Here is a 72,089-nt window from a genome sequence, read left to right as displayed (position 1 = left end):
CCCGGGGGGGGGGGCAGAATCCTTGCCCAGTAGAGGGAGGACAGCAAAACAGCTCAATTTTGTAGAAGGTACCCAAGGGGCCATGGCACAAATATGTTGGAAATATTGACAGTGAGGCTAAAAATGTGTTTTTATAGAATGTAAAATAGAGGGTCTGTAGGCACCAGGCACAATTGACATTGAGGATGTTTCAGAAATAGAGGAATTGACTCCCAGGTCTTTCCTCTCACTCAGCTTTTAGAATATGCAGTCTCCAGGCAGGAGATTAGATGTCTCTTCTTTGCAGAATCTGACCAGTTCAAGAGGAAGGACTGAAAGATACTGGTATCAGGAGTTCCCTAAAAGATTGGTCCAGCCAGATCTGCTACACTGCAGCCCACATCCAACATCCCCCACCCGAATCTGAGCTCTTCCAATCAGGTTTTAATTCTTTGCTCTTAAATATGAGCAGATAACCAGTAGTCACTAGACATTTGAGATCAGCCTCTAAAAATAAAAATAAAAATAAGCCCACAAACAAAAAGCAATCTGGAGAAATAGAGACCATATAAGAACGAACACTTAAAAATATTGTTAATATTCTCAGAGAAAGCATCTATGAAAGAAGAGCAGGATGCTATAGAAATCAAGGAGATAAAAGAGACCTTTTGGAAATTAAAAACACTACTGCAGAAACGGTGTTCGCTAGAGGGGTCTGTTGGAAGATAAAGTTGAGGAAATACAAAGCAGAGCAAAGGGTGGAAGTGGGAAAGAGGAGAAAAGAAAGAGAAGATTAGGAAAAATAGGATGAAACCATCACTTAATAAGAACATTTCACAGAACTTCAGCATCAGAACTGTGAGTGAAAATGACTCCATGCTAGGGGTATCATCATGAGTTTCCAGAACCTTATAATCAAGAGAAGATCCTATTGGTGTCTAGAGAGGAAACACAAGCTACATATAACAGATTGGAAATCTGAATGGCTTTGCGTTTCTTAATAACCATTCTGAAATCTATATAGTAATGAGTACTATGAAAATTCTGAGGTGATATTATTTATAGTCTAGTACTTTCTATGTTCATTCAAGTATCAATCAGATGACAGGGTAGTGTAAAAACACTTTCTGGATCTCAAAATGTTTAATACCCAGCCCTCTTCTTTTTTTTTTTTTTTTTTTGTACTGGGGATTGAACTCGGGTCCTTGTGCTTGCACCCCAGCACTCTTTTAAAAAAATCTTCTAGGAGTATTAATCAAGAAAGATGTGATTTTCAGGAAACAGGAGATCTAACATGAAGGTTGAGGATGAGGCAACTGTGTATCGAGTACAAGGGCAACCAGGCAAGATTGGAGCAATCACCATGTCCAGGTAAGAGCTTCAGAACAAGAATGCCTGCAGAGCTGATGCATCTGTCTTGATTCAGGCAATTGAATGTCTATGGACAATTGTTGACTGACTTGGTCCTGAGGTTGAGATGGACTCAATGGCAAGTATTGTACATATAAAACTGAGCAAATGAAGAAAACAGTTATTAACTACAGGAAAAATAAAATTTGCATAAAATAATCAAAGAATATTATCATAACAATATAATCATTGGTTATTGGTTTAACCAAAATCATATAACACACATAAACATACTCAGATTGATAGATCTTGAGAGAAGATGCATGTGTGTGTGGATGGTAGTGGAAATAGAGCTAAATTTTCATTTCCCATGCGGGAAAGTCGAAGTGTAATGATTTCATCTAAAGACATGAAGAAACAATCTCAGTAATCTGATTTATTTTAAAAGCCAGAAAATATTTGGTTAAAAAAAGAGTCTAAACGAGCCATTTAGGGTTATAGAGGTAAATGCCAAGAGAATCAGCTAGGAAGATATGAAGGTAGTTGTCTCTGCAAGGAGAAAATAAGAGATCTGGGTGGGTAGAGCTATTTTTCATAATAAACCTTGCAAAACTATTTCACTTTTTAAATGTATGCATAACAAGGATCAAAATAAAATAAAATAAAATATATGTGACTCAAATCACTCACAGTTTTATCTTTGACATGTTAATGTACAGATACTACAAATTTATATATTACAGTAAATAATACATGGATTTTTTTTTCACAGCATACTTATGTCTTCTCTAACTGCCTTACCTTCCTCCACAGCATTTGCTTTCCAAAGTGTTGGAAATTGTGTTTCAGTAACTTCCCCTGAATTTCTGTTGACATTAGCAGACAGCTCATGTTCTCTTTGATGTTCCAGGAAAGAGCTCATCTCTGGCCTCATCTTAAAACTTTCATTAGGGAGCAACTTCAATTTTTGAAGTTCTGAGGCTATAAGAGGAATTTTTTTCTTTTTGGTTTGCTATTTACATTTGTGTTATTCATTGGTGGTGAAGGTGTTTCCAAATAAGTAGAATCAAGCTGTGAAATGAAAAATTCCCTAAGATTAATAATACATACCATGTGTTAATACCAGGAGGTAAACTTTTAGGATGTTGTCCTAAGAATAATCAGAGATAAAAATTTTCATGCAAAAATGTTTGTCAAATCCTTATTTATGAGAGAAAAACATTATGATACCCTTTATGCCTAACTGGGGGGGGGGGGCTGTGAGAATTACAATCCTTTCAAGTGCCAGAACTGAGCCAGGTTTGGTGGCACAATCCCTTAATCCCAGTGAATTTGGAGGCTGAGGCAGGAGGGTCACAAATTCAAGTCCAGCTTGAGCAATTTAGTGATTTAGCAAGACACTGTCTCAAAATTAAAAAATAAAAATAAAAAGGGCTGGGAATGTAGCTCAGTAGTAAAGTACTTGCTTAGCATGTGCAAGGCCCTCAGTTCAATCCCTGGCACTGGGGAAAAAAAGGCAGAATTATGTAACCATTAAGCAACATATTGAGACTATATATTGGCATGGGAGATATTCATAATATGTTGTTAAATGAAATAGATCCATAAATCCAAGACTATGTGTGTGTATATATAATTTTTGTAAATAAATCATCTATATAAGTATTTTTAAAAATAATGACATGAATCAAAATGTTTAAAATAGTCATTGCCCATGAGATCTTAAGTAACTCTACTTTGTTGTGTTTTTGTTTCCCAAGTCTTCTCTGTGAAGGATAAATACATTCTGTAATTAGAAAAAAAGTGCTAGTTTAAAAACTAAACCAAAAAAGTATACCCTACCTGATTTATTTGTCCTGCCACTGAGAAGACTTGACTTTAAGTGGTGAGGATTATTGGAGGAAAGAGAGTAGAAATCTTTTTGATTGATGCTATCATTGCCATAGTTCTAGATTTGGAAGGTTTCACATATTTTGGGCCAGTTGTATTATTTATTCTGGCTGAGTGAGTAGACTTGTTTCTTATCATCCTTTGGATTCTTCAGATTACTGCCATTTTAGAGTTTATAAAGTAAACCATTCTAAGGTATCAGATTTAATAGATTTGCTGTTTGACTTAAATCAAAGGCTCTATAAGCAGGGAATGAGGTAACTTGACAGTTTCTAGGCAATTAGAAGATTAGACTCCCTATATGTTTTCCTCTACCTGCTTAGACAAGAGGCATTTTGTTACCATATAAATCTTTCATGCTACACTTGCCCCAGCAATGACAAGGAATACTGAGATTTAGTAAAATGCTCACCCCAGGCCACAGAGGAGAGAGTGCAGCAATGGCGTCTGTGAGCACAGCTGGCAGAGCGCCAGTGAAAGAGAGCTTGAGATGACGAGGAACATTTATAGAGCTGCTTACAAGATGCCCCATGCCATGTGCTGGCTGGACCACAGTCTGTGGGACAGTGAGCCAAGAAACTATTATTTTCCCTGGTTTTACATTATAGACAGATACATCTATGAGGGAGAGAATGATAGTTGGATTTTAGGGCTAAGCCATCTGAATTCTTAAAAAAAAGGTCTCTTGAGATGCAAAGCCATGCTTGCCCAGGCTGTGCAAAGATTCCACAGAGACATGTGTAGTGGTTTCAAATCAGCTGAGAACAGACTCTACTGTATGAGGCAGTGGTTTATCTAGAAGTTTAAAACAACTTCCAGAGTGATTTTTGCCCACAAAATCATAGAAAGGATAATGTCTGTGAGGCTCTGAGAGAAGAATTCAGAAACAGCCAAGCTCTCTAGAGCATATAACTGAGGGACAGTGCAGAAAGGTTTTACCAGCAATTGAATCAGCCAAACCGCAGAGCAAACATAAATAAATATCTACTTTGTGCAGCTACTATGAGGATAAGTGCTCTCAAAGGGTGGGGAGTGAGGCAGAAATCTTAAGACTGGTGAAATACACATGGCATAATGAAAAGTGAATGCCAAGTTCTTGGGGAAATGCTAGAAATCTATAAAGCTGTATTTCTAATTCCTTAGCGTCTATGAGTGTCTCTTAAGCACCACACTGACGCTGTCCTTATTTATTCTGTATTAGACAGCTTTCTTGTTGCTGTGACACAATGCCTGACACCCATAACTTAAAGGAGTAGAGTTTTAATTTGGCTTATGATTTCAGGGGATTCATTCCATGGCCAGATGGCTCTAAGGCAAAAATGTCATGGCAGCTCAAACATGCTTAGTTCATGATGTCTGGGAAGCAGAGAAGGGGAACAGTGCCAGTGAGGAAGGCATGAGGGCTAGAGATAGACCCTAAGGTCACACCTCTATCCTCTCCCAGACACACCCAAGATGGGCTTTATTAATTCCTTGGGCAAACCAAGTTTATAACCCACTTTTTTCACATATTCATACCAGGTAAAACATAATCTGCATTTGCGAGGAGTGTTTTCCTCTCTACTATCTGTATACTGTCTTGTGTCTGAAGTCTCTATGTGACACTCAAAGGGGTCCTTGACTCAAAAAATGTTGAAAAGCCATTGGTGTACATGGGTGTTATATTGGAAAATGAAGGAATCTCATTTTTAATTTGTTTTATATTACAATTTATCATCCATTTGTTTGGATCTCACCAGTCACCATGCTTGATGCTTTAGCATTTATTCTTTCATTCAATTGCCACCCAACTTAGAAAGACATCGTACTCATGACGGTGAAGTGATTTGCGCAGGACCTCACCACTAGTAGGAACCAGAGCTGTGCTGTCTCCTGGATGCAAGGCTTAGTTTTCTTCAGAACCAACACAACACAGGGCTGTCTACATAGTTAGTGATCACAATCACTGATTGGCAGACTGGTATCATGTGAAGACAGATATTGAATTTGGGTAATGAAAATCTATAAAAATTACTCGATTTCTGTAGGTTTTGCAAAACCTCAAATCCTAAAGGGTCAACCCTGCCCCCTCCCACATTCAAAGGATTCCCAATAGAATGGCAATTAAGAGAGACAGTTCATTCTATTTTTCAGCCTTTAGGAAGGAAGAAGTCTGGCGCATGCTACAATTTGGGTGAATCTTGAAGACTTTGTGTTAGGTGAATTAAGCCAGTTACAAAAAGACATACTACATGGTTCCACTTACCCTAGGTGTGCAATGCAGAGGAGTTGGATTTATAGATAAAAAGTAGAAAGGTAGCTGCCCGGAGCTGAAGGAAAGGGACAAGTGGAGTGATGCTTTATGGGAACAGAGTCTCAGTCTGAGAAGATTAGAAAGAGTTGTGGCGATTGGTCACAAAACGGTGTGTATGTACTAAACACTATGGAGCCATACATTTGAAAGTGGTTGAGTGTTGTTTGTGAGACAGGGTCTCACTATATAGTTCAGGCTGGACTTGAACTCACTATGTAGCACAGGCTGGCCTCAAACTCGTGGAGATCCTCCTGCCTCAGCCTCTTGAGTGCTTGGGATTACATACAGGTGAGCACCACCATGCCTGGCTTACAAGTGGTTGAATGTTATGTTATATGTATTTTATCACAAATAAAAATAATAAAAACTATTTTAAATGACAGCTTGTGAGTCCACTTGCAGTAAGATCCTGGAGGTGCATGGTTTTATTCCTGTGGCTCGTGAGGTGTGCTTTAGTGGGAAGACCTGATGCCAGAGCAGGCTGCTGTGCTGGGGAGCCACTCCCAGGTGAGCCTGGGCTCCCTGGTCCACATGTAGCATCTGGCTGTGAGCAGAAGCGGAGGCTCTCCCCCAGAGGCCAGCTTCCAAGTTGTCCTTGTCTCTAGTTGGTGGTTCATTGGGGCAGAATGAGGAACGTTTTATAATTAATTCCTCTATTAAATTCTACCCCCCCTTATTAATAATGCACAAAGCAAAGGCAGTAACATTCCCCCACCAAGGTGTATAATACAAGACTCTCAGGACCCTCCAGCAAGAAAGAATCCTGCCAGAGCTCGCCTTTCCAAACCAGTAGCACTTGCATCTGGGACATCTCCCCTGAGCCACCCTACCCCTGGCAGACCAGCACCCCTGGAAGCCTTCACCAAGACAGGAGCAAGGTTATCAAAATGAAATGCTGATTCTCTGAATTTAAACCCCGAGGTTACTGGAGCCCCGCAAGCAGGGCCACTCTGAATGAATTCACAGCTGTGCACTTGCCAGGCAGCCTGGGAGCTTGGACATATCACAGCAGTGACCTGGTGCTACTCCAACCCAAACAGATTTGTCACAGCAACGCAGGCTTCCAGGACGGCTAGAGCAGCATTGTGTGTGACAAACGAGGCCTCTGTCAGGACAAAGGGGGCTCTTAGTAGTCATTCTGCTTTGGCTGCTTTACACCCAGGAAAAGCCAGGGAACTTCTTTTGTCTGGACAGTGAAAACAAAAGTGATTCATTTCACCATGCACCAGCACCACATTCTTTGTGGTGGACCAGTGCAGGGAGGCCTGGCAGCCAGCAGTCCTTATAGCTACCACAGGCCTACTGAGGCACAGGGACTATTCTAGGTACTGGGCACACGTTGCCTGATTTAATCATCTCAGCAAAGCTGTGATGTAGAGATTATCCTCACATCATGTGGAAACTGAGATGCAAAGAGGTGAATGTCACTTGACTAGTGAATGGTAGCAGCAAAGACCAAATAGCTACCAAAGTTCAGCTCACTCTCAGCTGACTACTGTCCTCAACATGTACCTGCTAACTGTCTGAGAGGCCAAAGCAGTCTGCTGCTCTGACCATGTCTTAGTTACTTTCTCATCAGTGAGACACAATACCCAATACCAACAACCTAAAGGAGGAAAGGTTTAATTCAGTTCACAGTTTGTAGAGGTTTCAGTCTATAGTCAGCTGGTTACATGGCCGAGGAGAAATAGCTCATGGCATGGAGATGGGAAGGAGAGAGAAAGAGAGAGAGAGAGAGAGAGAGAGAGAGAGAGAGAGAGAGAGAGAGAGAGAGAGAGAGAGAGAGAGAGAGAGAGAGAGAGAGAGAGAGAGAGAGAGAGAGACAGGGAGAGGGAGAGAGAGAGAACAAAAGAGAGGAAAGACAGAGGAGAAAGGGAGGGAGGCAGAGAGAGAGAGAGAGAGAGAGATATCAAGGGAGGAAGATATTCCTTTCTAGGCCACACACCCCTAGTGCCCCCTGCCTCCTCAGATAAGGCTTACCTCTCAGCATCACATTTACCTATATACTCGTCAGTAGACTAATCCACCGATGAGCATTATGTCCCATGATCCAGTCACCTCCCCAAAGCCTTATCTATGAGTGCATGAGGTTTTGGGAGGACATGCACATATAAACCATAACAGACCCTCCATCTCCAGGCATGTTGATTGGGAAAGTCTAGAATGTTCCTAATGGGCATCAAATATATATATCAATTGGAACAAAAACAAAAGATACAAAGAGATTGAGATTCACAGATATTTTCTTTTTAAAGCCACAGAAAATGCCTCTGCTTTAAACTAGAATGTTTATATAGGCATATCTAAAAAAAATTAGGATAAGAAGATGAAGATCAAGGTTTCTATCAGTAATTAAACCATTGATCTGCTCTCTCTCAAGTATTGAGCCTGTAAGGACCAGAAAGCTTCAGCTGAATGTGTTCCTACTTGCTGATTAGGTAATAAGAAACATCATATGTTTATTATAATAAACATCATTTGTCCATGTGACTTCAGATGAGCATTTGTGGCCTTATCTAGAGGATAGCTGATCTCTCTCTCCTTTGTCATTTAACAAGACAGCCTTTCATCACAGCATGTGAGTGTGCTAAAGTGCTGCGTTAGTCAACTTTCCATCACAGTAACAAATGCCTGACATAATCAACTTACAGGGAGGAGAGTTTTGTTTTGGTTTATGGTTTCAGAGGTTTCACTCCATGGTTTCTTGGCCCTGTTGCTTCGCGCTGGTGAAAGCATAATTCATGGTGGCAGTACATGGCAGAGGAGACCTGTTTACCTCATGGGAACTGGGACAAAGATGGAGGGAAGAAACTGGAGTCCAAATATCCCCCTCAAGGACATCCCCCTCAGTGATCTAACTTCCTTCTACTAGGCCAAACCTCTGAAAGTTCACCTCTTCCCAACAGTACTACAGACTGATGACCAAAATGACATGGGGCTTTTGGGAGATGTTTAAGATCCAACCCTAACCACAACACATGCTAAGTGAGGAACTCGCTGGCATAGCGCCCAGAATTCCCCTTCACAAGCCCTTCTGGACTCTGTTGTAACCTATGCATGCCAGTTGGGGTGTACTACTGATCTACCAGCCCTGACTTCCAGACACAGCCATCTCCCATCTCACCACCACTTAAGTCACATTTTTTGTTGACATTTGAGGCAGAACCTAAACACTGGTTTAGAAAATCTAGTTTTGGAATGCTCAAGTTTCAAATTCTAGTTTTGTTTTCAGGTGATAAGCAATTGTGGCTAAGCCATTGTCCCCTTAGTTTTCAGTTCCTGGGGACAATTTGGGACCATAAATGAAAAAATTGAAGAGTCAAAAATTTAAGAACAGAATGGAGAGAAAGAAGGAGCTAAGAAGAGAGAGAAGGGAGAGCAAAATTACCTCAGGCTGAAGCAAAATCTATTCCTCATACATTAATCCATTTGTTTCCAACAAGTATTTATTGAGTACCTACTATGTGCCAAAGCTCTATGTACTGGAGATACAGTCATGTGTCACTTGGGGTCTCAGCAGAAAGAGACAATTACTCCATAAAAATTAACAAAGGGGCTGTTTACAAAGGTGTAGGAGGGCTATAGTGGGCAACAGGGAAGACCTAAGAGATCACTAGCAGGAAGCTATTACCATTGCCAAGCCAGGAACGCAAGGGAAGACAACAGCTAAAGAAACCAGGCAAAGAATCTACGATTATTTTAAAGTGGCTTTTCCTTCCATCCAGCACTCATCTTTTCCTTGACTAAGGAAACACAGTGGTCAAGGATATATTTTGTGCCTTAAGGCTAACAGTTATACAATAGATCCATCCAAAATATGGCATTCTGCTTGTTGTTGCTATATAGAAGAGTAACATAGTCTTCAAAGAAAATGGAGAAGGTGGAAACCTATTGCTTCAAGAACATGTTCTGTGTTTTGAGCCAAGACCACAGTTAAGTATGCTTTGCCGGTTCTCTGTATCCAGTAGGTCCTGACTTCTTAATTGTTGGCTAGCTTTCAGGAAAGTAAGAATCAGTGCAGCTTGTGAGGTCTCTATGTTTACCCCAAAATGCTCTGTTCTTTCTGTAGCATGTGCCTTTGCTGTTGAAAGCTAAATCCTCAAAACCAAAACCGAACAAGTGGACTAATGAGTCATTAAAGTAAATTGATGGTGTTGCTACTAATGCTTACCCCATCCGTCTGATACAAAAGAACTGGTAATGAATGGATCAGTAACACAGGGCAGATAGATGAATTCAACCTATTAGATAAGTGTGCTGCAGTTGCCTATGAATATGAGTTTCAAATATAAAGCCTTAACTTAGATTGTCATTGTTTTAGAATTGTCACTGCCTTAATGTTCAGACATCTATTTAAGTCATCCTGCTAAAGGAGAAATGCATGTTTGTTTATGGCTTTTTGTAAATATAAATGCAGTGATCTATGGGTTTAAACATTTTTTTGTGTGTCTGTGGAAATGTTTGTTAATCCAGCCAGTAGAGTTATTTACAGAAAATGGAGCATGTAATTGTTCGTGTGCGAGAACTGTTTCACCCCAAAACTTTAGTCAGCTGAACTAAGATTATTTGTAAAAACTGAAATCCAGTGATTAAACAGAAGCTAGTATTCAGAAAAAAAAAAAAAAAGAAACCAGGCAAAGAAGCCACCTATCAGAACAAAGCTTCTAGACAGCAACTCTAGCCTTTGGTAGAGGAGCACAGTTTTTGCTAAATCTTGGCCCAGTATTGAGGGAGCTGGGGTAATACTCAGAATGCTGATGGACCCAAATCAAAGCCAGAAGATAAAGAGATCCAAAGACTCCATCAGAGTTCTTGGAGTTTTAAGAACTCAGGCATAGAGTAGGGTAGAGAAGAGTGGATCTGGGGCCATTGGTGAACAGAGAACACCCAGCACAAGCGACATGAGCAGTATAGGAACCTGGACCTAAGTCTACCAATGTACCGTAGCAACTCAAGGATGTTGGGTCCTAAAAGAGCAAAGGCTCCACTAAGTCAGGAATGGAAGTTTTCTTTTGGAGTATGAAGGACCCATGATTGAGCCTCAAGGAATCCAAAGTCACTCAGCTCCTCTCTAGTCAGTGGCCCTCCCAGGGCTGGACCTGACTGTGTCTGACTTGCTTCTTTGATCCTGGCTCTGATTGGTGGGTTCCGCATCAGTGGTTTTCCTGAACTGAAGTTCTCATTAACCACCATCCCCCCACAGGGTAAGTGAGACAATAGAGGGAAATTCTTTCCGTGAATAAAAAGCAGCTACTTTCAAGCCCACATGGGGATTGACTATAAACAATGAAAAGTTAATTTCCAAAACATATTTATTCATTAAAGCAGGTCCTCCAAGGAGTCTCCCCCAAGCAGCACTTTGCCTATTTTATATTTCATGTACTGTTGAAAGCAATAAAATTGCAACTTTAAAGATACCCTATGAATTCTTTTACATTTTTTTCCTGAGATTCTCTACAATCAATCTAATCAGCCGAGATTTCCCTGAATATCTCTGTAAGACAGGGAAGTGTTCCAGAATAGGCACCAGGGGATAGGACTGAACCCTATTAAGAGAATGTCCTGATTCTCGGTTTCTTTTTGCAGTTTTGAAAGTCTCCTTTGGAATGCAGAGAAGGTAAGAAAGGTCAGAGGACAAAGATGTTGAAAGGTGGAACTATCTGCTACTTAATGGAAGGGGGCAGTGGAAGGAAATAGTGGAAAGAGGATTCACTTTGGACATGGGTTTGAATCCCACATCCATCACTTCTTCTGGACAATTATTATTTTTTTTTTCTGGACAATTATTTAACATTTTCTTTGTCTCTCTGTGCCCATCTCTAGTGTGAGGATAGTGACAGACACTTCCTTGGGCTGTCTGAGGAGTAATAGAATAAAGAATGCAAAGCAACTGAAGCAGTTTGGTGCCCACAACAAAATAGTCAGCTCTGTTTTCTTCCCCAAAGTCAGGGGCACAGGATCCTGGGAGAACACTAGCAATATGGAGAGGCCCTTGGTTTGGGAAGATGTTTTCAATATTGTATTGGTTTCCTGAAGATTCTATGACAAAGTATCACAAATTGGGTATCTTAGAAACAGAAATGTATTGCCGCACCATTTTGGAGGTTGGAAGCATGGACTATGGTGTTGGTTGGGGGTTTCTTCCAGAGCAATGAGAGGGAATCTATCCAAAGCCTCTTGGTTCTGTTGGCCTTGGAAACTCCTTGGTTTGTTGAGGGCATTCTCCCTGTATCTGCACATCATCTTCCTTTCATGTATACTCACGTCTGTTGTCCAAATTTAATTTTTATAAGAACACCAGTCATACTGGATTAGGGTCCACCCTAATGACCTCATAACTTGATCATCTGCAAAGACCCCATTTCTAAATAAGGTTATATTTTCAGGTACAGGGGTTAGTCCCTCAGTATCTTTTTGGGGAACCCATTTCAACCTGTAACAGAAGCTAGCAGCCTTCCATTAGAGAGGGGGAAACCACGTATTTCTTCCCACACATTTGTGTGACTCATTTTAAACAGTTTCTCTCCTCCAGTTTCCTCTTGGCCACATCTTGAATTGAATTCTGGTCAGTAGGATTTAAGTATGAAGATGAGGGGTGGGGGCTGGGTCAAAGGCCATGTTAGGCAAACAGAATGTGCGTTTCCTAATATGTGGTTAGGAGAAAAGCTATGGAATGCAAAGCAACCAAAACAGGCTCTGTTCTTTTTTCCTCCATGTCAGGGGCACAGGAGCCTGGGAGAGCACTAGTAATATGGAGAGGCCCCTGGTTTGGAAAGATTACTAGCAGGAATTATATTGTTTTCCTGGGGCTAGAAATGTATTCATTTATAAATTAAATATTTAATAATACCCACCTGATGGTGTTGTTGGGAAAATCAAGTTAGGTAAATTAAAGAAAGTGCTTACTGTAGTTCCTGATACTGTACATATTCAACAATGTTACATATTCCTTTTTTGCAAAAAATTTTATTAACTTTTATGTTGCAATACTCAGTACATATGTACATTAATAATAGTTATTACAGAAAACATTTATTAACAGTGTCATGTGTAAGGCATTGTCTGTTTGCTCCATATTATCTAATTAAATCTCTACAACCACTCCAGTGAGGTAGACATGATTATTTCTCTTTTTTTATTATTTATTTTTTATAACTTTAGAAATGGAGGCTTAGAAAGACTAAGTAATTTGCCTACAGGTCTCTCTTCATAACTGATATAGGAGAATTTGGAACTCATTTGCTGCAAAGTCTACACTGGGTCTCTGACCTACACTGCCTCCTGTTTTTGTACTGGGAATTGAACTCAGGGATTTTGCACTGAGCTACATCCCCAGCCCTTTTTTATTTTTTATTTTGGGATAGGGTCCCACCAATTTGTTAAGTTGTCCATGTGAGGCTCAGAACTGCAGTCCTTCCACTGTCAGCTTCCCAGGGTGCTGGGATTCCACGTGTGTGACACCATCCTGGCTTAACACTTCCTCTTTTAATTGCAAGATAATTTAAGTTCCAACTTGATTTTACAGACAGGAGATCTACACCAGACTTTCCAACTGGATGCAAATAGATTATAGGTGTTGAGATGTGATCCTTTCGATCCTTGGCATGAACTTGGTAGTGTCAGGAGCGGCCAGAACCCTGGAGCCATTTCTCACATGTGTCCCATAAGAAAAAGTGTGACACACTATTCCAGTCATAAGAAAGAAAGATCACCAGGGGCTAAAATGGTGGAGGTAAGCTGCAGGGAGGGCTTGTTAGGCAGGTGAAATTTGAATGAACACAGGGGTGACTTCAGAAGACAATGCCACAGCAGTGGTGCAGAGGAACAGCTCACATGACATGCCTGTGGTAATTAACTGGCTAAACTGCTTGGGGTGCCAGACAGATGTCTGAGGAGGTAAAGTAGGAAATAGGGTGGTCCTGGTCCAGGCATCAGACAGGGTTTTTGATCAGAGAAGGAGAACCATTAGCAGTGGTTTATTACAGGTGTTAGCCTCCATGCAATCATGGGAACTGGAAGAGAAATCTCTGCAAGCAATATATTGCTTCTTCTGAGTCTGAGGTTGGGCCTGAAATTTCCATAGGTCACATATTGGCAATAATCAAGAAAAGCTAAATAGGAAATGTGAACGGGCAAGACCAAAGGGGAATCTGTGAGGACTGTAACTCTCAAGAGCAAACTGGACTCACATTTGTTTCCCACTACCTCCAGCCCCGATGACATGGGAGATGTGCCGGAGAAGAGTGCCCTTGCCGTGGCCTGCTTCTGCACCTGGCCCTTGACTTGCAGAAGTTGAAAGATGAGTCTGGCAGGAGCTGGAGGAACTGCAGATCTATAGCAATATATGTCAGCCACTGCAGTCAGACACATTCTGATCTGCAGAGCATCATAGGTGACCTCTCCTTCACTCCTGCCTTTCAAGCATTACAGAATTTTCCTGTGGAAACCTCTAACCTGGAACTCTGCTGGGAGATTTGGGGGAGATGTAGCTCCACATGGGATATGGAACAGGGTTCAACTGCAGAGCTGCAACTTTATTCTGTAAGCAGTATAAACAGGAGGCCTCACTGAAGCATTGATTTGATGGAATGGATGTGTTGGGGAGGATTTTCTTTCTAACATGGAAAGTGAGATGGAGAAATATGAACACATGAGAGTATAGTTGAAAGTTTATGGTAATCGTCGAGGTAAGAGAATGTAGGGACCAGGAAGGGAATGAGCAGGAAAAGTGGAAATTAGGAGCCTGGTTCTAGAAACATGCTAGATTTCTGAATTTGAGAACAAAGGGCAAGAGAACCCAGAATGCTCCTGAGGTGCACCCAGGAAATGAGAACTGTGGTCCTTGAAGTAAAGTTACTCATTTAAAAGCTATCCTTTTTTAATAGCTAACTATTCTACCCTATTGAAATGGATTACAATAATCAGAGAATTTAAGTTGGTAACATTTGAACAGTTCAAACCTGTAAGGACAGCAAAGAAGGGAAGGGAATATTGGCAAAAGAAAGGAGGAGGAGGAAATTCCATTGAGCTGTTAGTAAATTTGTTCTGAGGACACTTGTCTGGTAGAAGGTCACTGAATCCAGAGGGTTTTGTTTGTTTGTTTGTTTGTAGACACAGTCATTCTAAATTACTAAGTTGCCCAGCTAGGCTTGAACTTCCCATCCTGCCTCAGCCTCCCAGAGTGCTGGGATTACAGGCATGTGCCATGCTTGGCTTTACAAGTGTTTTATAAAAGTTTTGGTATTTGAGACAGTATGAAATAAAATCTATAGGAGGCTATTGATTTGGTGGAGGTCCTGCATTAGGCCCAAGAGACCAAATCAAAACAGAGTCATTCATGCTAAAGCTCCACTTGATGAAACCAAAACTAAGTTATCTTCTGAGAAATCAGAAAAGAAATAATAGCCAAAGCCCCAAACAGGCCAGTTTTAGCTAGCACGATGAGGAAGTTCTCTCTTCTTTAAGGCTTCCAAGGAAAGTAATGGAATAACTTGATGTTAACCAATCCACTTTTTTTTTTAAAGTATTGGGATTGAACCCAAGGCCTGTGCACTAAGCTATCTCCCCAGCCACCCCACCTCCTACAATTTTTTGAGACCGGGTCTCTTTCAGTCACTAGGTTGCCCAGGTTAGGCTCAAACTTGCAGTCCTCCTGCCTCAGGCTGCCTTAAAAAACTGACTATTCTGTCATGCCTGGCATAGCACCTTTCTATTTTTAGAGCAGATGCTGCCTGATTCATGAACCACAAATAAAAATCAGTTAGGTCATTTAACTTAATTTGTTGTAATCTTATCTTTTGACAGAAGACATAAAATTTTTGAGAGAAGGGACTAGAGGTTTTGTTAGTTTTCAAAGGGATTTGGTTTCTACAAAGGTGAGGAGTCTTTCCCTTAGAGGAACATTACTGAATGGTTCCTGGCTTAGACCAAACTGACCTTCATTCTCTGTTCAAGTTTGGATTCGAAGCCTGGGTCCAGTAGACACAGGGAGAGAGCAAGCCCAGAGTCTAGGAAGTGATGGGAAGCAAACTCTAGACAGAGCAAGGGGCCAGCTTCTGAGACTTTCCTCTTTTTTTCTCTCCTATTAAGTGAAAATAGCATACAAGCAGAAAGGGTAGAGGCTGACCAGGTCCAGTCTGCTGCAAGGGTTACTCTTTTGTTTGCACCATACTAGGTACTTAACCAATGTATGCTACGTACTTTCAGGAGACTAATTAATTAAGGGATTCTTTCCAAAATATTTCATTGGTACTTAAACACTAAGGCCATCTAAAAACAAACTAACTAACCTTTCTCAGATATTGCTTCCAGGGCCAGGGATTTAGCTCAGTGGTTCTGCTGCCTGCCTCACAAGCACAAGGTCTGAGTTTGACCCCCGGTACCAAAAAAAAAGATGTTTGCAGATATTGCTTCTTACTTCTGAGTATAATTTTCTGGACCAAGCTTGCTGATGGGCTTGTTTGCCTGGAGTCCACTTCACTCTAAGCACTGACCAATCACCTGAATAGGAGATCAGTTCTTTTAGAAGTGCAGTGCACACTGCTATTTTTTTAGCCTCTCAGTATGGAAGCCCATTTCCTAGTTGGGAGGCATATCCTCCCCTTATCTCACCTGCATTGTTGTTGTTGTTGTTGTTTCCATTATGTTTATTGGTACATTTTAGGTATAAAATACAGTTACATTCATCATTGGGATCTTGTACCATTACATGAGTATCTTGGTTCTTATTTTTTTCCTTTTCCCCTGCCCTCTCTCCCTTCACCCCCTCTACCCTTCTCTATTTGCAAAGACTTTGTTTCCATTTTTTTCCTTTTCTCATATTTTTTCTTTTCCCTTTTATCCTTTCCCCTACCCCTCCCACTTTCCCTGCTCCTTTAGACCTTTTCTTCCTATTACACAATATCAGTTTTGCATTTTTAAAATTACAATATCAAAATTTAGAGGACATTACCACAGATTTTACAGAATTAAAAAGGATATAGAAAGCATATTACAAAAATCCTCTTTGAAATAAATTTGACAACTTCTAAGAAGTATCTTGGAAGACAAATTAATGAAACTGACTCTGGAGGAAATAAAAAATTTGAATAGCACCTATTAAAGAAAGTATATTCCTAGCTTGAAAACCTACCTATATGACAACAGCAAGCTCCTATACATTTTAACTGATAAATTGTATCAAACATTTAAAGCAGAAAAAAAAAGGAACACTTCTCCCCTCATTTTAGGAAATCAATATTGTGCTAATGTTAAAACTGGATAAAGATAATAGAAGAAAAAAGTATGAACATAGATTGAAATTCATTTAACAAAACAAACTATTAGAAGTCAGATCTGGCAGTATGTAGAAAGTGGTTTTATTATAGGGATGGCAGTGTTGGTTCAGCATTGGAAGATCCACCCTCAAAAGTCATCATTTTCACAGAGGAAAGGAAAAAGCCATATGATCCTGTCACTAGTTGGAGAAAAACTATTGGATTTAATTCTACAGCTGTTCATGGTAAAAGCTATCAGCAGTATAGAAGTAGAACAGAACCTTCTCAATAGATAAAAGACATGTGCTCCATACTTCCAGCAAGCACGCCTTATATGAATGGAGAAGATACAATGCTTTCTCCCTAAGGTGGGGAACAAGGGCAGATAGGCCTAGTCTTCATCTGTCCATTATACTTTGAAACATAGGTCCAAACCAAAATAGTCTGGCAATAAAAAGAAATAATTAGCATAGGATTCACAAGGTATAAGTAAAATCTTTATACGTAGATGAAATAATCATCTACAGAGAAAATACTAAGAAATCTCTAGGAGCCCCTAGAACTAGTATTGAATTTAGCAGGATTAGAAAACACAAGGTATATATAAAAATTTAGGTCTATGTATACTTGCTATAAATGAAGAATTGAATATTGAAATTTAAAAGTTATGTAGGAGTACAAAGGACCTAGAAAAGTAAAAAGAAAAGAAAAAAGAAAAAAAAATAGTGTTGGAAGACATTTATTGCTATTTTTTTTAAATTTTGGTACCAGGGATCAAACTCAGGACCTTGAGCTTGCGAGGCAGGTGGCAGAACCACTGAGCAAAATCCCCAGCCCTTATTACCTAATTTTAAGACTTCCTCTAAAGATACAGTAATCAAGGCAATGTTGGTGTAAGGAAAGACATATAGGTCATTGAAATAAAACAAAATCTGGAAATAGAACCACACATATATGGTCCACTGAGTTTTGAAAGATTATTTAACATCAACATTTTATAGAATATAAATTCAACTCAAAAGCAGAGGAAAAGATAGTGTTTTCAGCACATGGTACTAGAGCACCTGTTATCTGTATGTAAAAAATTAACCTCAACCCTTTATTTCCACACATAAAAATAACTTGAAAGGATCTATGAACCTAAGTATGAAAAACTAAAACTATAAAACTTTAAGAAGAAATTATTAGGGAAAATGTTCATGAATTTAGAGTAGGCAAGAATTTCCTAGGATACAGAAAACATATATAAAAGAAAAAACTGATGAATGAGATTCCATCAAAATTTAGAACTTTAAATGACATTGTTAAGAAAATGAAAAATAGTCCTAGACTATATTTGTAATACATATAACCTATGGCCAGAATATATAAAGAACTTTTACAGCTCATTAATGGACAACCCAATTAAAAAGTAGATACAAGAAGATGATAAATAGCCAGTACAGCATAAGGAAAGATGTGCAACACTAGAATCAGAAAAATACTAATCAGTACAATAACAAGATCATATTATACACTCATTAGGGAGATGAAGTTAGAAGTTTTAAAAGAACAGATGTCAGCTTAGGTGTGAGCCAGTTAGAACTTTCAAATACTGCTAATGTGAATGTAAAATGATAAAACTATTTTGGAAAACAGTATAGAAATTACTTGTATTACTGTTAGGAACCAACAGTTCTGTTCTTAAATTTTTACTTGAGAGGAATGAAAATACATGTTCACAATAGATTTGTACACACAAATTGACTATCCCTCATCTGAAATTCTTGGGACCAGAAGTGTTTCAGATTTTGGTTTGAAATCCACTTGATCTGCAAAGAGGATAGCTACTCCTGCTTTTTTTCAGGTTCCTGTCACATGGAGTATTGTTTTCCACCCTTTAACTTTCAGTCTGTGAGTTTCTTTTTGAATTAAGTGTGTTTCTTGTATTATGCAGCATATTGTTGGATCTAGCTTCTTGACCCATTCTGTCAGTCTATTTCTTTTGATTGGTGAATTGAGACCATTAACATCGGTGGTTATAACTGATATGTACTGACTCATCTTGTTGGATTCTCCCACTTTGCATTTAATTTCTTGTCATGCCCAATGGATTCATTCTGCTGGGCTTCCTGAGGTAGTGATCCTTGTTGTCTTTTCCTAGGATATTGTCTAAATTTTTTTCGAGTGCTGATTTGGTATTCATGAAGTTCCTAAGGTGCTCTTTGTCATGAAAGTATTTTATTTTTTCATCAATTTTGAAAGATAATTTTGCAGGGTACATCAATCTGGGTTGGAGGCTGTTTTCCTTTAATGCTTGCAATACTTTACTCCAAGCTCTTCTTGCCTTGAGGGTTTGCATTGAAAAGTCTACTGTGATTCTGATGGGCTTTCCTTTGTAGGTGATTTGTTTCTTTTCTCTAACCTCTTGTAAAATTTTGTTCTTCTGTTGGGTTTCTGGAATCTTAACTATTATATGCCTATGTGTAGATTTTTTTGATCAAGGCTAGTTGGAGCCCTATATGCCTCACTTATCTGTATGCCAAGTTCTTTTCCCCTTCTTGGGAAGTTTCCAGCCATCACTTCTGTGAAAAGATTTTTATGTCATCTGCACCCTCTCCTGTTTCTTTGTTGGCTCCAATCAGTCTTATGCTATTCTTCCTTGCATCATCTAGCAGCTGCTGGATTGATTTCTCATGGTTCCTTACTATTTTAAAGACATTTTTCTTTTCCTTGTCACTAATTGCAATCTTATCTTCCATATCTAAAATTCTGTCCTCATATTTGCTCTTTCTGCTGCGTAAGCTTTTAATGGAGTTTTTAATCTCCTGGAAATCTGTTTGTATCTCTTTTATGGATTCCATCTGTTTCCTACTTTAGGATTCCACCATGTTCCTCAGCTCCTCTATTGTTTTATCTGTGTCCTCTCTAGATTTATTAATCATGTCTTGCACTATGGGCACAATCTCTGCTGTTATGTGAGAAATTATTTCTGATTTCATTTTTTCCAGGTCCTCTTTCGTTGCCAGTTCAGGGAGTTCAGGAGGTTGAGTATCAGATTGTTCTATCTCATTTCCCTTTGAGGTTGCTGTAGGTGATCTAGAAGTCTGGTTCTGTGGCTTGTTTATGTGTCTTCTCATTTCAAAGTGGGGGTGTGTGTGTTGCTGGAACCTGCGTGGCTCACCTTCTCTGTGCTGGGAGTGGTGCTATGGTGTCCCAAGAGCCTTCTCCTGGGCGCTGGGGGTGGCTGTCTCACCCAAATTGTTGTAGTCAGGGCCCTGCCTCCCACTAAAGAATCCAGAATGGAAAGATGTTTCCTCTCTCATTCTTCTCGCATCAGGATGAAGTCACATGGCCTGCTTGGCCAATCAGACCCTCTTGCCAGGAATGTGGACCCTTGAATGAACGACACAGAGAAAGATAAATGATGAGATTTGATTCATGGCTGTAGTAGGGGTTTAGCAATGACAGTGGTGCGGCTTCAGTGTCTAGAGTAGAGGCTGTGTGTAAGTTGTTATTGGTGGAGCCTGACAACTAGCTTCTATTGCCCCACCTCCCACTGTTTTTAAGTCATGCTTTGCTGACCTCCTATCCATGTGGTCAGTGACCTGAATTTCTTTCAGTAGATGACTTTTTTCATAAGTTTACCAAATTGGTTTCTATTGCTTGCAGCTAGAATTCTGAGCAATATAGAAAATGTTTCCAGGGTCCTTTGAATCATTTTTATCATACACCATGGGTGAAATGAAACCCTAGCCCTTGCAATGTCTCCTGTAATGATTAATTTTGTTTGTCCACTTGACTGGGCCACAGAGTGCCCAGATATTTGATAAAATACTCAGCTGATTGTTTTAATAAGGGTGTTTTTTGATGAGAATAACATTTAAATCTGCAGACTGAGTAAAGTAGATTGCCTTCTAGCTTTGTCATTTCAGGCTGCTATAACAAAGCACCATACAGTGCACAGCTTACAACAGTAAAAATGTACTTCTTAACAGTCCTGGAGGCTGAAAGCCCAATAACAGTGTGCCAGCAGCGTGAGGTGGTGAAGGCCCTCTTCCAGACTTAATGCTGCCAACTTCTTATATCTTTATATTGTGGAAAGAAGAACAAGAGAGCCCTCTGAGATCTCTTTTATAAGGGCACTAATGTCATGTATGAAGAATCTACCTTTATGACCTAATTGCCTTCCAAAGGCCCCATCATGTAACACCATTACCCTGGGGGTTAGGATTTTAATATATAACTTTTGTGAGCACATAAACATTCATTCAGTCCATAACATCTTCCCTATGGTGGGTCACATCCAATAAGCCGAAGGCCTAAAATGAATAAAAAAAGCTGACCCTCCCTCAAGTAAGAGAGAATTCTTCTTGCCTGCCTTCAGACTGGGACAATGATTTTTTTTTTTTCTGTCTTTGGACTATAACTATATCCCAGGATTTCCTGGGTCTCTGGCCATCAGACTCAGAGTGGAACTAAGCCATTGGCTTTCCTGGGTGTCCAGCTTGCTGACTCACCATACAGATCTTGGGACATGCCAGCTTCTCTAATCATGTGAGCCAATTCTTTACAATAAATCTCCACATATCTCTATCTCCACTGATACATTATTTCTTCTTTTTCCTGTTCCTTGGAAAACCCTAACACAACTCTCCATTGGACAGTCTTATTAAAGAGGAAATAGAATCTGTATGATTCTTTAGGCCCAAAGGAGAAAAAACTTCTAATCAAACTCAAAGGAAATTGCCTACACAGAGATCTACTAATATTACCTCAGAAAGGGGGGGGGAGAGAGAGAGAGAGAGAGAGAGAGAGAGAGAGAGAGAGAGAGAGAATACACTTGGCCAGAAGATCAGGATACCAGCTCTACCTTTTCCCCAAGTGTCTCATTCCTTATTGCAGAATGACCCTGGTCTGGAGTGTCATACACTAGATTAGACTGTGAGGTCTTGATAAACAGGCAGTTTTCTTTGAGTTTGATAAAAAATGTTTTCTCTTTTGGGCCTAAAGAATCATATAGATTTCTTTCTTTCTTTCTTTTTCTTTTTCTTTTTTTTTTTTTGGTACCAAGGCTCAAACTTGGGACCTTGCATTTGCAAGGCAGGCAGCAGAACCACTGAGCTAAATACCTGGCCCAAGAATCATATAGATTTCTATTTCCTCTTTTTGAAATGAATGCTTTAATGCTTTAAAAAGATGGCAAATATTGCACAAAGGAAAATTCAGAGACTACAATAAGAAAACAAAAATTTCATGAATATGTTACTTATATATATATTTCTGGACACACTATCATTCAAGTCATTTATTCAACCATGAGACCTTGCTATCTCCCAAGGGACTGAGGCTCAACAAAATATGCATGGTCTTTGGTCTTTCCCCCTGGGCTTATGGTCTACAGGAGAAGACTGACCTTCAACAAGAAGTGATGTGTGGCTATGTCTCCCACACAGGTTGACCTGCACACAGAGTTCATTTCTTAGCAGGTTCTAAAATGGATTTTTCTTTCTAATACTGCAAATCATTTTCTTTTTCTAAGACTCACTTACTGGGCAGCAGACCAAGATTAGTATTTTCTTTTATCTCCTAGATCTTTAAAAAATTGGAGATCTGTGCAAACTGATGAGAAAAATAATACAAATCATCCAAACCAGCTTTGTTTTCTTCATGACTTCAATTATCAGACTCTTAGCAATGTAATCTCCACAACTATATTCTGAATTACCCTGTTTCCTCTGTAAGTTCTACACTTGTGTTAGTTTTGCTTTGCCTTCTTTGTTTGGAGTAATCTAGGCATTTCAATACTGAGTAATGTGACCTGGGCCCCTGGTACCAGCACCTGCTGTTAGAATGTAAGCTGTCCCTAAAGGTCCTCTGGGCATGTGCTGCACTTCTTTAGTTTCAGCAAATACCTACCAACAACAACCATGGAATCAGGTGTCAGGTCTCAACCTACTATCCTATAGCCAGAAGTCTCTATCGGAAGAAACTAAATAATGTAAATAGGACCATAAAAGTGAGGAGGGAAATCACTGGGGGAAATAAAAGTATATTAAGTATATTTAAATGGAAGTGTTCCCAAATGGACATAATTACATTTCCATTTGTAAAATGTTAAATGTTGTTAAAATGTTAACAATACCATTCTAAAGGCAAGCTAACAAATCATTATTTTTTATTCAAGTGATTAAATTTTATGGTAAGTTACATCATCAAACCAAGAAGTCCCTCTACTAGAATATGTGTTTATAAAATGATCTAAAAAGAGGCTACACTATCAAAAAATGTTTTGAGGACCAGGAATTGGGAAATCTGGATTCTAGTGCCATTAGTTTATTTTGTGCATACTTGATAACTCATTGTCTTGTCTTGTTTTGTTTTCACTTCCAGAATGGAAGTAATAACACTATGCTACTTTGATCAGAGGTGAAGATAATATACAGAAATGTGGCTCAGTTCATGGGCACCAGCCTAGGAGGAGAGGTTGTTGGACTCTGTCCAGCACTGGGTCTCACCGTGGCAGACATAGTACTGAGTTTCAAGGGTAAGGCCTGGATTACTTCCTACTCTGTCACCCATGTGGGAGGCATGACGCTTCATTTAGAGTTGATAGAGGGGTGATGTCAGCCGTTCTTTACTTCTTGTATTTGTCAACACTACTTTTCTTACTATTATACTAAAATCAGGAACTATGGTCTCACATCTGGCTTCCTTAGGTCTTATGAAAGCAGATTGGTGCATGAATAGCTGCTCCAGTGGTGTGTCAGTGGGCACATGACAGCTGGAGGATCCTGGCTGCCATTCTGCTCTGTCTTTATGATTTCATCATAAAGAGATGATAAATGTCTGAGGAGACACTTTTACCCTGATTTGAGCATTACCCAATGTATAAATGTATTGAAACATCATATGATAACTGGTAAATATGTACAATTTTTATGCTTTATGTATCAGTTTTAAAAAAGACATTTTGAAATTTATGATAAATTTATGATACTACTTGAGAAAAAAAATTCCTAAACCAAACACTAGTATTTTCTATCAACATTTCTAGACAGCTAAAACATAACCTCTATCTAGCATGTAGCAAGGAATTCAAAATTATTTTTTTGCAAGGGTTTGAACTTTTTTTTTTGATTCTCTGTGGAAAAGGCCAACTTCTCAGGGGGCTAAATATTTACTTGAACTTTAGATCGAAGAGGTTCATTGTGTCTAAATGTTCACTTTTCTAAGAGAATATGAAAAGGAATGTGGAAGCCAATACAATTTTTAAAAAAATCAGCATGAACTTTGGAATCAAAGAATTCTTGGGTCAAAATCCAATTCCTATCATCATATTTGTATTATCTTGGGCAAATTATTTATTTTTCTGAGCCACAATCTCTCAATAAAAATGTCTTCCTTCTAGATCGTAGGGAGGATTTACTGAAGTCATGTTTTTAAATTCTTGGCATACTATTTGGCAATATTAGTGCAGAGTATCTATTGGTTCCCTTCTCCTTTCCTGTAAGAGGAGTTTTTAAATAACACCAGGGAATTAACCAAGTGTAACAGGAAAACTATTATTCTATGAGTAGAATTAAGTGTTAGTTTAGTCTGCTTTTGTTTCTGTAATAGAATATCTGAGACTGGGTAATTTATCAAGAATAGAAATTTATTTCTTTCAGTTATGGAGTCTGGAAAGTTTCTTTTCTTTTCTTTCTTTTTTTTTTTTTGGTACCAGGGATCGAACTCATGACCTTGCACTTGCGAGGCAGGCGTGGCACCACTGAGCTAAATTCCTGGCCCTGGAAAGTTTATGATTAAGGTACTGACAGGTTCCTTGTCTGTTGAGGGCCAAGATGGCACCTTGAATACTTCATTGTGGGGTGGGGGTGTCTGTGCAAATTGGAGGTTAAAAGGGATAAACTTCCTCTGTTAAGCCCTTTTATGAGGACACCTAATCCCACTCATAACTTCCCAAAGGCCACAACTACCAATGCTGTTGCACTAGAGATAAAGTTCCAACATGAATTTTGGAAGGAGCAAAAATTTCAAACCATAGCAGGTATAATATATAAATCTGTGTCTTGTGAAGTATGATTTCAATTAAAGGACTAATCATAGCAACATTAGCTAGTATTGTCTAAAAAGACTAAAATATGTTTCACAATCTATATTTCCAGAAATTCTGTAAGTTTATTAAAAATAATAAACCTAACTTTTCATACTGATGGCTAACAGTTGGGAGCTACATATTTTAAAAATTTCTCTACTCTAGGTCTCACTGAACTGGCTGAGTTACCAGACAAATTTCTTCACTTTTCTTAACTTAGATTTATTAGGGATTTATTTTATTTTGCTGGGCAGTCAATGCCTTATACTTGGGGATTCTTGGACAGAAAACTGGTACACCTAAAATATTGCTGTTGACAGACGTAAATCAAAATCTCCAAAACACTGTTCATCATTTCATTAAAAATAGCTATGTAGGGCATTTCTGGTGAAATATAACACATACCTTAATGTAAATTTCTTGTGAATTAGTCTCATAGGATAAAATATTATTTCATTGTGATTATCATTCTTTTAACATTTTACTTGAAAGACAATCTTCAAACCTACCATCTAAAATATAAATGAGTCACTCTTTGGGTAGATAAAAAAGAAAGAAGAAATAAACGGAAAAAATTGCTCATGGAATAAAACCATCTACTGCTCTCTTAAATCTTACTTAAAATTTCCCAACCTCTGAACAGCAAAGATCAGCAGGAATGCTTGGATTTGATGGCATTTGAGGAGCTTGAGATAAAACAACATAGTTCTCTTTTCTGGAAATGGTTATTTCAAACACATAATTTTAGACTCTTCTTAACAAAAAGAAAGGAAAATAAAAAAGGAAGCTGCAGCTCTCTTTGCACTGGCCTCCACTTTCCACCCCACACCAGCAGAGTGAAGGCCTTGAAAACTCAGGAAGTCATACTGAAAGTATGTACATCCATAGGAAGACAATCTGGAGCTGCCCCACAGTCCACGATCCCAGTGCTCCAGGGCCAATGTGCACTTGGCAGAGCCTTCTCTGACAAGCATACTTGATCTCCAGAACAGCGTCATGGGCCTATCCCTAATCAAGGAGACCACCATGAAGAAGGTAGGAGACAAAAAAAAAAAAAAAAAAAAAGAAGGTAGGAGACAAAATCATGCTGATATAGATCAAATACGAGTGGACCAAGTATCAAGAGAGCAAGCAGAGTAGGAAGAAGTGGATGGCAATAAGATGGTCTGGAAATAGTAACAGAGAGAAGATGGTAGGCTAGTGTATCACATTGGACACCATCAACAAAGGTCATATCAACATAACTGGCTTGTCCCAAATACAATGATACAATGCACTTTTCCCAATGTGGAACTGGGGGACATAACCCCAAGTAGACTGACTTGGTAAGATAAAGTGGAATATGCTTACCAGAGCTGAAATTTTCCATTGCTGGTCAAAGCTTGTGGCCAGAAATTTCGAGAGAAAACTGGAAGAAACTTGCTCTAGGCTCTCTTTCATAAATTCACTGGCATTTAGTTAACTACATCCAGGCTCCAACTTTCAAAGTCAATGCCATTTGTTCAGAGCTGATGGAGTGATAAGATAGCTAAAAAGTCACTGGAAAAGGCAGTAAAGGTGATCTGGGGCCAGTGTGGTAAAATCTGAGTGCCTGGAACTTTCTGCAAGTACTGGGAGTGACAAAGTCACCAAGAATCTTTTGACCTGCTTTTCTTGGTGGATTTTGTATCCTGTACGGACAGTGAATACTGGGGCAATCTGACATTCTTCTCTTCTCTCCACCACCCTTTTTTTCCTTTCAGAGCTAACCTTTCAAAGCTGTCTTATTAAACTCCAGGCCCTGTGTGGTGTGTTTTATATGCATTATTTCAGTTAGCCAGCATAGCCACCCTGTGAGGTAGGTACTATAATTAACTCCATTGTAAAGATGAGGAAAGCAAAGCCTAGAGGAAATGAGGTCCTCACCCAAACTTGTCAATGGAAAGGACAAAATAGAGATGCCAATACAGGCCAGTTTTATTCTGATGCCTGCACTTTTAACCTCAACCTTGTGTTGTCTTTCATTCACTGCTTCTTAATTCTGGATTAGAAAAGAAATATGATCCAAAGTAAATGAAAATAGAAGGAAACAGCTGTGAATGTGAAATGAAGTGTAGGGTTATTAGTGGATATAATGGGAGGAGGGAAGAGCAGAAGGCTAGTGAAAGTAATGTCACAGAGATTTTCCTGATGACTGGAGAAGAACCTTTTTGTGGTCATTTTAACAGTCACCACCAAACAGCTGTTAGCAACTACAAAGTGAACTATGAGAAATGGAGCTGGGATCTCAGGACACAGTACCCACAGAAACACTCCTTTTTTCCTCACTGGAAGAACTTTATCTCTTATCTACTTTCTTCTCCAGATTGGCCTGGTAATTTGGGGTGGTCACCAAACTCTCTGTGATCATTATATGCATGGTACAGAGTGGCCCAGGCTTGCAGGCTGACAGCCCAAGTTAAATGTCTTTTTTTTAATTGCAGATTTAACCTAGGGCCTTCACACTGAGCTACATCTCATCCCTCCTCCCTACTCTTTAAAATCTTGAGACAAGGTCTTGCTAAATTGCTATGTTGTCCAGGCTGGTCCTGAACTTGTGATCCTCCTGCCTCAACCTCCCAGAGTACTGGGATTACCGGTGTGTACCACCATGCCTGGTTAGCTTCCTTTGTGTCCCAACTCTGCTCCTCACTATGTGTGGGTCCTGGGGTCGTGGTCTAAAACTCTCAGATTAGTCTCATTATTTATTTATTTATTATTTATTTTTTGGTACCAGGGATCGAACTTGGGTCCTTGTGCTTGCGCAGCAGGTGGTGAAACCTCTGAGCTAAATCCCCGGCCCAGTCTCATTATTTATAAATGGTAACAATAATACCCACCTTGCAGGGCTAGTGTAAAGATGAAGTATATAATGAGTGTAATGTGTTTAGAATGGTGCTGGCATATGATGTGATTCCAAATAGCAGACATTAACACTACATAGATTTTTTAAAAGTTGTTGTTTCTAATGTGTTTTTTCCTCATTAAAGAATTCTATACTCGATAATAGAGTATGTGCTCCCTAGTGAGAGCATAATACCATCTATGAACTAATTATCTATTGTTGCCATAACAAAGTACCATAAACTGGGTTGCTCAAACAAAAAAATTTACTTTCTCTTAATTTGGAGACTAGAAGACCAAGAGCAAGGTGTTGGGAGAGTTGGTTTCTTCTGAGGCTTCTTTTCTTGGTTTGCAGATGGCCATCTTTTCCTTGTGTCTTCACATGGTCTCCCTCTGGATCTGTCTATGTTTTAATCTCCTTTTCTTATAAGGGCACCAGTCATGTTGGATTAGGGCTCACTCTAATGACTTCATTTTCATTGAAAGACCTCTTTAAAAGCCCTGTTTCTAAATACAATGACATTCTGAGGTTCTAGGGGATAGGACTTTAACATACGGGTTACTAGGGGATACAACTCAGCCCATAAAAACCTATAAAATGGTTTTTTTCTTTCTCCAAAAGTAAACATCAAGACAAGGAAATAGAGGAACTTGTTTAAAGTGTTATGGAGAAAGTTATTAGCAAAATATAGGAAAGTAGGAAAATCTAAAGGACAGATAATCTGGTCTCTTCAATGAGCTGCAATAGTAAGGAAAAAGAAGGAGGTGGGATCTAAAGATATAAGGAAATTTAAGAGATCTGGTAGCAAAATGTAAATTATGGGCTGCATTGGCTCTTGCTATGACTTGAATGCACCCTCCAAATTTGTGTGTAGGAAACTTAGTCTCAAAGTTATATCTTACTAGTATTTGGGGTAGGAGAACTTGGGAGGTAATTGGGTCATGAATGGATGAATCCTTTAATAGACTAGTGGACTAATGGATAATTATGGGAATAGCTTTGTTATAAAAGTGAGCTTTCTCTGGCTTCCTTAATGTCTTGCCACATGATGACCTCTTCCATGCTATGATGCAGGAAGAAGACCCTCACCAAATGTCAGCAACATGCTCTTCTATTTCTCTGCCTCCAGAAACATGTGCTAAATGAAACTTAGTTCTTTATAAATTACCTAGTCTGTGATAGTCAGTTATAGCAACAGGAAATGGGCTAAGAGAGATCTTAACTGGAACAAATCAACTAAAAAATAAATAAATTATGAGACAATGAAAAATTTAAATACTGTCTGGATAGCGGTCTTGAAACATTACTGTCAATTTTTTAGATATGTTAATGGTGTTGTGGCTTTATGTTTTAAAAGACCTTTATTATTTGGAGATTCATGCTGAAATATTTATGAATGTAGTGATAAGAGGTCTGGGATTTGCTTCATTGTGATGTGTGAGGAGCAGTAGGGAAATAGGTTCATTACAGATAAAATAGGTTGGCCATGAATAAATAATTGTTGAAGCCAGAAGATGCATTTGTTATAATAACCTCATTACTTTATATATGCTTGAAACATTCTATCATGAAAAGATTAAAAGAGATGGAGAACATTTTTCCATGTCATTAAATATTTTTCTACATAAAGTATTAAATGTAGCACCCATTTGTATGAATGTACCATAATTTTTTGATACTATTTTCCATTGTGCAACTGTTTACTGGTTTACATTTTGTTGCTATTAAAGATATACAAATGTCTATACATAATTTTAATGCTGTCTTTAAAATAGATTCCTAGCAATGAAACTGTGGAGCCCAAAGGCAAGCTTCTATTTAAGACTTTGGTTTCAAGTTGGCAAAATGTCCTCCATTAGCAATAGCCCTTTTTCTCTCCCCTTTGATGAAGTGTATTCCTTCCTGTATTTGTCCAATTAGTTATGGAGGATATATGCCATACTCTAGAGTTTATCCCCTGGAGGGCAGTCCCAAAGCACTTCCTGAAAAGAGTCCAGTAAAATATTCCACATCTGATTGATTTATTTCTCTTCCTAGAATATGGTATAAATGTGATTGATCATGGTTTGACTTTTATGTAGAACCTCCATCATGAGAATGACAAATTAAACAACCAAGTAACTGACAAGACTGTCTTATTTGATGTGATAAGAGATTAGGAAAAATCACAGATACTCAAAGGACCATGCTTTCAAGAAACTCACATTAACATCAAGGAGAGCAGGTCAATATAAGGAAACCATTAAACAAAATCCGCAAGCATAAAAACTGATGTTAGCCCAAAGAACATTAGGAATTACAAATCTTACCTAAGGAAAAAAATTGAGAAGCAAAATATCTAAATAATCTATTTTCTAAGTTAATGACTCAGCCATGTAACCTGCTAGTTCACACAGTTGGCTGAGGAAGAAACTCAAAGAGACATATCTGAACTTGTTTCATTAATGTTTTCTAAGAGTGCAAAGGACTAGGAGAAAATTTAGCTTATAAACAGCAGGGTAAACTGGAACAACCATGGAGTAGGGGCTGCTGCAGATCTGAAATTGAATCTCAGTTCTACCACTTAGTAGCTGTGTGAACCTAGTCAAGCCACTTACCAACTTCACAGCTTACTTTATTATTTGTAAATATAGATAATGAAAACTTCTTCATAGGGGTAGTTGGGAGAGTTGAGCAAGTAAATATTTGTGCAATGCTTAACACAATGCTGGAACTTGCACTTCCAGGAATTACAGAAATCTGTGTGTGGAAAACTATTTTACAGTCGCTCTGTCTTCCATGTTTCCATAGCACTTTTTCAAGTGGTCATTAAAACCCTATTATATTGTTCTATAATTGCATGTTCCATAAGATTGTGTCACTCATGTATATCCTTGGGCCACACGCTTAGCAAAACTTTTCTAATTGAATAAAACTCAAATTCCAAAATTGACAATAGTAAGTGTGAAATTATCGTCCAGTGTCCTGAAAACTACAAGTGAACCTGAAGATTTCATTCATGTTCATATCCAGTTAATCAAGAAATTTTTGTTGATTTATTTATTTCAGAGAAAGTGTACAAAAATGGTGAGAAGCATGGTCTATGGGATCAGATTGACCAGTGTTTCAGTCCTGGCTTTGTCCTTTACCAGCTATTTGATCAGGAGCAAATTTAATAACCTTTGTGAATTTCAGTTCCTCATCTAACAAATAGGTCTAATATTATTATTATTATTATTTTTACTAAATTCTTTTATTGGTACATAGTAGGTATACAACACAATTACATTTCTCATTGGGAATTGTACCTTTACATGATGCATCTTGGTTCTTATTTTTTCCCCATTCCTAGCCCTCCCTTCATCCCCTCCACCCTTCCCTATTTACAAAGACTTTATTTCCATTTCTTCCATTTCTCATATTTTTTCCTTTCCCTTCTTTCCTTTCCCCTGGCCCTCCCACTAACCCTACCCCTTTGGACCTTTTCTTCCTATTTTACATTATCGATTATTCATTCTAATCATTGGTACATTTTAGGTATACAATATAATGACATTCATCATTGGAAATTCTCTCTTGGTTCTTATTTTTCACCCCTGCCCAGCCCTCCCTTCAACCCTCCATTTCTCCCTGTTTACAAAGATTTTATTCCTATTTTTCCATTTTCTCATATTAATCCCATTCCCTTCTATCTTTTCCCCTAGCCCTCCCACTTCCTTCCCCTTTGCCCCTTTACTTCCTATTTCACATGACCTATTATACATTTTAGTCCTTATTTACACTTTCAGTTTCTCACACCAGAGAAACTATTCGGTATTTATACATGTATGTCCTATTTATTTCACTTAAGAGTATCACCTCAATGTGCATCCACTTAGCTATAAATGTCTCTAATTTCTCATTTTTTTGGCTGAGTAGTACTCCATTTTATAAAAAAACCACATTTTCTTTATCCAGTCTCCAGTTGATGGGCATTTGGGCTGTTTCCAAGTTTTAGCTATCACAAACTGTGCACACATATATCACTGTGATATGATTCTTTTAATTCTTTGGGGAAGATCCCCAGCAGTGGAATAGCAGGGTCAAATGGGACTTCCAGTCCTAGTTCTTTGAGGTATCTCCATACTGATTTCCACAGTGGTTGCATCAGTCGACACTCCCACCAGCAGTGGAGCAGGGTTCCTCTTTCCCTACAGCCCTGCCAGCATTTGTTATTGGTTGATTTCATGATAGCAACCATTCTTTCTGGAGTGAGGTGGAATCTCAGTGTTGTTTACATTTGCATCTCTCGAATGACCAGTGATGTTGAACATTTTTTCATGTATTTATTTGCTATTTCTACTTCTTTGTCTGAGAAATGTCTGTTCATTTCAGATGCCCATTTTTTGATTGGGTCTTTAAATTTGGGAGGTCTGATCTTTTGAAGTTCTTTATAGATTTGAGATAGTAGACCTTTGTCTGAGGAAGAGGAGGTGAAGATTTTTTCCCACATTGTGGGTTGTCTCTTCACACTGCTGGTGGTTTCTCTTGCTGTGCAGAAGCTTTTTAATAAGAAGAGATCCCACTTGTTGATTGTTTATGCTAGTACACGGGCAACTGAGGCTTTGTTCATAAAATCTTTTCCTACACCGATGTCTTCAAGAGTTCTACCTAACCTCTGTTCCAACTGGTTCAGAGTTTCTATTTTAATATTTAGATATTTAATCCATTTTGATTTTAGTTTAGTGCATGGTGAGAGATATAGGTCTAGTTTTAATCTTTGGCAAGTTGAAGCCCAATTTATCCAGCACCATTTATTAAAGAGGCTATCTTTCCTCCAGTGAGGGTGTTTGGCTCCTTTGTCGAAGATGAGATGGCTGAGTGTATCTGGTGTTGTTTCTGCATCTTCTAATCTGTTCCACTGGTCCTGAGGTCTGTTTCTTTGCCAGTACCATGCTGTTTTTATCACAGTAGCTTTGTAGTAGAGTTGCAGGTTGGGGATTGTGATACCCCCTGCCATGTCTCTGTTACCTAGAATTGCTTTTGCTATTCTGGGTCTCTTCTTGTTCCAAAGGAATTTTTGGATTGTTTTCTCAAGGTCTATGAAGTATGCTGCTGGAATCTCAATTGGAATTGCATTAAATCTATATAGCAGTTTTGGAAGTATGGCCATTTTCACTCTATTAATCCTTCCTACCCAGGACCAGGGGATGTCTGTCCATTTTCTGATATCATCTTCAGTCCCTCTTTTCAGAGTCCCATAGTTTTCAGAGAAGAGGTCTTTGATTCCTTTCGTTAGGATGATTCCTAGGTATTTCAGTTTTTTGGATGCTATTGTGAAAGGAATTATTTGCCCTATTTCTCTCTCAGTGAGTCTGTCATTGGTGTAGAGGAAAGCTATTGATTTTTGTGTGTTGGCCTTGTAAGCAGCTACTTGACTGAATTTGGTTATTAAGTCTAGAAGACTTTTGGTGGAGTTCTTGGGGTCTTCTATATAGAGTATCATGTCATGTGCAAATAATGACAATTGGACTTCTTCATTTCCTATCTTTATTCCTTTTATTTCTTTCTCTTGTCTAATTGCCATGGCTAATGTTTCCAGAACTATATTGAACAAGAGTGGTGATAGTGGACATCCTTGTCTTGTTCCTGATTTGAGTGTGAAGGATTTCAGGTTTTGACCATTTAGTATGATATTGGCTGTTGGTTTTTCATAGATGGCTTCTATCAGTTTGAGGTAGAGACCATCTATTCTAATTTTTTGTAGGGTTTTTATCATAAATGCATGTTGGATTTTGTCAAATGCTTTTTCTGTGTCTATGGAGATAATCATATGGTTTTTGTCCTTGGCTCTATTGATATAGTGTATTACCATGATTGATATGCATATGTTGAACCATCTCTGCATCCCTGGGTTGAATCCCACTTGGTCAGGGTGTATGATCTTCTTGATGATCTTCTGCATTCTGTTTCCCAGTATCTTATTAAGGATTTTTGTATCTATGTTCATTAGTGAGATTGGCCTATAGTTCTCTTTTTCAGTTGGGTCTTTCTCTGCTTTGGGGATCAAGGTGATGCTTGCTTCCAGGAATGAATTTGGGAATATTGCTTCCCTTTCAATTTCATTGAAGAGTTTAAACAGTAGTGGCAGCAGTTCCTCTCTAAATGTCTTGTAGAATTCAGCAGTGAAGCCATCAGGGCCCGGGCTTTTCTTAGTTGATAAGTTTTTAATTACATTTTCAATTTCATTGGTTGATATTGGGTTGTTCAGAACTTTTAGGTCTTCTTCGTTCAATTTTGGTAATTCATATGTATCTAGGAATCTGTCCATTTCTTCTGTGTTGTCCATCTTATTGGCATATAGGTTCTCGAAGTAGGTATTGGTGATCCTCTGGATTTCTGCTGGGTCTGTTGTCATTTCACCCTTTTCATTCCTAATTGCATGGCTTTGGGCCTTTTCTTTCCTTTTTCTGACAAGGTTGGCTAAGGGTTTGTCAATTTTGTTGATTCTTTCGAAGAACCAACTCTTGGCTTCATTGATTTTTTGTATCATTCTCTTAGTCTCCATTGCATTGATTTCTCCTCTGATCTTTATAATTTCCTCCCTTGTATGAGCTTTGGGGTTGTCCTGCTCTTCTTTTTCTAGAAGCTTGAGTTTCAGCATCAGATTGTTTAATTGGGCTCGTTCTGTTTTCCTAATGTGCGTATTCACTGCTATGAATTTCCCTCGTAAGACTGCTTTCATTGTGTCCCATAGATTCTGATATGTAGTATTGTCATCGTCATTTAATTGAAGGAACTGTCTTATTTCTTCTTTAATTTCCTCTGTGACCCATTGGTTATTCAGAAGTGTATTGTTCAATTTCCACATGTTTATGAACTTTTTTGAGTTTCTTTTGCTATGGATCTCCAATTTCATCACACTATGGTCTGATAATATACAGGGGATAACTTCAATTCCTTTGCACTTACTTAAACATGTCCTATGTGTGAGTATGTGGTCTATTTTGGAGAAAGACCCATGTGCAGCTGAGAAGAATGTGTATTCTGATTTTGTGGGGTGGAAGACTCTGCAAACATCTGTTAAGTTCATTTGTTGAAGAGTTCGATTGAGTTCAAGTATTTCATTACTTAGTTTTAGTCTAGTTGATCTATCTATTTGTGACAGTGCGGTGTTGAGGTCCACCACTACAACTGTATTAGTGCATATATGACTTTTCATGTCCATTAGTATTTGTTTTATATAGTTGGGTGCACTAGTGTTTGGTGCATAGATATTTATGATTGTCATCTCTTCCTCTTGGATTCTTCCCTTTACAAGGATGTAGTTTCTTTCTTCGTCTCTCTTAATCAGTGTTGGTTTGAAATCTACTTGATCTGCCAAGAGGATAGCTACTTCTGCTTTTTTTCGGGTTCCTGTTGCATGGAGTATTGTTTTCCACCCTTTAACTTTCAGTCTATGAGTTTCCTTTTGAATTAAGTGTGTTTCTTGTATGCAGCATATTGTTGGAGTTTTCTTCTTGACCCATTCTGCCAGTCTATTTCTTTTGATTGGTGAATTGAGACCATTAACGTTGATGGTTATAACTGAAATGTACTGACTTGTCATTGCTATGACTTTTTCTTTTTGTTGGGTTCTCCCCCTTTCCATTTAATTTCTTGTCATGCCAGATGGGTTCATTCTGCTTTGCTTCCTGGGGTTGTGATCCTCATTGCCTGTTCCTAGGATATTGTGTCAAATTCTTTAGAGTGCTGGTTTGGTATTCACAAAGTTCCTAAGGTGCTCTTTGTCATGAAAGTATCTTATTTCTCCATCAATTTTGAAAGATAGTTTTGGAGGGTACATCAATCTGGGTTGGAGTTTGTTTCCTTTTAGGGCTTGGAATATGTCACTCCAAGCTCTTCTTGCCTTGGTTTATGTTGTGAAGTCTGCTGTGATTCTGATGGGCTTTCTTTTGTATGTGATTTGTTTCTTTTCTCTAACTGCTTGGAGAACTTTGTTCTTCTGTTGAGTTTCTGGAATCTTAACAATTATATGCCTATGTGTAGATTTTTTTTGATCAAGGCTATTTGGAGTCCTATATGCCTCACTTATCTGTATGTCAAGCTCTTTTCCCCTGCTTGGGAAGTTTTCTGCCATTATTTCTGTGAAGAGTTTTTTTATGTCATCTCTACTCTCTCCTGTTTCTTCATTGACTCCAATCAGTCTTATGTTATTCTTCTTTGCATCATCTAGCAGCTGCTGGATTGATTTCTCATGTTCCCTTATCATTTTGAAGCAATTTTTCTTTTCCTGGTCACTAATTGTGGGGGGCCTTGCCCCCCCCCCCCCCCCGGCTAGAACTCTTGAGTGTCTTTTACGGGCATTTCTGGGCCTGCAGCAAATCTACCCGGCAACAAGGAAGCAGCCCCAGTACCCTCCCCTTGCTCCTCCCCTCTAGCCTTACGGTATATATGCTGTAGCAGCTTCCCCAATAAACGAGACTTGAACAGAAATCTGTCTTGTCTCCATCTCTCTTGTCTCTTGTCCCTTGTCATTCTCACTCCCCCTCTAGGGTGTCCGTTGACCTACCCGGGGGCCGAGACAACTAATTGCAATCTTATCTTCTATATCTGAAATTCTGTCCTCACATTGGTTCATTCTGCTGTGTAGACTTTCAATGGAGTTTTTCATGTCCTGGAAATCTATTTGCATCTGTTTTATGGATTCCATTTGTTTCTTATGTTAGGATTCCATCATGTTCCACAGCTCCTCTCTAGATTTGTTAATCATGTCTTGCACTAGGGGCACAATTTCTCCTGTTATCTGAGAAATTATTTCTGATTTCATTTTATCCAGATCCCCTTTTGTTGCCAGTTCATTGGGTCCAGGTGATTGAGTATCAGAGTGTTCCCTCTCATTTCCCTTTGGGGTTGCTGTGTGTGATCTGGAAGTCTGGTTTTTAGACTTATTTACATGTTTTCTCATTTTGACTGGGGTGGGGCCTGTTAGTGCCTGCACAGATTACCTCCTCTGAGCCGGATTACCTCTTCTGAGCTGGGTGAGGTGGGACAGGGGCTGGGAGCAGCAGTAGAGATGGTGACCCAAAAACCCTTTCCTGTGGGCTGGGAGCAGCCAGAGGGATGGTGGCTGGGAAGCCCCTTCTTCTGGACCAGGAGCAGTGGGATGGTGGCTCAGAAGCCCCTACCTCTGGGCCGGGAGCAGCGGGACTCATTGCCGTGGTCTGGTGGTCCGGTGTCCTCCGCGTTCCCTCAGTGTGGAAGCAGGTGGCCGCACAGAGAAGCGGGGTGGGTGGGAGGGTCCAGTGGACTGATTTGGCTTGTTCCGCATGACTCGGGACCTCTGTAGGGCGTGCGCAGACCTGCCTGTCTGCAGCGGGCTGGCTTGGCGTGTTCCGTGCGACTCTGGTCTAATATTATTTTGGTAAAGACTAAATGGAATAAACTCAGCCAAGAACTTAGTTTAGAGTGTGCAGAAAAGTACTGAGTACAGAAAGTGCTCAATAAATGCTATTCAGTTAAAAAACATTTAAGACCTTTTTTTCAAGTAGTTTAGGTTCACAGCAAAATTGAGAGGCAGATACAAAGTTATCCCATGGGCCCTTTCCGGCACACATGCATAGCCTCCCTCATTATTAACATCTCACACTAGGGTAGTACATTTTTCATAGCAGATGAACCTACATTGATAAGTAGTGTTATTACTGAAATGTTACTATGGAAAGGATATAAGCTAGTTGTTCCACAATTAAAAAAAAATGTAACATGATTTTTGTCCTCAAGATGATTACGAGTTTCTTAGAAAGATAGAATAAGTAAACATGAGTAAATAGAGAATAATACAAGTCAGTTCGTGGTTAGGTGCCTAAGGAATAGAACAGACAGAAATCCTCAAGTCACAGGTCAATGAAACAGGACCCCCCCCCCCCCCTGCAACTTCTCAATGATGACAGCCATTTGAGGTTGGCCAGTGTTTCTTTGTTGTCATCCTTTCTCTTCTTTTGAATTTTTAAGATGCAAAATCAGAAGTTCAGATTTGTAGTCACAAACTCAAGTGCCTTCATGGACCAGGCAAGTAGAGTAAATGTGTGAAGCAATCACAAGTAACAACAGGGAGTGGTTGCTGAAGCAGAAGGATTGCAAGTTTGAGCCCAGCCTGCACCACTTAGCAATTTAATAAGACTGTCTCACATAAAAATTTAAAAAGGGCTGGAGATATAGCTCAGTGTAAGGCCCTGGGTTCAAGCCTCAGTACTGTTATAAATAAACAAAATATATATATATATATATACACACACATATATATCAGGCATAAATATATGAATCCAATACATGCATTTGAAAACTCTGTGTGGGTTAAACAAAATTTGACCTGTAGGTCATTGTTTGCCTTTATTTTGTTTCTGTTTGCAATTCTTGGTATATGAACTTTCCAGTTTATATGAACAGGTTGAAAATAGTGGCATCAAATATCACGAATAATAAATGACCAGTATTTAGTGAATGGTCAGCATGTGTAAAGTATTATGTTAAATACGTTTAACTCCCAACGTGAGGAAGTTATCATTATTATTCATTATTACAGATAAGGAAACTGAGGCTCAGACAAGTTGAGTAACTTGTCCAAAGTCACAGAACCATAGGTGGTAGAATCAGAACTTGACCCAGATGAGTGTTTTCAATAGCAAATTCTCCATTCTCTGTTGCAAAAGAATTGGTTTTTAGTTAGAGAATCTCCCAGGGAAGTAGTAGGATTTGAGCTTCCTGTTGAAGAATGGATAGGATCAATAAAGAGAAACAACTTTTCTGTACTATATTGTTCTTGCCTGTTTATAAGACTTTTTTTCTTTGTAAGAAATAAATATTGCAATGATCCTTAAAATTACAATCAATTGAAGGTCTAATATGATGGTTTCTTGTTCTGCCTGACCTAACTTCAGTGAAATTAGAATATGTAATACAATAATAATGTCCTGAAAAATAATACAAAGTAAAACAAGTGTAGCCTTAGTTAAACCTTGCCCTTGCATCCTAGGAGAATCCAGAATGAGCACCAGGCAGCCTGTATTTCTGATCCTCTGCTTCATTAATACAAATGATGCGATTGTCAGAATTCATGTAAGAAACGGTCACTGTCTTGGATGGAGTTTGGAAGTAGGAGTGTAAATATTCACTAAGTTGCTTCTATGAACCTTATCACTGTAGTATCTATGTGCTTTTATAATGTATCCAATAATATTTTGCTAAGGCTTATATCACTGAGAGGAGTGTAAACAAAATTTTTTGTTTTAACTTTTCCAGGAGCAGGGTGTTATGGGAAGGTGTGCAATTTGGTCCATTTACAGCACTATGGTGCTTCTGAAGGCATCATCACTCAGAGGCCCTCTCAGAGGGTGGAATAACTGGTACCAGACAATCAATCTGCCCAGGCACCTGAAAGGCATTTACTGGGCATACACTAAGCATGTAGTAGATGCAGTGAACAGGCATATAGGCACAGTGAATTTTCCCAAGACTTTTAAGACAGCGGTTTTTACTTTCAAGGGGCTTTAGTCTAGGGAAGAAGACTAGTTTTATCTATGTAGCCATCTAACAATCCACCTCTCTCTATAGCTAATTATCCATATATAATAAACAACAAGAGAACAGAAGAGTATCTAAAAGGACAACCACATATAATTAAAATTCTAGGGCCGGGGATTTAGCTCATTGGTGCCACCACATGCCTCGTAAGCACAAGGTCCTGAGTTTGATCCCCGGTACCAAAAAACAAAAACAAAAACAACAACAAAAAAATAAAATTCTATATCTTTAACCTTGATAATCACTTTGACTAATACTTTTCAATAAGAAAAAGCCACTTTTCAAAAGCACTTTGAAAATACATTCTTCAGGGATTTACCAAAAAAATACATTGACAAGAGTATGTTCAGGTAAAAATACAAAGCCTTAGAAATAAAGTCAGTTTACACAAATCTGTACATGTAATGAAGTTGCACAGAATTACCTACAAACACACACCACACATGCACACAAATAAGTATATGTGAAACTGGTGAGATATGAATAGTTTTGTGATTGTACCAATATTAACTTCCTGGTTGTGATGTTGTACTATAGTTATGGAAGATGTGACCATGAGAGAAGTGAAGGGTGGACTGGATGTGTTTGTACATTTTTCACTGTTGGTAATTTCTTGTGAGTTTACAAGTTTTTCAAAGTAAAAAGTTTATAAAATAAAAAAATTAATATAGAAAAAGAAGTATCTCTAAACACAGAGAGAAAATCTTTAAGACATTTAGTAAATTTAAAAAAATCAAATTATAGAAAATACATAAAGTATATTTATATAAAAGCATAAAACAAATATATATTCATATATACAAATACATATTACACAAATATATTAGAAAAAGATCTTAAATGATACATATCAACCTTGTAATAATGGAGAGAGTTCTGAGTGGGGTGTTGTTATATCAGGTAACTTTTGATGTACTGTTATTGAATTTTTACAAAGGAGAATGTATTATTTGTATAATTAACAACAAAAAAAGTAGTTCTTGGAGTTACAGTCCAAATATCCCTTATAATCTGAGATTGCAAAAGAACCAAATAATTTGGTTAGGAGAGAATTTTGATGACTGATTTCTCAAGATTATGCATAGATAAAACGTAAGGTCTCACTCCCTGAAAGGCAAGATCACACCGTATAATTCAGGAAAAAAGTCCCAAATAGCTAGGTGATATTTGTGGCTAATTTTTTTAGTTTCAGTTTTAAAAATAATCCTTCAGCGGTTATTTACTTCCCCAAAATTATGCCTGCAGTTCAGGTAGCTGCCACCATGGAGCCACTAATTGCTAAGTTGTATAAAAAGAAGAATGCAACTGAGAGCATGATATAAACAAAACAAAACAAAACAAAAATACCTAAGTACAATGTGCTACCTTTAGCACTTAACATTACTAGCTAATTACCATTGGTTAATCTAATTTTGGTCCTCTATGGGACCTGTGATGGTTAGCTTACTTAAATTTGAGTCAAAAGTCTTTGGGGAGAAACATTGATGTCTGTCTCTAGCATATTCAAACTCTGGAGGAATTAACTAAAGCTTTTGATCCTGCCAGATCAGGTTAAAAAAATTTGGCTCATAATTTGTAACTTGTGGGAGGCAACAATTTACTGACCTGAACATTCCTAACTACTTTTGGGGTACTGATATTTGCCCTCTTTTCACTTCTTATAGGAAAAATCCTCCCTATTGCTCCATCCAATTCAGCTTAGGTTCAAAAAGGACAGCTGATCTTCTATTTCTCTGTGCCAATCATGCCACTGTGTCATTTCTAATTGGACTTTTCTGATGATAATTTTTACCAGTTTTCTTCTCAATGTCCTTCTCCAGTGTATACACATTTAGATGAGACTATTAACTTTGGATTATTTAGTAATCCATGAAATTTTCCAGATATTTTAGAAGCTATTGCAAATACCATAGGATTTTTTGTCATCTGAAATTCAAAATAGGACTCTGCACGTGATTTTCTTGTTCCTATCTCAAAAGCAGTGCATATATCTGTATTTGTGTGTAAAACTAACCACAGATATACGTATCAGGTATGTCATACTCTGATGTAGTCAGACACAAAATAAACAAAATGAGAAGCCTGGAGAAAATTCTTGATTTGGAAAATGTTGGCCTTTTCAGATTCATTTCATGGTTTTTCCATGTGCAGTGGTTAGAATTGAGAAGGCATTAATAGTTGCCTTCACTGAAAAGGTTTTTTTTTTCTTTTTCTTTTTCCAAGCTCTTCATTCACAGTATTTATCAAGCCATAGCCTGATTTACACTGGAGGAAAAGTTCAATTTTTATATCCTATGACAAAACCATTTCACTGGCTTTCTTAGAATTGTAAACATAGGATGTGCACTTCACCTCATTACATCAGAATCAGTTTTTTTTTAAAAAAAGTTCTGTATATGAATGAGACACAAACCCAAAAGTAAAACAAGAGTTTTCAAAATCTCTGCATGAACTCCCCAAATCAAAATGGAATAATAACTATTTCTGTAATTCCTGCCAATTAATCCATCCCCACACCAGAAACCAAAGATTCCAAAATAAGTTAAAATGCAGTATTAGTGACTCAGACAGAATGACTTCACCCACATGGCCCCATTGCTGTGGTTTTCAGTTGCCACTGGTATTTCCTTTTGTACTAAGAGTGACATTTACCTGGAAAGACTGATGGGGGAAGAGATGACATTACTTTCTCTGCAGCCCTTGCAGCTGGAGTCTGCGTCTTCAGATATGAAGGAAGCAAACTGTGACTCAGGGCACTGGCTCTCAAGACCTCATGCTTTCCCCTGTCAAAAACTTTCTCTGGCTTCCACTTGTATGGAAAAGGTTCTGCAATAAAGCCCTGTGGTGGAACCTTTCCTTGATGTGCCCTAGTTTGCCTCTCTTGCCTTACCTATCATTAATTTTTACCCTAAGCTAAATGAAATGAAGTATTCTAGGCCCCTACAAATGTCACATATTTTATTTTCCCCTCCATATCTGGCTTGTGTTGTTACTCCTTTCTGCATTGTTTTTATCCTTTCCCAGCCTCCTAAACCAATTGTACTCATCTTTTAAGACCTATGAACCCTTGTGAAATACCCTTTCTTATTTTTCCAAAGGTGTTTACCTCCCTAAAGTACTGATCACCTTTGCTTTATAATCAGATTATTTGTTTATATTTGTTGTAAGCCCCTCCAAGGATAGCTCTGTTGCTTATGTGTTTTCTGTGCCAGACCCTGATTAGCATAGTTTTTTTCAGACTCTGTAAGTACTTATTGACTTGAACTTCTTGACAAGGACACAGTGAGGAGTTATTAACTTGAACCTCCAACCTCAAACTTAACATGTCTGGGCCCAGTATTTTTTTCCTCTACTCCCACCCCAATCTCTTACTTCGGAATTTCCTGTCCTGCTGATAGAAACCCCATCCATTTCACTGCCCATGCCAGAGAATTTAGCATCACTCTTTCTCTTCTGCCCCTCAGTCCCTTGTGATTTTTTCTTTTTCTTTTTTGAGACAGGGTCTCACTATGTAGTTCAAGTTGGCCTTGAACTCACTATGTAGTCCATGCTGGTCTCGAACTCATGGTGAACCTCCTGCCTCAGCCTCCTGCGTGTTGTGGTTACTGGCATGTGCCACCGTGTCTGGGTACCTAAACACTCATCTAATGAAAATTTGAGTCTCGTCAACCCTACATTCTTAGTAACTCTCAAGTTTTCACCTCTGTTGTTCCTTGCCACAGTGCTGCAGCTTTAGTTCTGGGCACCATTATCTCGCATCTGAATTTCATACCACCTCCTAACTGACCAGTCTGTCTTTCTTTTTTGTTCACCCCTTTACCTGCACCCAAATCATTGTCCATACTCCAGCCAGTGGGCTTTCTCTAAAAATGTGGACATGTCACTTTCTTGCTCATGAGTCTTAAAGTCTAGTTCAAACTCTTTTAATATTATAAGCTCCTTTATTACCTCTTTCTTTACTATTCAAATATCTCTCTTCCTTATCTTCTTTCATCCAAAATCCAAATTCCACCCATGCTGTATAAATGGATTCTTGGAAGGCTCTTTAGGATTTCTACAAATGTCTGATTCAAATTATGTTTTAAATATATTTTAATTATTTAAAAACCTGTAAGAAAAACATTCATATGAATGTACTTTTGTAAACAGAAGTTCTATGTATTGAGTACAATAATATATTAATTTGGATTGTGAAGTTAATTCTTCAGTATGGAATGTCTACCTTTTTGTGAATATACTTAAAGTTTATATAAACTTGTCATCGATTTTAAATAATGGCAGTTTTGCACAAGCCTTTTTTTTGAAACTAGTCCAGTATTGATCTGCCCAAGTAAAAACTGTGCATCATTACTAGAGAGCCCAATTAAATATCAAATAAGGATAAGGCCCCTGGCTATGGCAGGTGTGTCATCACACATCAAAGTGTCATATTTTATTAGAAATATTTTAGTACTTATTGGAAGGTTGGGGTGTTTGTTGCTGATTTTTATGTTATAATGAGAAATTTAAGCCATTGTTAAAACTGTGATTAAATTTTGAAACTAAAAATGTCTTTAACTTCTCCAAGTTTTTAAATTAATTCCTTCTAGAGGATGGGATAATATGATCAAAGGGAACTTAAAAAAAACTTTATATTTGCTTGTATTTATTTGAATTAGAACTTTCTAGCTACTTCCAGACACATACACAGACTTCTAAAAATTCCAAACATAGCCAATGGCAACTAAAATAAGGAATTTGGATATAGAGATTGATAGGAAGCAAACTATGATGCCTAACTCCAGATATTTATGTTCATCAAAATAGTCTTCCTGTTTTATTAATGAGTGAATGTTTTAATAAAAATATTCAAGATAAATTTATGCTGACAAAATACTATGTTTATCTGTTTTATAAATTTGAAATCTGATAAAAGCCTCATTCAAAAAACCAGTTTCCAGTTTTTTGTTTGTTTGGTTGGTTTTTTGTGCAAGAACCCTGACACAGCACAAGCTACCTTCCTCTTGATCCTAGTAAATAAGATGTTTGTAATATGTCCTGGTGCAGAAGAGATGATAGCCCCCAGATGTCCACAGCCACATTTTCTTTTCCAGCCAGGATTGTCTCTGATCCAAATGGAGACTTACCCATTTCCTGCTGGCATCTCCAGTGTGTACTCAGAGGGCCTGAGGAAAGGTTCACTCCTCATGGGATGTCCCGAGGTCTCTGCTGCATCCCTCTCCCGCCTCTCACCAGGTGATACCTCTGAAAAACCTCTCAGGGTAGAGACCATGGCCATGCATATTTTTTCCTTTTGCTTCTTTTGCTCTGCCCCTACATCTCAAAATACACGCACATTATTGTACTATTCCCAAATACAGGAAAGAGAATTTGCTCTGCAAAACTAACAGACAGCAAGAATGTCAGATAATACCTTGCTATGCACGTTTTATAAAGAGGGTGCTCCACTTCAACATGGAATTACACAATTTTTAGGATTTAGTCTCTTCTTAAATAGGTTAGTGTATGTTTTGTTGAATCTTGCCTACCTGCAGAAGGCTAACTTAGTGGCATGCTTCACGCTTGTGATCAGCAGAGTTAGGTAGTAGCCAGGCTGGTCATGTGCTGTTACGGTCCAGCTGAATCTGTAAAGGCATGGATGGTGATAATACTAATTCCACTGGGTTAAATTCCAACAGGAGGTGCTTACAGTTGCCCAGATGGCAAGAGACATATGAGTTTGTCCTTGTCCTTTTGACCACAGTCCTGGTTGGATTCCTGAGAGCTTTAATTATTGCCCTGTAAACAGAGCTGGCTTTGGCTGGGTGTTTATCAGTGCCAGAGCTGAGGAAATTGGACTTTATCTCTTGCAGATTAGATCACTACAAGCCTCATTGGGTAGGGGGAGTGGAAGATGGGTGGGAGCTGATGTCCTAACTTCCTTCACTGAAAACCCCGGACCCCTTAAAGAACAAAGTCCCAGGCTTTTTCTTCTAATGACCCAGCCCCAGCACTGGACAACTAAACTGGGGATTTATTTATTTACTTCTTTCAAGAGCCTTTAACTTGGCAAAACTTCTGTTAACTAAAAGCATATTTCTTTCAAGATAAGGCATTTACTGCCTCAGGTTTCTGCTTTTCTCCTTGTACATTGGCTTTAGGTTTTACTAACTTTGTATCCAGGCTGGGGGCAGCTGCTGTGGATACCTTCCTCTTCCTCTTAACAGATTCTATGCTACCACCACTCTGCATCCTCTTTAAAGGAAAAAAAGAGAAAAGAAAGAAAAAGGCACCCTGCAGGGTTTGTTTTTTTTTTTTTTTTTTTAAATCAGATCCTTATTTTCCTTAGTTTTGGAGGGGTTTGAGACAGGGTCTCACTATGCAGTTCAGATTGGACTTGAACTCACTGTGTAGCCCATGCTGGCCTCCAATTTGTGATCTTGTCTCAACCTCAGGGGTGCTGGGATTACATGTGTGAACCCCCATGCCTAGCTCCTGATCCTTATTGAAAGGGACACATCTCCTGGGCTAGTGTGTGTAGTGTAACACTGCCACAGTGTTTCGGGACAATGGCATGCCTTGGAGAGGAGGAATGGGGTAGAGGGCCAGGCATGCAAAGGTGACAAGCTTGGTGTTTCACTCTTGCTGCAACCTCTGGTCTCCCACACCACTTACTGTTTCTCTTCACTGCCACCCCAGTTCCTTGGCCTCCAGCAACCAAATGACTTCCTGATTACCAAAGCTGTGTCCTGCTGCCTCTTTGGCCAGAAGTATCAACTGAGAACTGCCTGGCTTTGTTAAAATTCACCACTCCAACTGCTTCCCCTTGAATTCTGTGAAATTACCTCCTCGGGTACATTTATCTGAGAGTGCGCTGGTGACATTGCAGTGTCCAGTCATTCACTGTTTCTTTTTGTGTCCTTTCTTCTTTCCTCTCTCCCTCTCTCCTTCTTTCCCTCCCTCCTTCCCTCTTCCCTTCCTTTTCTTCCTTCTTCCCTCCCACCTTCCTTTCCTCCTCCCTTTCTTGGAAGGGTTAAAAAGGAAAAATTCTGCCCTTGACATTGTCACAAGCTCCAGGCAGAGAGGGATGTGGGTGATAGTCTATCCACTATACATCAGTAAGAACTGCACACACCCTTCCCTCCCAAAGGGAAGGGGCCAGAGAGAAACAAACCAGAGGACAGGATTTCTGAACCTCATGTCAGCTCACTCATGAGCAAATCTGCTGTCTCCTGGCTCTTGACCTCCTTTGGGCATTGTGCAGGGCTGATGAGCTCATGCTTGTAAAGAGTGCAAGCCTTTAACTGAAGTATAATTAATAATGATCTGATAAGTGAATAACACTAATAATGATGTAATCCCTTCCCCCACAGACCCACCCTGTTTCCTTGGGTAGCAGAACTGTGAGATGATGTCCCAGGGTACTCAATTAGGTGAATGATTGTAGGTGCAGACAAATCATCACAGCTGTGTGCTGCTGGCATGGTATCAGCTTGGTCTGCACCAAGAGACCTAAGGGCACTGAACAACAATGCAGCAATGTTCTGCAAGTGCTGAGGTGTTTGGGTAATGGGAAAGTTTTTGGTGTTTCATGACTCAGGTACGAGGACACCCACTTGTTTCTTGCCAACCTGGTGGCTTCCCAGGCAGGATGGCTGAGCCTGGAAGCCTTATGGAGACTGGCAGTTACCCATTTCTCCTGCTCCTCTGCCTTCCTCTCTTTCCCCTAGCCCAGTACGATGGAGAGACAATATAAATGCATCCAGCTTCCACCTCTACCAGTGATTTTCGGTGGGACACGGGGACACCAGCCAACTTGCAGGTAGTCATCTTGAGTACCCAATGAGCTGAATGGAGAAGCAATAGATGTTAGAAAAAAGAATCCTTTTGGTTCTTAGGCATCTCATAATTTAATCTGTAAAATCAAGTTTCCAAAGTACACATCAAGCTAAAAGAAATGGTTAGAATCGAAACAAAAAACTATGACGGAGGCAGTTCATCATCTACTCTTACCCTAAAGGCTTCTCAGGCCAAGAAGCTGAGATAGGCTGAATGGAATCCTCAGCTAGAAGAGATAATAATACCTTTCATCCACAAACAATTTATAGTTTACAAAGCACTTTCACATAGCGTCACCTCATTTAGCTTCATAATAACTCTCTAAATTTGATTGAATTTACTAGCCCCATTCACAGATACAGAAACTGAGATCCAAAGAGGCTAAGTGACTCACTCAGGCAGTGAAGAAGTGACAGAGCCAGAGCTAAGCCCATGCTTTGAGTAACACAATAGGACTTACTCCACTGTGGGTGGCTTCTATCATCTTTTCTCTTCTAGAAAGATCAATATTCAACTTATTCAACAAATAGATAATAAATGCCCACTCTGTGTTAGGGCTAGAGCTAGGTGCAAGAGAGACAGCAGTAAACACACATACAAAGTTGCTTCATAACATTTTCATTACTCTATTTGTTTTATGTTTACCTGAATCTCTAGGCTATAGGATCCTTCTAGAGAGATCTGTAGTAGTTGGAGTTCTTTTGGCTAAAAGAGGGAAAAGTTAGTTCTAGCTAACTAATGCATAAAAAGGAATTTACTCAAAAGATTATGGGATATCTCATGGAATCTAAGCAAATGTTCTACACTAACCTTTTGGAAAGCCAACAACCTTCCCAGTCTTCCCAAAGCTTGAGAAGGGCAGCTTCTAGAGTCTTAGCAGAAATAGGGAGATTTCTCTTTCAGTCCAGAGTTTTGCCTGAGTTTTGTCTTTCTGATTCCAAGTTCAATCCCCAGCAGAGAATTTCATTGAACACCTTCGCTCAAACTCTCTACCACTGGAGCAATCCCTCAGGCTAGCTAACAGGGCAGAATCATAGAGATCAAACATTACACTGGCCAGTTTCCAGGGAAAATAAATCACCAGATGCTAGGAAAGTCACACAAAGTGTTCAGCACAATATACCTACCTAGGACTTGAGTGACACTGCAGCATAAAGCACGCGGATGGGATGGACACCAAAAGTTCTCAGGCATTGCCTCCCTAAGACCCTTCTTTTTTCCATTTTCTCTCTAAATTCTGGCATAAATATTTTGAATATATTCTGAAATATTTATGAAGGAAATGATGAAATATCTCGGATTTTTCTTTAAAATATGCTATAGTTTGGATTTTTAAAAAATTAATTTTATAGGGCCAGGGATTTAGCTCAGTGGTTCCGCTGCCAGCCTTGTAAGCGCAAGGTCCTGAGTTTGATCCCCGGTACCAAAAAAAAAATTAATTTTATAGTTTGGATCTTAAATGTGCCCCAAAGGCCCAAATGTTAAAGGCTCATTTTCCAGCCGTGGGACCTGTCAGAGATGAATTCTAGTGGGAGCTCTTCAGGTCACTAGGAGTGTGTCCTTGAAGGGGACACCAGTTCCACAGCGCTTTCCTCTTCCTCTTTTTTCCTTCCTAGCTACCATAAAGTGATAGCTTTGCTCCCCCATGTTTTCTTTCCATGATCTGCCACTCATCACAGGCCTAAAGTAACGGCCAGTCTATCATGAACGAGAACTAGAACAGTGAGCCCAAATAAACCATTTCTCTTTGACAGTCAATTTCTCAGTTACTTTTTATAGTAACAGAAAACTGACTAACACAAAATATTCCAGGGAAAAGGAGGAGTGGGGCCAGAAAAAATAAGATGGGTACATCTTAATATTTGTTGGAGGGCTGGGGATTTAGCTCAGTGGCACCGTGCCTGCCTTGCAAACGCAAGGTCCTGAGTTAGATCCCCGGTACCAAACGAAAGAAAAGAAAAGAAAACAAAAATATATTTGTTGGAGTTGAGTAATAAGTACCTGGGGGGTTGTTTTACAGTACTTTCTGCTTCTCTGTATTTTGAAAATGTCTATTTTTTAAAAAGGTAGGGCTGGAGGTGTAGCTCAGTATTATAGTGCTTGCCTAGCATGCACAAGGCCTTGAGTAACATCTCCAATAGAGAGTGAGAAAAAAAGCAGACAATACAAAGGGATGATTCTACATAATTATGTTTCTTTCTTCAGCCCTTTCTAAATAAATATATTTTCTGCATAGATTTTTAAAAAAATGATTCCCTACTTGCCTTCTTACCTCTATTATTTGATGTTTCTTGAAGACCAGAATTATTTCTCCAATTTAAAAACTATGTAGCAAAATCCTCCTATGGGCTATAGTGTCTCTTGCTTCCAGGTAAACTCATAGCTCTGATCATTTTGGATATTTGCCTGTGTATTCTCTTCACCCTCTGCCCTTTGCACAAGTTTCACAAAATGCCGTGGAGACTCATCTCTTGGCTGTTCTATTGACACTCCCATGTTTATCCTTTTATAATGAAACCACATTATTATGAGGGGGAAAAAAATAGAGTGAAGATTCAGAAAGCTCTTAGCCATTTGTACCTGCAAGTGACATTTTTTCCCTGATGCCCAGTATCCCTTCAAACATTTACTGATTGTTCTAGGGGTCAAGTCATGTTTTAAAACACATTTAAGAACAAGTTTTATTTTGACCCAATCAAAAAGGAGAAAAAAGTAAGGCAGCTCACTTGGGCCCCAGCCCAGGCAGGGTCAGACAGGACAGGTGGCCTGAGGCAGGTGCCCAGCTGTCTTTATTTCCAGCAGATCCATTAACACTTGGCAAGTTTCACTCACTTTCAGCATTTGTAAAATGCAATTGTTGATCCAACTGATACTACCTCGTGCTCTTGGGCCTTTATGTGTTCTCTGATCACAGCAGTCAGAGCTCAGGACCTAGAGGGCCCACCTTCTCTATATGCTGTGTTTGTATAGGGCAGAGAGACAGTTTAACCACCCCTACCTCTCTTTACCAAATCCTCCTATCAAAAAACTGGCACCCTCACCTTTTTCTGAATTGATGTTAAGCACTTAATGTAACTGCCTCACAGAAAAAACAGCCAAAGGTTTACAGTCAACCATGCTATGGCCTCATACTTCAATACCAGCCAGGTTTCTTTTTAAACACTCTTTCACAGGGTGTGAAATCAATCATGTCATGGCTGGGTCTTGTATGGCATAGGGGACAGCCATCTCACCTTACTCCAGAAATAAAGCCAGTGGCTCAACTCCTCCTCCTCTTTCCCTAACCCTTCCTTGCTCCCAGCCCACCTCCAGTCCTTTACCCCACAACCGTCAAGGTGGCCCTTTGCCAGGGGGCTTCCCCTCTGGATTGGCAGCTTGCTCTGTGATTCTCATTTATTCTTCACAAGGAAACTGTGACCAGACTGTTCATAGTGTCCATTCATGGCTTGTCTTTGTCCTCCAGTTTAGTATGTGCCAGTGGCACTCCAGTTCAGTGACACTCCAGTAACTGTCCCAGAGAGTTACCTCTTGAACTCTGGCCTTTTTCTCTGCCCTTTGTTTCTACCTTTGAAATACTAGGTTCAGGTCCACTTTGCATTCCCCAAAAACACTCTCCAGGGCTGGGGATTTAGCTCAGTGGTTCCACCGCCTGCCTCGCAAGCACAAGATCCTGAGTTTGATCCCGGGTACCAAAAGAGACAAAACAAAACAAAACAAAACCCCACTCTCCATCTCCCCTAAAGAGCCCTGGAGTAGCAGTGGGAAAAAGAGGAAGCTGGTGACTGTTTACTCTTACTGATCTATTGTATTAGAGAGTGGGACCAGGACTGAAGCAAAAGTAGCTTATAAACAAAAAGTAGCTTATAAAAATACAATCTAAATCAGTAAATAAACCATGTCTATGAATAAGCCATTCCATCTCTAACTTGGATTAACAGTTAGCAAATAAATATTATGGCATACTTTTACTTGCTGCTCCTCCCCTACTGTGATATAAGTATGCCCCCTATTCCAGTACATGTGTTGGAAACGTAACTCTCAGTGCAAAAGTGTTGAGAGGTGGGGTCTTTCAGGGATGATTAGGTCACAAGGGCACTGCCTTCATCTCTGGACTAAGGCTGTTCTCTCTGGAGTGGACTAGTCATAAAAGGGGGAGTTCAGCCCCCCCCCGCCATGTGATACTTTCCACTATATTACTGATGTCACAGTAAGGCCTTCACCAGATACCAGTACTTTGATATTGGACTTCCAAGCCACCAGAACCTTGAGCCAAGTTAATTTCTATTATTTATGAATTACCCAGCCTATTGTCTGCTGTTATAACAAAGCAGACTGAGACATCCACTGGTGAAGGATGATCAAGGCTTCTATTAGGAAGATGTAGGCAGAGAGGAAAATAAAGCCAAAGTGGGTGGGTGGTCTATCAGCCAGACAAATAAACCGTAGCTGAGCTGTGTTTTGTTCACTTCCTGGCTCTGCTGAAGTATCCCACTGCTGCGCAGCATGAGTCCAGAAGTCTGAGATATGAAAAGTTTTACTCCTTACCTCTGTTCTGTTTGGTGTGGGCTCTCCTGCTCATATCTGTGATGTATGTGTTATCATATCCCAGTAGGTAATGATATGGTTATTATTCTTTCCTAGCAATTCTGCTTTGCATAAAAAAATCAACACACACACACACACGCATGCACATTTTGCTCCTCAATCTGACCTATTCCAGTCAGCTTCAGTGTTGCCAGAGCCCTTTCCTTGTGTACAGACACACTCACCCATCTGACATGCTGACTTACCATCTCGGTGCTATCTTCTGGTTAGTAACTTCAAATCTGAATGTTACCATCTCCTTTCTCCATATATCACGAGGTAAGAGTTTGTAATAACTGATCTTGTCGTGATGTTTGTGACTAGTTCAGAAGAATGACTATAAAAAAGATTATGCCAAGAAGGTCTAAGTACTTGACTATGCCATAGAGATGACCATTACCCTTTGCAGCAATTTTTTCCCTGCTTCCCTAAAATGGTAGGCTTTGTTCTTTACTCTGGCCAGTTATCATCTGTCTTTTTAAAGACTGTTGTGTAGATTAGCTTTGATCTTTGTCTACAGTTCAAATTATGGGCAGTTCAAAATATGTTGAATGGAAATATAAGAAGAGGAGCATGACCTAGATGCCATGAAGCAGTGTCCTGCCCACTCCATCTGCCAACTCACAGGTACAGTAGACTGGAGATCTCTAACCATTCATCTATTTTTCATGCCAGATAAGGGTAGGTTCATCCTTATATATAGGAAAAAAGAAGGTAGGGATCATTTTTACCCCATAGAAAGTGAGGAAACAAACTTTAATGAATACTAATCAAATTAGACTATAATTACATGAGAAATAAATGCTAAGAACAAAAGGCATAGGTGCTGTGTGGCAGTATAGTAATCTGTTCTCTATTGTTGTTATAAAATACCTGAGGCTGAGTTTTTTATAAATAAAAAAGGTTTATTTGGAGGCTGAAAGTTTAAGCACTATTGTGCTGGCTCTGGCAAGAGTCCCCATGGGAGCCAGTGTAGAAAGGAGGGTCCACATGGTGTGACAGGAAGCTGGAGACTAGGAAGGGGCCAGCTTGCTCCTTTATAACAACTGTTTTTGGGGAACAAACCAGGCTCCATGAGAACTACCTTAGTCTTCTTCCAAAGGCAGCACCACTAGTAACCTAGTGACTTCCTACTGAGCTTCACCTCTTCAAGGCCTAATCATCTCTTAACATCACCACACTGGGGACCAGCCTTCCAGCACACAAACCTATGGGGCACAAAATGTGTCCAAACCCTAGCAGATGGAGTTTAACACATACCAGGCTAGGGTTCCAGAGGAGGTGATAATTATACAGAGATGCAGAGAGAGTAGAGGATTTGGTGGGGGTTCAGTGGGAGGAGGAGACAGCACACCTATAAGACGCCAAAGGGAATAGTGATAGTTGAGTTTGTATTTTATAATTTCCCTGGCAGAAATCTAACATTCTTCAGATATTCTTGGGCATTTTCATAAGCAAATTTGGTAAATCTGAGTCTAATTAGTAATAATAATAATGACAATACTAACACTTATTAAATCTTTGCTTATGTGTCAGGCATTACTCAAAGTGTCAAATGTCACCTTTGTGATTCTAGTCCCTGTATACTCTAAATAACAGCTCTTCAACTCCTGGCTCCTTTCTGCTATCCTTTCTCCTAGTTCTTAACACCATCTGATACTTATATGTCCTTGTTCACTTGTTTGTTCTCTGCCTGATTGGAAACTTCCATGAATGCAGTTACTTTTGTTCACTGCTCTTCTCATTAGAGCTTAAATATTGCCTGACACACATTTGTTGCTCAAGCAATACATACTTGTGCTGGATGCAGTGGCATGCACCTGTAGTCCCAGCTAAAGCAGGAGGAGCAGGAGCAGGAGGATTGCTTGACCTCAAGACTTTGAGACCAGCCTGGGAAACATAGTAAAATTGCATCTCAAAAAATAAAGGTAAAGAAATACATATTTTTTAGATTGATAAATGGATACTATTCATTTGGTCCTTACAGTTTTCTTATGATATAAGCACTAGTTTCCCTATTTTTCAGAGGGAAGTTAGGTACTACAGCTAGTGGAATGGTAGAATCAGGATCCAAATGCAGGCTATCTAACTCTGGAAACTTGCACAGCATGGATATTTGCAAAATGAAAACAGCTGTTAAGAGTACACCAATTTGACTTATTGCCTTTATTTGGTTAACTGGCATTCTGTACTGATCTAGACTGACAATACAGTGAGAGAACTGCATGCATAAAAACACATAAATAAGGCAAGAAATTTGCATGCACTTCAGAAAATTAATCCAATTCAGTATTGCAGCTGTAAACACTACCAATTTGGAAAGCAGAGATCAATGAGCAAAGTGATATATAAAGACTCTCTTAATTATAGGAAGTCTTGTGCCAACCCAAGGAACTTACAATACAGATAAAATAAGGAAGTTCTGAAGCATAAAACACTTTCAGATTCTATAATATAAACAAAAGCCAGCATTGCTAGAGTATTCCTTACAACTGACATTTTAGTATATGTGCTGCTGAAGCAAGCACACAACTGACAGTTTAGTAACTCACTGTGGTTACTAAGGATATGAAATATGGAATATAAAACCATGGTTTGCTTGTTTGGCTTTTTCAGTTGAATTAAAAAATCATAAGCTATTGTCTACATGTTTAAAAAATAAAGAGCTTGGAATAAAGGAGAAAACAACAATCCTATACCTCATGAGTCCAGAAACAAATTCAACATTCACGTGCTGCTTCTCACCACGTCTTCTATCAGTCAGGGCAGAAATTATTTCAGCCTCTGGAATATAAGATTTACTCCTGAGGCTGTTTTGATGTTTTTTTCATTTTTAATGATTATTATTTATTAGCCATGTATCTGTCAACAGTTTGCTTTTCCTTGTATAAGAATTGCTTTATCCATGTGTTTATGTGTGTGTGTGTGTGTGTGTGTGTGTGTGTGTGTAGAGTTGTCAAAGAAAGAAGTTTGCTTTTGAACTCAGAAACTTTAGCTTTTCTTTTCTGCCCACACATCCCTGACTCACTCAATCCTCAACCTCTTTTTCTAAGGAAACTATTTAGATGATTTGGCATTTGTTTTGTCACCTCTTTAACTACTCACCATGTCAGAATTGTTGAGCAGTGCCTGGTCCTTTTCCCACATCTATCTTGATGCTGTCTTCTTGGGTCTATCTTTATGTCTCCAAGCCTGTGCCTATCGCTTTCCCTGTCTCAAATGCATCATACTCTCCTGCATATAGGCACACCTTTACATTTACAAGAAACGAAGTACTCAGGAGAGGCAAGTATGATGGTCAAAACTTATTAAACCAACTCCAAAGATATGTACATTTTTATTTGCAAATTAAATCTCAACAAAAGTTTTGTGTTTACAAATTTGCAACAAATATATGGAAAATTTAATGTATTGATTACTGCTCTCAATGATCTCTTGGATGATACTATTTTTGTGTAAGGGAAACAAACAAGACAATGCTTATTTCTACTAGAAATGTCCTAAGTAACCATTTTTCATATGTTACAATGTTCAAATATTATCACTTCTCCATATATTGTTAGAGCCATGGGAAGCCTATCACAATCAGGAACTTAAAAACTCCAGAGTTGTTTCATTTCAGTCTTCACAAGGTTGTTATGAGAATAATTAAATTTAATTCAATTAAGCAAATATTTAGTGTCCACTATTCTGTCAAATTCTGGCACAAATGAAGGAAGAGGCATGCTTCCTGGCTTCCTAGAACTTATGGACCTGCACAGGAGAGAAGATCAGTACATGTATTTCATACCTGAAATACCATAACACCTCGGTGACTGGGATGCAGGGTGATTTGAATATAAATAAATCGAACATTAATTCTGGCTGGTGTCATTGAGGGAAGACTTGTGGAAGCTGTTTTTGCCAGCTGCATGTTACTATAACAAAACACCTAAGATAACTACCTTATAAAGAGAAAATGTCAATTTTGACTAACAGTTTTAGAGATTCTGGTCCAAGAATGTGCAGATCCATTGCTTTAGGCCTCTGATGGCAATGTTGGAGAACTCATGGTCAGGAAGCAAAGACAAAGCAGAAAAGCCTGATGTCCCACAATCCTCTTCAAAGACATACCGCCATAGACCTAAGGATCTCCCAGTAGGCCCCACCTCCTAAAGGTTCACACTTCCCAATAATGTCACCCCTGGCACTCTGCTTTTAACACATGGACTTTTGGGGAACATTTGTATAAACCATAGTAGAAGTGGAACCATTTGAAGAAGAACTTGAAGGAGGATGTTTGAAAGAAGGGATTTCCAAGTAGGGGGAAAAAAGCAAAACACAGAGGGGATATCATGAAAATCAAAAGAAAGGCTATAAACTACAAAATATTATTGAGTTATAAAATATTTACTTGCTACCTTGATTGGGGCCAATGCTTTTCAAAGTAGCTTCTAGCCTCTCTAGGCAATCAGGTACCATAGTAACTCAGAGATAAGGGTAGCTTGCTAGCTTGTCATCTTACAGAATTTGGGAGTAGACATGATCAACTTTATGGTATACCACAGTCTCAAACGAGAAGATGGTACATCTCAAGTACAGCTTAGAAGAACAAAAATCAACCAAATGTTAATAGTTTAATTCTTTTTCCATCTTTCAACATTTCCCCCAATTTCCTTTCAGCTTAGCTCTGCCCATTACCACATCAACTCTTTCCCTTTAGCCAATCAGGATCAAGTCCTGATTATGTTGATTTCTACATGTGTAATAGGATGCAGCTTCGTTTAATATATATAAGGCTTAAATATTGCTAAGGTTTGGATGTTGCTTGTTCATCAAAGTTCATGTGCTGGAGGCTTGGTCTCTAATGTGGCAGCTACTGAAGGGTGGTGGGTTTTTGACGGATAAGGTCCAGTGAAGGTTATTAGGTCCTGGGGAGCACAGCCTGAGTGAAGGGATTAATGCAGCACTCAAAGGAGTTGGTTGTTTCTCTTAAGGGTTTTTCAAACAGAGTGAGCCTGGGCCCTCCTTACTCTTCTACTTCCTTGGATGCCCACTGTCTTTTCTGCATTGCTTTCCTTTCTGGTTCTCTACCATGACACACTCAAGGAGGGAGGAGGCTTGCTGGACAGGCACAGTGCTGTTTGGACTTTCCAGCCACCAAAACTATGAACGAAATAAATATCCTTTCTTTATGAAGCATTCAGCCTCAGGTATTTTGTTATAGCAACACAAAATGGACCAAGACATTTACCTAAAATAGTAGTACCCACTTCATAGAACCACCAGCAATATTAAGTAAAATACACTGGTGCCTTGGTTCACGCACTTAATTCTTCCCATGATTCCGGTTGCAAATCAAATTAGGTGAGAACTGAATCAAATTTCCCTATAAGGTCTCCATTGAATCTAATCATTGAATTTGATTTGGTTCTCATCCAATTTGGTTTGCTCTCAAAATCATGGAAAGATTTAAGTTTGTGAACTGTGGTGCCAGTATGTACTTGGCAAATAGCACTTAAAATGTTATTATGATAATCAATTAGAGGAGAGGTTACCAAACTGTGGCTTTTATGTAAAATCTAAGAACATTCATTCAATTTTGTATTGTCTATATAGCTTTCTGCTTCTGAGACAGAGTTGAAGAATTGTCACAGAGCTGTATGGCTTACAAGGGTAAAGTATTTAGTAGCTGACCCTTTACAGAAAAAGGTTGCTCACTTTTATTCTAGAGAGACAAGAAGAGAAAAACCTACTGGTGTTACATTCACCATTAATTAGAGGTTGTTATCTCCTTTTTTCCTATTTCATTGTTGTTCTTGGTATCTTATGAGGCATGGTAGGCATGTCTTAGTACTGGAGAAGTCCTCATACTTAGCCCCACTCAGTACCACAGAGTGCCCCATTTCATTAATGTATTTGTATCTTCCACAGTCCAATTTTTTCTTGTATTAAATTCTTTTATTGGTACATTGTAGGTATACAACACAATTACATTTCTCATTGGGAATTGTACCTTTATATAGTGCATCTTGGTTCTTATTTTTTCCCCATTCCTAGCCCTCCCTTCACCCCCTCCACCCTTCCCTACTTACAAAGACTTTATTTCCATTTTTGCCATTTCTCATCATTTTTTCCTTTCCCTTCTTTCCTTTCCCCTGCCCCTCCCACTACCCCTACCCCTTTGGACTTTTTCTTCTTATTTTGCATTTTTGATTATTCATTCTAATCATTGATACATTTTAGGTATAAAATATAATGACATTCACCATTGGAAATTTGCACCCCTACATAATCTCTCTTGGTTCTTATTTTTCACCCCTGCCCAGCCCTCCCTTCAACCCTCCATTCCTCCCTGTTTACAAAGATTTTGGTCCTATTTTTCCATTTTCTCATATTAATTCCATTCCCTTCTTTCCTTTGCCCTGCCCCTCCCACTTCCTTTCCCTTTGCCCTTTTCTTCCTATGTCACATTGCTTATTATACGCTTTAGTCCTTATTTACACTTTCAGTTTCTCACACCAGAGAAACTATTTGGTATTTATACATGTGTGTCCTATTTATTTCATTTAAGAGTATGGCCTCAATGTGCATCCACTTAGCTATAAATGTCTCTAATTTCTCATTTTTTACGGCTGAGTAGTACTCCATTTTATAAAAAACCACATTTTCTTTATCCAGTCTCCAGTTGATGGGCATTTGGGCTGTTTCCAAGTTTTAGCTATCACAAACTGTGCTGCTATGAACATGGGTGCACATATATCACTGTGGTATGATTCTTTTAATTCTTTGGGGAAGATCCCCAGCAGGGGAATAGCTGGGTCAAATGGGACGTCCAGTCCTAGTTCTTTGAGGTATCTCCATACTGATTTCCACAGTGCTTGCACCAGTCTACACTCCCACCAGCAGTGGAGCAGGGTTCCTCTTTCTCCACAGCCCCGCCAGCATTTGTTATTGGTTGATTTCATGATAGCAGCCATTCTTTCTGGAGTGAGGTGGAATCTCAGCGTTGTTCTCATTTGCATCTCTCGAATGACCAGTGACGTTGAACATTTTTTCATGTATTTATTTGCTATTTCTACTTCTTTGTCTGAGAAATGTCTATACATTTCAGATGCCCATTTTCAGATTGGGTCTTTAAATTTGGGAGGTCTGATCTTTTGAAGTTCTTTATAGATTCAAGATAGTAGACCTTTGTCTGAGGAAGAGCAGGTGAAGATTTTTTTCCCACATTGTGGGTTGTCTCTTCACACTGCTGGTGGTTTCTCTTGCTGTAGAGAAGCCTTTTAATAAGAAGAGATCCCATTTGTTGATTGTTTATGCTAGTTCACAGGCAACTGAGGTTTTGTTCATAAAATCTTTTCCTCCACCGATGTCTTCAGGGCTTCTCCTAAACTCTGTTCCAACTGGTTCAGAGTTTCTATTTTAATATTTAGGTCTTTAATCCATTTTGATTTTAGTTTAGTGCATGATGAGAGATATAGGTCTAATTTTAATCTTTGGCAAGTTGAAGCCCAATTTTTCCAGCACCATTTATTAAAGAGGCTATCTTTCCTCCAGTGAGGGTGTTTGGCTCCTTTGTCGAAGATGAGATGGCTGAGTGTGTCTGGCGTTGTTTCTACATCTTCTAATCTGTTCCACTGGTCCTCAAGTCTGTTTCTTTGCCAGTACCATGCTGTTTTTATCACAGTAGCTTTGTAGTATAGTTGCAGGTTGGGGATTGTGATACCCCCTGCCATGTCTCTGTTACCTAGAATTGCTTTTGCTATTCTGGGTCTCTTCTTATTCCAAATGAATTTTTGGATTGTTTTCTCAAGGTCCATGAAGTATGCTGCTGGGATCTCAAATGGAATTCCATTAAATCTATCTAGCAGTTTTGGAAGTATGGCCATTTTCACTATATTAATCCTTCCTATCCAGGAGCAGCGGATGTCTGTCCATTTTCTGATATCATCTTCAACCTCTCTTTTCAGAGTGCCGTAGTTTTCAGAGAAGAGGTCTTTGATTCCTTTCGTTAGGATGATTCCTAGGTATTTCAGTTTTTTGGATGCTGTTGTGAAAGGAATTATTTGCCCTATTTCTCTCTCAGTGAGTCTGTCATTGGTGTAGAGGAAAGCTATTGATTTTTGTGTGTTGACCTTGTAACCAGCTACTTGACTGAATTTGGTTATTAAGTCTAGAAGACTTTTGGTGGAGTTCTTGGGGTCTTCTATATAGAGTATCATGTCATGTGCAAATAATGACAATTGGACTTCTTCATTTCCTATCTTTATTCCTTTTATTTCTTTCTCTTGTCTAATTGCCATGGCTAATGTTTCCAGAACTATATTGAACAAGAGTGGTGATAGGGGACATCCTTGTCTTGTTCCTGATTTGAGTGTGAAGGATTTCAGGTTTTGACCATTTAGTATGATATTGGCTGTTGGTTTTTCATAGATGGCTTCTATCAGTTTGAGGTAGAGACCATCTATTCCAATTTTTTGTAGGGTTTTTAATCATAAAGGCATGTTGGATTTTGTCAAATGCTTTTTCTGCGTCTATGGAGATAATCATATGGTTTTTGTCCTTGGCTCTACTGATATAGTGTATTACATTGATTGATTTGCGTATATTGAACCATCCCTGCATCCCTGGGATGAATCCCACTTGATCAGGGTGTATGATCTTCTTGATGATCTTCTGCATTCTGTTTCCCAGTATCTTATTAAGGATTTTTGCATCTATGTTCATTAGGGAGACTGGCCTACAGTTCTCTTTTTGGGTTGGGTCTTTCTCTGCTTTGGGGATCAAGGTGATGCTTGCTTCCAGGAATGAATTTGGGAGTATTGCTTCCCTTTCAATTTCATTGAAGAGTTTAAACAGTAGTGGCAGCAGTTCCTCTCTAAATGTCTTGTAGAATTCAGCAGTGAAGCCATCAGGGCCCGGGCTTTTCTTAGTTGATAAGTTTTTAATTACATTTTCAATTTCATTGGTTGATATTGGGTTGTTCAGAACTTTTAGGTCTCCTTCGTTCAATTTTGGTAATTCATATGTATCTAGGAATCTGTCCATTTCTTCTGTGTTGTCCATCTTATTGGCATATAGGTTCTCGAAGTAGGTATTGGTGATCCTCTGGATTTCTGCTGGGTCTGTTGTCATTTCACCCTTTTCATTCCTAATTGCATGGCTTTGGGCCTTTTCTTTCCTTTTTCTGACAAGGTTGGCTAAGGGTTTGTCAATTTTGTTGATTCTTTCAAAGAACCAACTCTTGGCTTCCTTGATTTTTTGTATCATTCTCTTAGTCTCCATTGCATTGATTTCTCCTCTGATCTTTATAATTTCCTCCCTTGTATGAGCTTTGGGGTTGTCCTGCTCTTCTTTTTCTAGAAGCTTGAGTTTCAGCATCAGATTGTTTAATTGGGCTCGTTCTGTTTTCCTAATATGCGTATTCACTGCTATGAATTTCCCTCGTAAGACTGCTTTCATTGTGTCCCATAGATTCTGATATGTAGTATTGTCATCGTCATTTAATTGAAGGAACTGTCTTATATCTTCTTTAATTTCCTCTGTGACCCATTGGTTATTCAGAAGTGTGTTGTTCAATTTCCACATGTTTATGAACTTTTTTGAGTTTCTTTTGCTATGGATCTCCAATTTCATCGCACTATGGTCTGATAATATACAGGGGATAACTTCAATTCCTTTGCACTTACTTAAACATGTCCTATGTGTGAGTATGTGGTCTATTTTGGAAAATGACCCGTGTGCAGCTGAGAAGAATGTGTATTCTGATTTTGTGGGGTGGAAGACTCTGCAAACATCTGTTAAGTTCATTTGTTGAAGAGTTTGATTGAGTTCAAGTATTTCATTACTTATTTTTAGTCTAGTTGATCTATCTATTTGTGAAGTGCGGTGTTGAGGTCCACCACTACAACTGTATTAGTGCATATATGACTTTTCATGTCCATTAGTATTTGTTTTATATAGTTGGGTGCACTAGTGTTTGGTGCATAGATATTTATGATTGTCATCTCTTCCTCTTGGATTCTTCCCTTTACAAGGATGTAGTTTCTTTCTTCGTCTCTCTTAATCAGTGTTGGTTTGAAATCTACTTGATCTGCCAAGAGGATAGCTACTTCTGCTTTTTTTCGGGTTCCTGTCGCATGGAGTATTGTTTTCCACCCTTTAACTTTCAGTCTATGAGTTTCCTTTTGAATTAAGTGTGTTTCTTGTATGCAGCATATTGTTGGATTTTGCTTCTTGACCCATTCTGCCAGTCTTTTTCTTTTGATTGGTGAATTGAGACCATTAACGTTGATGGTTATAACTGAAATGTACTGACTTGTCATTGCTATGACTTTTTCTTTTTGTTGGGTTCTCCCCCTTTCCATTTAATTTCTTGTCATGCCAGATGGGTTCATTCTGCTTTGCTTCCTGGGGTTGTGATCCTCAATGTCTGTTCCTAGGATACTGTGTAAAATTCTTTGGAGTGCTGGTTTGGTATTCACGAAGTTCCTAAGGTGCTCTTTGTCATGAAAGTATCTTATTTCTCCATCAGTTTTGAAAGATAATTTTGCAGGGTACATCAATCTGGGTTGGAGGCTGTTTTCTTTTGGGCCTTGGAATATGTCACTCCAAGCTCTTCTTGCCTTGATGGTTTGCATTGAGAAGTCTCCTGTGATTCTGATGGGCTTTCCTTTGTATGTGATTTATTTCTTTTCTCTGATTTCTTGGAGAACTTTGTTCTTCTGTTGAGTTTCTGGAATCTTAACAATTATATGCCTATGTGTAGGGTTTTTTTGATCAAGGCTATTTGGAGTCCTATATGCCTCACTTATCTGTATGTCAAGTTCTTTTCGCCTGCTTGGGATGTTTTCTGCCATTATTTCTGTGAAGAGATTTTTTATGTCATCTGCACTCTCTCCTGTCTCTTCATTGACTCCAATCAGTCTTGTGTTATTCTTCTTTGCATCATCTAGCAGCTGCTGAATTGATTTCTCATGTTCCCTTATAATTTGGAGGCAATTTTTCTTTTCCTGGTCACTAATTGCAATCTTATCTTCTATATCTGAAATTCTGTCCTCACATTGGCTCATTCTGCTGTGTAGACTTTCAGTGGAGTTTTTCATGTCCTGGAAATCTATTTGCATCTGTTTTATGGATTCCATTTGTTTCTTATGTTAGGATTCCATCATGTTCCTGAGCTCATCTCTAGATTTATTAATCATGTCTTGCACTAGGGGCACAATTTCTCCTGTTATCTGAGAAATTATTTCTGATTTCATTTTTTCCAGATCCCCTTTTGTTGCCAGTTCAGTGGGACCGGTGGTTGAGTATCAGTGTGTTCCATCTCATTTCTCTTTGGGGTTGCTGTGTGTGATCTGGAAGTCTGGTTCTGAGACTTATTTATGTGTTTTCTCATTTCGACTGGGGCGGGGGCTGTTAGCGCCTGCACAGATTACTTCCTCTGAGCCGGATTACCTCCTCTGAATGAGGTGAGGTGGGACAGGAGCTGGGAGCAGCCGTAGGGATGGTGACCCAAAAGCCCTTTCCTGTGGGCTGGGAGCAGCAAAAGGGATGGTGGCCAGGAAGCCCCTTCCTCTGGACCAGGAGCAGTGGGATGGTGGCTCAGAAGCCCCTACCTCTGGGCCAGGAGTGGTGGGAGGGATGGTGACACGGAAGCCCCTTCCTCTGGGCCAGGAGCAGTGGAACAGAAGGTGGCCCAAAAGCCCTTTCCTGTGGGCTGGGAGCAGCGGGAGGAATGGTGACCGGTAAGCCCCTTCTTCTGGACCAGGAGCAGTGGGATGGCAGCTCAGAAGCTCCTTCCTCTGGGCCAGAAGCAGTGGGACTCAGTACCTTGGTCTGGTGGTCTGGTGTCCTCTGCGTCTTTGTAGCGTGGAACCAGGTGGCTGTCTGTCTGCAGCGGGGTGATTCGGCATCTTCCATGTGTCTCAGGACCTAGGTAGGGTGTGCCTTTTATAAAATTTTTTAAAATGGCAAGACACAATTTCCATGGCAAATAATTTTAAGAATAGACATATTTGAGTCAAACTGTGGAGAAATGAACACTGGTTTTATGCTGTGCCAAGGTGAGAGTCTGGGCTCCAAAGCAACATAATGTGTGTCAAGCAAGTTGAATCATCCAGGTGACCTGTTGGGTAATGCCTGAAAATAGTAGCAACTGCAGTCCATTTCAGGATATTTCCTTGTTGCATTCAAAAAACTCCTAATCATTTCCCTTATAGAACTTCCCCATCACACAAGTATATATCTATGAATACACAACTCATTGTTTGTCTCCTTATAATAATATTTTGCACTTAACAAAGAGATGTGCCAGGCTCAGAGAAGTATGGTAACAGACCTCTATGATTATCTAATTTTCTGAATGTAAGTTCAGTGTTCTTCTGAATATACCAATAAAGAAATTGTAGAAATATTGTCAGAATGCATGGTTTCTTTATACCTATGTTTCTGTGTATCTCATAAGACCAGGAATGCTCAATATCTTGATACTGGAAAAAGAAACTTAAATGGAATTTAAGTGGCTTAGGCTCAGGGCATAGTGGGAGGTCAGTGGAAATCTCAACCTCACTATGATTTTCTGTCTCTTGTATGTTGTTTCTTCCTTCTGCTTAGTGATAGACTAGGTAACCCTGTAACATATTAAATTTTTCCATCTTAGAAATATTGTGGAGTTTCCATTAGGATTATGACATAATTAATCAAGACCAGAATTTTTGTCTACCTCCACCACATTTACCATGTGATCTTACTTATTAATATTGCACTGTGGGTCGAAATGAGAAAACACGTAAATAAGTCTCAGAACCAGACTTCCAGATCACACACAGCAACCCCAAAGAGAAATGAGATGGAACACACTGATACTCAACCACCGGTCCCACTGAACTGGCAACAAAAGGGGATCTGGAAAAAATGAAATCAGAAATAATTTCTCGGATAACAGGAGAAATTGTGCCCCTAGTGCAAGACATGATTAATAAATCTAGAGATGAGCTCAGGAACATGATGGAATCCTAACATAAGAAACAAATGGAATCCATAAAACAGATGCAAATAGATTTCCAGGACATGAAAAACTCCACTGAAAGTCTACACAGCAGAATGAGCCAATGTGAGGACAGAATTTCAGATATAGAAGATAAGATTGCAATTAGTGACCAGGAAAAGAAAAATTGCCTCCAAATTATAAGGGAACATGAGAAATCAATTCAGCAGCTGCTAGATGATGCAAAGAAGAATAACACAAGACTGATTGGAGTCAATGAAGAGACAGGAGAGAGTGCAGATGACATAAAAAATCTCTTCACAGAAATAATGGCAGAAAACATCCCAAGCAGGCGAAAAGAACTTGACATACAGATAAGTGAGGCATATAGGACTCCAAATAGCCTTGATCAAAAAAACCCTACACATAGGCATATAATTGTTAAGATTCCAGAAACTCAACAGAAGAACAAAGTTCTCCAAGCAATCAGAGAAAAGAAATAAATCACATACAAAGGAAAGCCCATCAGAATCACAGGAGACTTCTCAATGCAAACCATCAAGGCAAGAAGAGCTTGGAGTGACATATTCCAAGGCCCAAAAGAAAACAGCCTCCAACCCAGATTGATGTACCCTGCAAAATTATCTTTCAAAACTGATGGAGAAATAAGATACTTTCATGACAAAGAGCACCTTAGGAACTTCGTGAATACCAAACCAGCACTCCAAAGAATTTTACACAGTATCCTAGGAACAGACATTGAGGATCACAACCCCAGGAAGCAAAGCAGAATGAACCCATCTGGCATGACAAGAAATTAAATGGAAAGGGGGAGAACCCAACAAAAAGAAAAAGTCATAGCAATGACAAGTCAGTACATTTCAGTTATAACCATCAACGTTAATGGTCTCAATTCACCAATCAAAAGAAAAAGACTGGCAGAATGGGTCAAGAAGCAAAATCCAACAATATGCTGCATACAAGAAACACACTTAATTCAAAAGGAAACTCATAGACTGAAAGTTAAAGGGTGGAAAACAATACTCCATGCGACAGGAACCCGAAAAAAAGCAGAAGTAGCTATCCTCTTGGCAGATCAAGTAGATTTCAAACCAACACTGATTAAGAGAGACGAAGAAAGAAACTACATCCTTGTAAAGGGAAGAATCCAAGAGGAAGAGATGACAATCATAAATATCTATGCACCAAACACTAGTGCACCCAACTATATAAAACAAATACTAATGGACATGAAAAGTCATATATGCACTAATACAGTTGTAGTGGTGGACCTCAACACCGCACTTCACAAATAGATAGATCAACTAGACTAAAAATAAGTAATGAAATACTTGAACTCAATCAAACTCTTCAACAAATGAACTTAACAGATGTTTGCAGAGTCTTCCACCCCACAAAATCAGAATACACATTCTTCTCAGCTGCACACGGGTCATTTTCCAAAATAGACCACATACTCACACATAGGACATGTTTAAGTAAGTGCAAAGGAATTGAAGTTATCCCCTGTATATTATCAGACCATAGTGCGATGAAATTGGAGATCCATAGCAAAAGAAACTCAAAAAAGTTCATAAACATGTGGAAATTGAACAACACACTTCTGAATAACCAATGGGTCACAGAGGAAATTAAAGAAGATATAAGACAGTTCCTTCAATTAAATGACGATGACAATACTACATATCAGAATCTATGGGACACAATGAAAGCAGTCTTACGAGGGAAATTCATAGCAGTGAATACGCATATTAGGAAAACAGAACGAGCCCAATTAAACAATCTGATGCTGAACCTCAAGCTTCTAGAAAAAGAAGAGCAGGACAACCCCAAAGCTCATACAAGGGAGGAAATTATAAAGATCAGAGGAGAAATCAATGCAATGGAGACTAAGAGAATGATACAAAAAATCAAGGAAGCCAAGAGTTGGTTCTTTGAAAGAATCAACAAAATTGACAAACCCTTAGCCAACCTTGTCAGAAAAAGGAAAGAAAAGGCCCAAAGCCATGCAATTAGGAATGAAAAGGGTGAAATGACAACAGACCCAGCAGAAATCCAGAGGATCACCAATACCTACTTCGAGAACCTATATGCCAATAAGATGGACAACACAGAAGAAATGGACAGATTCCTAGATACATATGAATTACCAAAATTGAACGAAGGAGACCTAAAAGTTCTGAACAACCCAATATCAACCAATGAAATTGAAAATGTAATTAAAAACTTATCAACTAAGAAAAGCCCGGGCCCTGATGGCTTCACTGCTGAATTCTACAAGACATTTAGAGAGGAACTGCTGCCACTACTGTTTAAACTCTTCAATGAAATTGAAAGGGAAGCAATACTCCCAAATTCATTCCTGGAAGCAAGCATCACCTTGATCCCCAAAGCAGAGAAAGACCCAACCCAAAAAGAGAACTGTAGGCCAGTCTCCCTAATGAACATAGATGCAAAAATCCTTAATAAGATACTGGGAAACAGAATGCAGAAGATCATCAAGAAGATCATACACCCTGATCAAGTGGGATTCATCCCAGGGATGCAGGGATGGTTCAATATACGCAAATCAATCAATGTAATACACTATATCAGTAGAGCCAAGGACAAAAACCATATGATTATCTCCATAGACGCAGAAAAAGCATTTGACAAAATCCAACATGCCTTTATGATTAAAAACCCTACAAAAAATTGGAATAGATGGTCTCTACCTCAAATTGATAGAAGCCATCTATGAAAAACCAACAGCCAATATCATACTAAATGGTCAAAACCTGAAATCCTTCACACTCAAATCAGGAACAAGACAAGGATGTCCCCTATCACCACTCTTGTTCAATATAGTTCTGGAAACATTAGCCATGGCAATTAGACAAGAGAAAGAAATAAAAGGAATAAAGATAGGAAATGAAGAAGTCCAATTGTCATTATTTGCACATGACATGATACTCTATATAGAAGACCCCAAGAACTCCACCAAAAGTCTTCTAGACTTAATAACCAAATTCAGTCAAGTAGCTGGTTACAAGGTCAACACACAAAAATCAATAGCTTTCCTCTACACCAATGACAGACTCACTGAGAGAGAAATAGGGCAAATAATTCCTTTCACAACAGCATCCAAAAAACTGAAATACCTAGGAATCATCCTAACGAAAGGAATCAAAGACCTCTTCTCTGAAAACTACGGCACTCTGAAAAGAGAGGTTGAAGATGATATCAGAAAATGGACAGACATCCGCTGCTCCTGGATAGGAAGGATTAATATAGTGAAAATGGCCATACTTCCAAAACTGCTAGATAGATTTAATGGAATTCCATTTGAGATCCCAGCAGCATACTTCATGGACCTTGAGAAAACAATCCAAAAATTCCTTTGGAACAAGAAGAGACCCAGAATAGCAAAAGCAATTCTAGGTAACAAGAGACATGGCAGGCGGTATCACAATCCCCAACCTGCAACTCTACTACAAAGCTACTGTGATAAAAACAGCATGGTACTGGCAAAGAAACAGACTTGAGGACCAGTGGAACAGATTAGAAGATGTAGAAACAACGCCAGACACACTCAGCCATCTCATCTTCGACAAAGGAGCCAAACACCCTCACTGGAGGAAAGATAGCCTCTTTAATAAATGGTGCTGGAAAAATTGGGCTTCAACTTGCCAAAGATTAAAATTAGACCTATATCTCTCATCATGCACTAAACTAAAATCAAAATGGATTAAAGACCTAAATATTAAAATAGAAACTCTGAACCAGTTGGAACAGAGTTTAGGAGAAGCCTTGAAGACATCGGTGGAGGAAAAGATTTTATGAACAAAACCTCAGTTGCCTGTGAACTAGCATAAACAATCAACAAATGGGATCTCTTCTTATTAAAAGGCTTCTCTACAGCAAGAGAAACCACCAGCAGTGTGAAGAGACAACCCACAATGTGGGAAAAAAATCTTCACCTGCTCTTCCTCAGACAAAGGTCTACTATCTTGAATCTATAAAGAACTTCAAAAGATCAGACCTCCCAAATTTAAAGACCCAATCTGAAAATGGGCATCTGAAATGTATAGACATTTCTCAGACAAAGAAGTAGAAATAGCAAATAAATACATGAAAAAATGTTCAACGTCACTGGTCATTCGAGAGATGCAAATGAGAACAACGCTGAGATTCCACCTCACTGCAGAAAGAATGGCTGCTATCATGAAATCAACCAATAACAAATGCTGGCGGGGCTGTGGAGAAAGAGGAACCCTGCTCCACTGCTGGTGGGAGTGTAGACTGGTGCAACCACTGTGGAAATCAGTATGGAGATACCTCAAAGAGCTAGGACTGGAAGTCCCATTTGACCCCGCTATTCCACTGCTGGGGATCTTCCCCAAAGAATTAAAAGAATCATACCACAGTGATATATGTGCGCCCATGTTCACAGCAGCACAGTTTGTGATAGCTAAAACTTGGAAACAGCCCAAATGCCCATCAACTGGAGACTGGATAAAGAAAATGTGGTTTTTTATAAAATGGAGTACTACTCAGCCATAAAAAATGAGAAATTAGAGACATTTATAGCTAAGTGGATGCACATTGAGGCCATACTCTTAAATGAAATAAATAGGACACACATGTATAAATACCAAATAGTTTCTCTGGTGTGAGAAACTGAAAGTGTAAATAAGGACTAAAGCGTATAATAAGCAATGTGACATAGGAAGAAAAGGGCAAAGGGAAAGGAAGTGGGAGGGGCAGGGCAAAGGAAAGAAGGGAATGGAATTAATATGAGAAAATGGAAAAATAGGACCAAAATCTTTGTAAACAGGGAGGAATGGAGGGTTGAAGGGAGGGCTGGGCAGGGGTGAAAAATAAGAACCAAGAGAGATTATGTAGGGGTGCAAATTTCCAATGGTGAATGTCATTATATTTTATACCTAAAATGTATCAATGATTAGAATGAATAATCAAAAATGCAAAATAAGAAGAAAAAGTCCAAAGGGGTAGGGGTAGTGGGAGGGGCAGGGGAAAGGAAAAAGGGAAAGGAAAAATGATGAGAAATGCAAAAAATTTCCATAAAGTGTTTGTATATAGGGAAGGGTGGAGGGGGTGAAGGGAGGGCCTGGAATGGGGGAACAAATCAGAACCAAGATGCATCATGTAGAGGTACAAGTTCCGAAATAGAAATATAAATGTGTTGTATACCTACAATGTACCAATAAAAGAATTTAAGAAAAAAAAAAGAAAACATAGTTATCAATATGACATTATCATTTATGTCACATTCCTAATTCCCTAATCACATTCCTGAGATAATGTTTGTTGTTTTATCCACTTGGTACTTTTAAAATATCACTATATGTGCACATTAGAGATAGAGAGTAATGAATGCTATGTAACTGAGAGTATATAGTCTATACTCTTTTATATTTTACACAGTGTTATGCATTTAAAATCATTCATGTTCTATTTCTTTTTTTTTTTTAATTCTTTTATTGGTACATTTTAGGTATACAATGCGTTTGCATTCATCATTGGTTGCTTGTACTTGTACATGGTGTATCTTGGTTCTTATTTTTTCCCCATTACCTGTGAACCCTTCATCCCCTCCACCCTTCCCATTCTGTATGTGGTCTTTAAATATGAAAAATATTGATATTATCAAATAATAATGTATCTACTTTAGTTCATTAATAATGACAAAATAATGGATTATTTTAATAGCAGTGGATCTTGGGCATGTTCAGTGTGAAATTTTGTTATGTAATCAAAATTTTTCTTTAAATCCCGATCTATTCTAAAAATTTATTTTAAAAAAGAAAAAAAATTTATAAAAACAAATATGTATTCATTGAAAATAACAATTGTTGAGCTCTCACTATATGCGAAGCACTGTAATAAGTGCTAGGGCTAACAAGAATGGACAATCATTGTCCTGCAATGACCTCAGGTCCAGCCCTGAAATACCCTTAACAATTCATCCTGATAACACATTGGTCTATTTTATTATAGCTAGCCACAACTGTGAAGGTCTTTGACCTCCTCCTACCCATCCTCATAACTCTTCCTCTCAGAGCCTGCATCTTCTGCATATTCTTTCTCTTCCCAGTTTCCATCTCCTTTTGAAATTTCAGTCCCACTAAGGTACAAATGACAGAGTTCAGTGTCCTCTTAGGAGTACTTCTTCCTGCTAAACCTAGATTTGGTCTTCGAACCCATCTGTCATTACCAATGAAGGTTGGCAGTTATGTTGAAAGCTACTTATCATGGTTTAAGCCAAGGCTGGAATTTCAAGGGTCAGATAGCAAACAATAGTTTGGTCTTTTCTTTTATTTTAGGGGAGTTTGGAATGAATGTCTCATAGTTTTTTTCTTTTTTTTCCAGGGCCCTGAAAATTTAGATGACCTAGATAGGAACCTACTTGAATTATATATAAGGTCCCAACTTAGCAAATAGCATAGTCCAAGGGTGGAAGTTATTAAGTGGAAATTCTATCTATCAAAAAGAGAATCAGAGATGATCTTCACTATGTTAAAAATCTTATAGTAGGAAGTGAGGAGGGTGGTATTTATATCATTATAAAGGCACAATCACTTAAAATACCCATAGTAAGTATAGACTTAGAGCAGAAGCATTGTGGCTATAGAGGGCCCCTGAGGTGCTTTGAGGTACTCAAGTGAACCATTTGCCTCAAGAAAATCTAATAGAATAGAGGAGCTCTATTCTAGAAAGTTGTTGCACCTCAAGCCCATTGTTTGACAAGGGCTAAAGTCCAAGGAGGAAAACGAACACTTTCATTAATGAGGATTCAACTTGCAAGTATATTGTCAGTGACTCATTTTATATTTAAATGCAACTCTTATCTTTAACATTATTTAAATGTTGAAATATTCATTAAACTTGAGTACCTGCTGGGTTATACTAGATTGTAGATATTTCAGTATAGCTGCAGAATTCCAAGAGCAATGTTATGTACTCATGATTATAATAAAAGCAGGAGAGCTTAGGACTTGAAAATAAACACTGCCCTGGTGAATAGGCAGGCTCATTGCTCCTTCTGGGAGGGAACTGAGATGTGTCAGGAGATATATCTGCTTGTGATACAATTTCTGTCTTTATGAAGGTTGTGACAGACACAAACTGGGCTTCCCCAAGAAGCTCTTTTTTGGCCGTTCCACCACTCCCAGCCCAGAGGAAGGGGTTTCCAGGCTGCTGTGCCACCATTCCCCACTCAGAGGAAGTGAACCACATGGGTGCCAACAGCTCCCACCCTCCCCCCATCGAAATGAGAAGACACTTAAACAAGTCTCAAAATCAAACTTCCAGATCACCTACAGCAACCCCAAAGGGAAATGAGATGAACACTCTGATACTCAACTACCTGGACCCACTGAACTGGCAACAAAAGAGGATCTGGAAAAAATGAAATCAGAAATAATTTCTCAGATAACAGCAGAGAT

General features: G+C 39.0%; 1 long non-coding RNA gene across 1 annotated transcript; it reads right to left on the bottom strand.

The window, feature by feature from the left end:
- Positions 1–18,442: 18,442 nt before the first annotated feature.
- On the bottom strand, positions 18,443–44,851 carry LOC147822256 (uncharacterized). The gene is made up of 2 exons (XR_015445864.1): positions 44,375–44,851; positions 18,443–20,142 (listed from the first exon to the last, which is right to left on the bottom strand). It is a non-coding gene; the product is annotated as an uncharacterized LOC147822256 (long non-coding RNA).
- Between the last annotated feature and the right edge of the window lie 27,238 nt (positions 44,852–72,089).

This window comes from Heterocephalus glaber, unplaced genomic scaffold (genome assembly GCF_053883595.1).
Source record: "Heterocephalus glaber isolate CG9 unplaced genomic scaffold, H.glaber_assembly_v1.0 deba00001666, whole genome shotgun sequence".
NCBI lineage: Eukaryota > Metazoa > Chordata > Mammalia > Rodentia > Bathyergidae > Heterocephalus > Heterocephalus glaber.
The sequence above is the reverse complement of the archived record's forward strand: the minus strand, read 5'-3'. Positions and strand labels throughout refer to the sequence as shown.